Source organism: Heptranchias perlo, unplaced genomic scaffold (genome assembly GCF_035084215.1).
Source record: "Heptranchias perlo isolate sHepPer1 unplaced genomic scaffold, sHepPer1.hap1 HAP1_SCAFFOLD_186, whole genome shotgun sequence".
NCBI classification, from domain to species: Eukaryota; Metazoa; Chordata; class Chondrichthyes; order Hexanchiformes; family Hexanchidae; genus Heptranchias; species Heptranchias perlo.
The window spans coordinates 97814-169346 of record NW_027139136.1 but is presented as its reverse complement, the minus strand read 5'-3'; positions in this window follow the sequence as shown (position 1 = coordinate 169346).

Genomic DNA, 71533 nt, shown 5'->3' with positions numbered 1-71533 from the left:
CCTGTCCCAGTCCCAGTCCCAGTCCCAGTCCCTGTCCCTGTCCCTCTCCCAGTCCCAGTCCCTGTCCCAGTCCCTGTCCCTGTCCCTGTCCCCAGTCCCTGTCCCTGTCCCTGTCCCTTTCCCCAGTCCCAGTCCCTGTCCCTGTCCCCAGTACCTGTCCCTGTCCCCTGTCCCAGTCCCTGTCCCTGTCCCTGTCCCCAGTCCCTGTCCCTGTCCCTGTCCCAGTCCCAGTCCCAGTCCCTGTCCCTGTCCCTCTCCCAGTCCCAGTCCCTGTCCCAGTCCCTGTCCCTGTCCCTGTCCCTGTCCCCAGTCCCTGTCCCTGTCCCTGTCCCTTTCCCCAGTCCCAGTCCCTGTCCCTGTCCCTGTCCCCTGTCCCAGTCCCTGTCCCTGTCCCTGTCCCCAGTCCCTGTCCCTGTCCCTGTCCCCTGTCCCAGTCCCTGTCCCTGTCCCTGTCCCCAGTCCCTGTCCCCTGTCCCTGTCCCTGTCCCTGTCCCCAGACCCTGTCCCTGTCCCTGTCCCTGTCCCCAGTCCCAGTCCCTGTCCCTGTCCCTGTCCCTGTCCCTGTCCCCAGTCCCTGTCCCCTGTCCCTGTCCCTATCCCTGTCCCCAGACCCTGTCCCTGTCCCTGTCCCTGTCCCCAGTCCCAGTCCCTGTCCCTGTCCCTGTCCCTGTCCCTGTCCCTGTCCCTGTCCCAGTCCCTGTCCCCTGTCCCAGTCCCTGTCCCTGTTCCTGTCCCTGACCCTGTCCCTGTCCCTGTCCCCTGTCCCTGTCCCCAGTCCCTGTCCCTGTCCCTGTCCCTGACCCTGTCCCTGTTCCTGTCCCTGTCCCTCTCCATGTCCCTGTCCCTGTTCCTGTCCCTGTCGCTGTCCCTGTCCCTGTTCCTGTCCCTGTCCCAGTCCCTGTCCCTGTCCCTGTTCCCGTACCTGTCCCCTCTCCCTGTCCCCAGTCCCTATCCAATGTCCCTGTCCACAGTTCCTGTTCCTGACCCTGTCCCTGTCCCTGTCCCAGTCCCTGTCCCTGTCCCTGTTCCTGTCCCTGTCCCAGTCCCAGTCCCTGTCCCTGTCCCTCTCCCAGTCCCAGTCCCTGTCCCAGTCCCTGTCCCTGTCCCTGTCCCCAGTCCCTGTCCCTGTCCCTGTCCCTTTCCCCAGTCCCAGTCCCTGTCCCTGTCCCTGTCCCCTCTCCCAGTCCCTGTCCCTGTCCCTGTCCCCAGTCCCTGTCCCTGTCCCTGTCCCCTGTCCCAGTCCCTGTCCCTGTCCCTGTCCCCAGTCCCTGTCCCCTGTCCCTGTCCCTGTCCCTGTCCCTGTCCCTGTCCCTGTCCCTGTACCTGTCCCTTGTCCCTGTCCCCAGTCCCAGTCCCTGGACCTGTCCCTGTCCCTGTCCCTGTCCCTGTCCCTGTCCCTGTCCCAGTCCCTGTCCCCAGTCCCAATCCCTGTCCCTGTCCCTGTTCCTGTCCCTGACCCTGTCCCTGTCCCCTGTCCCTGTCCCCAGTCCCTGTCCCTGTCCCTGTCCCTGTCCCTGTCCCTGTCCCTGTACCTGTCCCTGTCCCTGTCCCTGTCCCTGTCCCTGTCCCCAGTCCCTGTCCCTGTCCCAGTCCCAGTCCCTGTACCTGTCCCTGTCCCTGTCCCTGTCCCTGTCCCCTGTCCCTGTCCCCAGTCCCTGTCCCTGTCCCTGTCCCTGTCCCTGTCCCCTGTCCCTGTCCCCAGTCCCAGTCCCTGTACCTGTCCCTGTCCCTGTCCCTGTCCCCTGTCCCTGTCCCCAGTCCCAGTCCCTGGACCTGTCCCTGTCCCTGTCCCTGTCCCTGTCCCTGTCCCCTGTCCCTGTCCCCAGTCCAAGTCCCTGTCTCTGTCCCTGTCCCTGTCCCCTGTCCCTGTACCTGTCCCTGTCCCTGTTCCTGTCCCTGACCCTGTCCCTGTCCCTGTCCCCTGTCCCTGTCCCCAGTCACTGTCCCTGTCCCTGTCCCTGTCCCTGTCCCTGTACCTGTCCCTGTACCTGTACCTGTCCCTGTCCCTGTCCCTGTCCCCAGTCCCTGTCCCTGTCCCAGTCCCAGTCCCTGTACCTGTCCCTGTCCCTGTCCCTGTCCCCTGTCCCTGTCCCTGTCCCTGTCCCTGTACCTGTCCCTGTACCTGTACCTGTCCCTGTCCCCTGTCCCTGTCCCCAGTCCCAGTCCCTGGACCTGTCCCTGTCCCTGTCCCTGTCCCTGTCCCCTGTCCCTGTCCCCAGTCCAAGTCCAAGTCCCTGTCTCTGTCCCTGTCCCGGTCCCTGTCCCTGTCCCTGTCCCTGTCCCCTGTCCCAGTCCCTGTCCCTGTCCCAGTCCCTGTCCCTGTCCCCAGTCCCAGTCCCTGTCCCTGTCCCAGTCCCAGTCCCAGTCCCTGTCCCTGTCCCTCTCCCAGTCCCAGTCCCTGTCCCCTGTCCCTGTCCCTGTCCCTGTCCCTGTCCCTGTCCCCAGTCCCTGTCCCTGTCCCTGTCCCAGTCCCAGTCCCTGTACCTGTCCCTTGTCCCTGTCCCCAGTCCCAGTCCCTGGACCTGTCCCTGTCCCTGTCCCTGTCCCTGTCCCTGTCCCAGTCCCTGTCCCCAGTCCCAATCCCTGTCCCTGTCCCTGTTCCTGTCCCTGACCCTGTCCCTGTCCCCTGTCCCTGTCCCCAGTCCCTGTCCCTGTCCCTGTCCCTGTCCCTGTCCCTGTCCCTGTCCCTGTCCCCAGTCCCTGTCCCTGTCCCAGTCCCTGTCCCCAGTCCCAATCCCTGTCCCTGTCCCTGTTCCTGTCCCTGACCCTGTCCCTGTCCCCTGTCCCTGTCCCCAGTCCCTGTCCCTGTCCCTGTCCCTGTCCCTGTCCCTGTCCCTGTCCCCTGTCCCTGTCCCCAGTCCCTGTACCTGTCCCTGTCCCTGTCCCCTGTCCCTGTCCCCAGTCCCAGTCCCTGTACCTGTCCCTGTCCCTGTCCCTGTCCCCTGTCCCTGTCCCCAGTCCCAGTCCCTGGACCTGTCCCTGTCCCTGTCCCCTGTCCCTGTACCTGTCCCTGTCCCTGTTCCTGTCCCTGACCCTGTCCCTGACCCTGTCCCTGTCCCTGTCCCCTGTCCCTGTCCCCAGTCCCTGTCCCTGTCCCTGTCCCTGTCCCTGTACCTGTCCCTGTCCCTGTCCCTGTCCCTGTCCCTGTCCCAGTCCCTGTACCTGTCCCTGTCCCTGTCCCTGTCCCCTGTCCCTGTCCCTGTCCCTGTACCTGTCCCTGTACCTGTACCTGTCCCTGTCCCCTGTCCCTGTCCCCAGTCCCAGTCCCTGGACCTGTCCCTGTCCCTGTCCCTGTCCCTGTCCCCTGTCCCTGTCCCCAGTCCAAGTCCAAGTCCCTGTCTCTGTCCCTGTCCCGGTCCCTGTCCCTGTCCCTGTCCCTGTCCCCTGTCCCAGTCCCTGTCCCTGTCCCTGTCCCTGTCCCTGTCCCTGTCCCCAGTCCCAGTCCCTGTCCCTGTCCCAGTCCCAGTCCCAGTCCCTGTCCCTGTCCCTCTCCCAGTACCAGTCCCTGTCCCAGTCCCTGTCCCTGTCCCTGTCCCCAGTCCCTGTCCCTGTCCCTGTCCCTTTCCCCAGTCCCAGTCCCTGTCCCTGTCCCCAGTATCTGTCCCTGTCCCTGTCCCCTGTCCCAGTCCCTGTCCCTGTCCCTGTCCCCAGTCCCTGTCCCTGTCCCTGTCCCCTGTCCCTGTCCCTGTCCCTGTCCCTGTCCCAGTCCCAGTCGCAGTCCCTGTCCCTGTCCCTGTCCCTGTCCCGGTCCCGGTCCCAGTCCCTGTCCCTGTCCCTGTCCCCTGTCTCTGTCCCTGACCCCTGTCCCTGTCCCCAGTCCCTGTCCCTGTCCCTGTCCCTGTCCCTGTCTCTGTCCCTGTCCCGGTCCCTGTCCCTGTCCCCAGTCCCTGTCCCTGTCCCTGTCCCTGTCTCTGTCCCTGGTCCCTGTCTCCTGTCCCTGTCCCCAGTCCCAGTCCCTGGACCTGTCCCTGTCCCTGTCCCTGTCCCCTGTCCCTGTCCCCAGTCCAAGTCCAAGTCCCTGTCTCTGTCCCTGTCCCGGTCCCTGTCCCTGTCCCTGTCCCTGTCCCCTGTCCCAGTCCCTGTCACTGTCCCAGTCCCTGGCCCTGTCCCTGTCCCTGTCCCCAGTCCCAGTCCCTGTCCCTGTCCCAGTCCCAGTCCCAGTCCCTGTCCCTGTCCCTGTCCCTCTCCCAGTCCCAGTCCCTGTCCCAGTCCCTGTCCCTGTCCCTGTCCCCAGTCCCTGTCCCTGTCCCTGTCCCTCTCCCTGTCCCTCTCCCTGTCCCTGTCCCACTCCCTGTCACTGTCCCCTGTCCCAGTCCCAGTCCCTGTCCCTGTCCCTGTCCCTGTCCCTGTCCCAGTCCCTGTCCCAGTCCCTGTCCCTGTCCCTGTCCCCAGTCCCTGTCCCTGTCCCTGTCCCTGTCTCTGTCCCTGTCCCCTGTCCCTGTCCCTGTCTCCTGTCCCTGTCCCTCTCCCAGTCCCAGTCCCAGTCCCTGTCCCCTGTCCCTGTCCCCAGTCCCTGTCCCTGTCCCCTGTCCCTGTCCCCAGTCACTGTCCCTGTCCCTGTCCCTGTCCACTGTCACTGTCCCCTGTCCCTGTCCCCAGTCCCTGTCCCTGTCCCTGTCCCTCTCCCTGTCCCTCTCCCTGTCCCTGTCCCACTCCCTGTCACTGTCCCCTGTCCCAGTCCCAGTCCCTGTCCCTGTCCCTGTCCCTGTCCCAGTCCCTGTCCCAGTCCCTGTCCCTGTCCCTGTCCCCAGTCCCTGTCCCTGTCCCTGTCCCAGTCCCAGTCCCAGTCCCTGTCCCTGTCCCTCTCCCAGTCCCAGTCCCTGTCCCAGTCCCTGTCCCTGTCCCTGTCCCCACTCCCTGTCCCTGTCCCTGTCCCTGTCCCCAGTCCCAGTCCCTGTCCCTGTCCCCAGTACCTGTCCCTGTCCCTGTCCCCTGTCCCAGTCCCTGTCCCTGTCCCTGTCCCTGTCCCCAGTCCCTGTCCCTGTCCCCTGTCCCAGTCCCTGTCCCTGTCCCTGTCCCTGTCCCTGTCCCCAGTCCCTGTCCCCTGTCCCTGTCCCTGTCCCTGTCCCAGTCCCTGTCCCTGTCCCCAGTCCCTGTCCCTGTCCCTGTCGCTGTCCCAGTCCCTGTCCCTGTCCCCAGTCCCTGTCCCTGTCCCTGTCCCTGTCCCTGTCCCAGTCCCTGTCCCAGTCCCTGTCCCTGTCCCCAGTCCCTGTCCCTGTCCCTGTCCCAGTCCCAGTCCCAGTCCCGGTCCCTGTCCCTCTCCCAGTCCCAGTCCCTGTCCCAGTCCCTGTCCCTGTCCCTGTCCCCAGTCCCTGTCCTTGTCCCTGTCCCTGTCCCCAGTCCCAGTCCCTGTCCCTGTCCCCAGTACCTGTCCCTGTCCCTGTCCCCTGTCCCTGTCCCTGTCCCTGTCCCCAGTCCCTGTCCCTGTCCCTGTCCCTGTCCCCAGTCCCTGTCCCTGTCCCTGTCCCCTGTCCCAGTCCCTGTCCCTGTCCCTGTTCCTGTCCCTGTCCATGTCCCTGTCCCTGTTCCTGTCCCTGTCCATGTTCCTGTCCCTGTCCCCTGTCCCTGTCCCCAGTCCCTGTCCCATGTCCTCTGTCCCATGTCCCTGTCCCCAGTTCCTGTTCCTGTCCCAGTCCCTGTCCCTGTCCCAGTCCCAGTCCCAGTCCCTGTCCCTGTCCCTGTCCCCAGTCCCTGTCCCAGTCCCAGTCCCTGTCCCTGTCCCCAGTCCCTGTCCCTGTCCCTGTCCCAGTCCCAGTCCCAGTCCCTGTCCCTGTCCCTCTCCCAGTCCCAGTCCCTGTCCCAGTCCCTGTCCCTGTCCCTGTCCCCAGTCCCTGTCCCTGTCCCTGTCCCCAGTCCCAGTCCCTGTCCCTGTCCCCAGTACCTGTCCCTGTCCCTGTCCCCTGTCCCAGTCCCTGTCCCTGTCCCTGTCCCTGTCCCCAGTCCCTGTCCCCTGTCCCCAGTCCCTGTCCCTGTCCCTGTCCCCTGTCCCTGTCCCTGTCCCTGTCCCTGTCCCTGTCCCTGTCCCTGTCCCCAGTCCCTGTCCCCAGTCCCTGTCCCCTGTCCCTGTCCCAGTCCCTGTCCCAGTCCCTGTCCCTGTCCCCAGTCCCTGTCCCTGTCCCTGTCCCTGTCCCAGTCCCTGTCCCTGTCCCCAGTCCCTGTCCCTGTCCCTGTCCCTGTCCCAGTCCCTGTCCCTGTCCCCAGTCCCTGTCCCTGTCCCTGTCCCAGTCCCAGTCCCAGTCTCTGTCCCCAGTCCCTTTCCCTGTCCCTGTCCCCAGTCCCAGTCCCTGTCCCTGTCCCCAGTACCTGTCCCTGTCCCTGTCCCCTGTCCCTGTCCCTGTCCCTGTCCCCAGTCCCTGTCCCTGTCCCTGTCCCCTGTCCCAGTCCCTGTCCCTGTCCCTGTTCCTGTCCCTGTCCCTGTTCCTGTCCCTGTCCCTGTCCCTGTCCCTGTTCCTGTCCCTGTCCATGTTCCTGTCCCTGTCCCCTGTCCCTGTCCCCAGTCCCTGTCCCATGTCCTCTGTCTCATGTCCCTGTCCCCAGTTCCTGTTCCTGTCCCAGTCCCTGTCCCTGTCCCAGTCCCAGTCCCAGTCCCTGTCCCTGTCCCAGTCCCTGTCCCTGTCCCTGTCCCCAGTCCCTGTCCCAGTCCCAGTCCCTGTCCCCTGTCCCAGTCCCAGTCCCAGTTCATGTCCCCTGTCCCTGTCCCTGTCCCAGTCCCAGTCCCTGTCCCTGTCCCTGTCCCCAGTCCCTGTCCCTGTCCCTGTCCCTGTCCCCAGTCCCTGTCCCCAGTACCTGTCCCTGTCCCTGTCCCTGTCCCAGTCCCTGTCCCTGTCCCTGTCCCTGTCCCCAGTCCCTGTCCCTGTCCCTGTCCCCTGTCCCAGTCCCTGTCCCTGTCCCTGTTCCTGTCCCTGTCCCTGTCCCTGTCCCTGTTCCTGTCCCTGTCCATGTTCCTGTCCCTGTCCCCTGTCCCTGTCCCCAGTCCCTGTCCCATGTCCTCTGTCCCATGTCCCTGTCCCCAGTTCCTGTTCCTGTCCCAGTCCCTGTCCCTGTCCCAGTCCCAGTCCCAGTCCCTGTCCCTGTCCCTGTCCCCAGTCCCTGTCCCAGTCCCAGTCCCTGTCCCCTGTCCCAGTCCCAGTCCCAGTCCCTGTCCCTGTCCCAGTCCCAGTCCCAGTCCCAGTCGCAGTCCCTGTCCCCTGTCCCTGTCCCCTGTCCCTGACCCTGTCCCAGTCCCAGTCCCAGTCCCAGTCCCAGTTCCTGTCCCCTGTCCCTGTCCCTGTCCCAGTCCCAGTCCCAGTCCAAGTCCCTGTCCCCTGTCCCTGTCCCCAGTCCCTGTCCCTGTCCCTGTCCCTGTCCCCAGTCCCTGTCCCTGTCCCTGTCTCCTGTCCCAGTCCCTGTCCCTGTCCCTGTTCCTGTCCCTGTCCCTGTCCCTGTCCCTGTTCCTGTCCCTGTCCATGTTCCTGTCCCTGTCCCCTGTTCCTGTCCCCAGTCCCTGTCCCATGTCCTCTGTCCCATGTCCCTGTCCCCAGTTCCTGTTCCTGTCCCAGTCCCTGTCCCTGTCCCAGTCCCAGTCCCAGTCCCTGTCCCTGTCCCCAGTCCCTGTCCCAGTCCCAGTCCCTGTCCCCTGTCCCAGTCCCAGTCCCAGTCCCAGTCGCAGTCCCTGTCCCCTGTCCCTGTCCCCTGTCCCTGTCCCAGTCCCAGTCCCAGTCCCAGTCCCATTTCCTGTCCCCTGTCCCTGTCCCTGTCCCAGTCCCAGTCCCTGTCCCTGTCCCTGTCCCCAGTCCCTGTCCCCAGTCCCTGTCCCAGTCCCAGTCCCTGTCCCCTGTCCCCAGTCACTGTCCCCAGTCCCTGTCCCTGTCCCTGTCCCAGTCCCAGTCCCAGTCCAAGTCCCTGTCCCCTGTCCCTGTCCCCAGTCCCTGTCCCTTTCCCTGTCCCTGTCCCTGTCCCGGACCCGGTCCCGGTCCCAGTCCCTGTCCCTGCCCCTGTCCCCTGTCTCTGTCCCTGACCCCTGTCCCTGTCCCCAGTCCCTGTCCCTGTCCCTGTCCCTGTCTCTGTCCCTGTCCCCTGTCCCTGTCCCGGTCCCTGTCCCAGTCCCAGTCCCTGTCCCCTGTCCCTGTCCCTGTCCCTGTCCCAGTCCCAGTCCCAGTCCAAGTCCCTGTCCCTGTCCCTGTCCCCTGTCCCTGTCCCCAGTCCCTGTCCCTGTCCCTGTCCCTGTCCCCAGTCCCTGTCCCTGTCCCTGTCCCTGTCCCCAGTCCCTGTCCCCTGTCCCCAGTCACTGTCCCCAGTCCCTGTCCCTGTCCCTGTCCCAGTCCCAGTCCCAGTCCAAGTCCCTGTCCCTGTCCCTGTCCCTGTCCCTGTCCCAGTCCCAGTCCCAGTCCAAGTCCCTGTCCCTGTCCCTGTCCCTGTCCCCTGTCCCTGTCCCCAGTCCCAGTCCCAGTCCCAGTCCCTGTCCCCAGTCACTGTCCCTGTCCCTGTCCCCAGTCCCTGTCCCTGTCCCTGTCCCTGTCACTGTCACTGTCCCCAGTCCCTGTCCCTGTCCCCAGTCACTCTCTGTCCCTGTCCCTGTCCCTGTCCCCAGTTCCTGTTCCTGTCCCTGTCCCTGTCCCTGTCCCCAGTCCCTGTCCCTGTCCCTGTCCCTGTCCCTGTCCCTGTCCCCAGTACCTGTCCCTGTCCCTGTCCCCAGTCCCTGTCCCTGTCCCTGTCCCTGTCCCTGTCCCAGTCCCTATCCCTGTCCCTGTCCTTGTCCCCAGTCCCTGTCCCAGTCCCTGTCCCCAGTCCCTGTCCCTGTCCCTGTCCCTGTCCGTGTCCCAGTCCCTATCCCTGTCCCTGTCCCTGTCCCCAGTCCCTGTCCCTGTCCCTGTCCCTGTCCCCAGTCCCTGTCCCTGTCCCTGTCCCTGTCCCTGTCCCAGTCCCTATCCCTGTCCCTGTCCCTGTCCCCAGTCCCTGTCCCTGTCCCTGTCACTGTCCCTGACCCAGTCCCTATCCCTGTCCCTGTCCTTGTCCCCAGTCCCTGTCCCTGTCCCCTGTCCCTGTCCCTGTTCCCAGTCCCTGTCCCCTGTCCCTGTCCCTGTCCCCAGTCCCTGTCCCTGACCCCTGTCCCCAGTCCCTGTCCCCAGTCCCTGTCCCCAGTCCCTGTTCCCAGTCCCTGTCCCTGTCCCCAGTCCCTGTTCCCAGTCCCTGTCCCTGTCCCCTGTCCCTGTTCCTGTCCCTGTCCCTGTTCCCAGTCCCTGTCCCTGTCCCCTGTCCCTGTCCCTGTCCCCTGTCCCTGTCCCCAGTCCCTGTCCCTGTCCCTGTCCCCAGTCCCTGTCCCTGTCCCCTGTCCCTGTCCTCTGTCCCCAGTCCCTGTCCCCAGTCCCTGTCCCCAGTCCCTGTTCCCAGTCCCTGTCCCTGTCCCCAGTCCCTGTTCCCAGTCCCTGTCCCTGTCCCCTGTCCCTGTTCCTGTCCCTGTCCCTGTTCCCAGTCCCTGTCCCTGTCCCCTGTCCCTGTCCCTGTCCCTGTCCCCTGTCCCTGTCCCTGTCCCAGTCCCTGTCTCTGTCCCTGTCCCAGTTCCTGTCTCTGTCCCTGTCCCCAGTCCGTGTCCCTGTCCCCTGTCCCCAGTCCCTGTCCCCAGTCACTGTCCCTGTCCCTGTCCCCAGTCCCAGTCCCTGTCCCTGTCCCTGTTCCTGTCCCTGTCCCTGTCCCTGTTCCTGTCCCTGTCCCTGTCCCTGTTCCTGTCCCTGTCCCTGTTCCTGTCCCTGTCCCCTGTCCCTGTCCCCAGTCCCTGTCCCCTGTCCTCTGTCCCATGTCCCTGTCCCCAGTTCCTGTTCCTGTCCCTGTCCCTGTACCTGTCCCTGTCCCCAGTCCCTGTCCCTGTCCCTGTACCTGTCCCTGTCCCCAGTCACTGTCCCTGTCCATGTCCCCAGTCCCAGTCCCTGTCCCTGTCCCTGTTCCTGTCCCTGTCCCTGTCCCTGTTCCTGTCCCTGTCCCTGTCCCTGTCCCTGTTCCTGTCCCTGTCCCTGTTCCTGTCCCTGTCCCTGTCCCCTGTCCCTGTCCCCAGTCCCTGTCCCCTGTCCTCTGTCCCATGTCCCTGTCCCCAGTTCCTGTTCCGGTCCCTGTCCCTGTACCTGTCCCTGTCCCCAGTCCCTGTCCCTGTCCCTGTACCTGTCCCTGTCCCCAGTCACTGTCCCTGTCCCTGTCCCCAGTCCCAGTCCCTGTCCCTGTCCCTTTTCCTGTCCCTGTCCCTGTCCCTGTTCCTGTCCCTGTCCCTGTCCCTGTCCCTGTTCCTGTTCCTGTCCCTGTCCCTGTCCCTGTCCCTGTCCCTGTCCCTGTTCCTGTCCCAGTCCCAGTCCCTGTCCCTGTCCCAGTCCCAGTCCCAGTCCCAGTCCCTGTCCCCTGTCCCAGTCCCAGTCCCAGTCCCTGTCCCAGTTCCAGTCCCAGTCGCAGTCCCTGTCCCCTGTCCCCTGTCCCTGTCCCTGTCCCTGTCCCTGTCCCAGTCCCAGTCCCAGTCCCTGTCCCCTGTCCCTGTCCCTGTCCCAGTCCCAGTCCCAGTCCAAGTCCCTGTCCCTGTCCCCTGTCCCTGTCCCCAGTCCCTGTCCCTGTCCCTGTCCCTGTCCCTGACCCGGTCCCGGTCCCGGTCCCGGTCCCAGTCCCTGTCCCTGTCCCTGTCCCCTGTCTCTGTCCCTGACCCCTGTCCCTGTCCCCAGTCCCTGTCCCTATCCCTGTCCCTGTCTCTGTCCCTGTCCCTGTCCCCTGTCCCTGTCCCGGTCCCTGTCCCTGTCCCCAGTCCCTGTCCCTGTCCCTGTCCCTGTCTCTGTCCCTGTCCCCTGTCCCTGTCCCTGTCTCCTGTCCCTGTCCCTGTCCCAGTCCCATTCTCAGTCCCTGTCCCCTGTCCCTGTCCCCAGTCCCTGTCCCTGTCCCCTGTCCCTGTCCCCAGTCACTGTCCCTGTCCCTGTCCCAGTCCCTGTCACCTGTCCCTGTCCCCAGTCCCTGTCCCTGTCCCCTGTCCCTGTCTCCTGTCCCTGTCCCCTGTACCTGTCCCTGTCCCTGTCCCCAGTCCCTGTCCCTGTCGCCTGTCCCTGTCCTCTGTCCCCAGTCCCTGTCCCCAGTCCCTGTCCCTGTCCCCAGTCCCTGTCCCTGTCCCTATCCCTGTCCCCTGTCCCCTGTCCCTGTCCCTGTCCCAGTCCCAGTCCCAGTCCCTGTCCCTGTCCCTGTCCCCAGTCCCTGTCCCAGTCCCAGTCCCTGTCCCTGTCCCCAGTCCCTGTCCCTGTCCCTGTCCCAGTCCCAGTCCCAGTCCCTGTCCCTGTCCCTCTCCCAGTCCCAGTCCCTGTCCCAGTCCCTGTCCCTGTCCCTGTCCCCAGTCCCTGTCCCTGTCCCTGTCCCCAGTCCCAGTCCCTGTCCCTGTCCCCAGTACCTGTCCCTGTCCCTGTCCCCTGTCCCAGTCCCTGTCCCTGTCCCTGTCCCTGTCCCCAGTCCCTGTCCCTGTCCCTGTCCCCTGTCCCTGTCCCTGTCCCTGTCCCTGTCCCCAGTCCCTGTCCCCAGTCCCTGTCCCCTGTCCCTGTCCCAGTCCCTGTCCCAGTCCCTGTCCCTGTCCCCAGTCCCTGTCCCTGTCCCTGTCCCTGTCCCAGTCCCTGTCCCTGTCCCCAGTCCCTGTCCCTGTCCCTGTCCCTGTCCCTGTCCCTGTCCCAGTCCCTGTCCCTGTCCCCAGTCCCTGTCCCTGTCCCTGTCCCAGTCCCAGTCCCAGTCTCTGTCCCCAGTCCCTTTCCCTGTCCCTGTCCCCAGTCCCAGTCCCTGTCCCTGTCCCCAGTACCTGTCCCTGTCCCTGTCCCCTGTCCCTGTCCCTGTCCCTGTCCCCAGTCCCTGTCCCTGTCCCTGTCCCCTGTCCCAGTCCCTGTCCCTGTCCCTGTTCCTGTCCCTGTCCCTGTTCCTGTCCCTGTCCCTGTCCCTGTCCCTGTTCCTGTCCCTGTCCATGTTCCTGACCCTGTCCCCTGTCCCTGTCCCCAGTCCCTGTCCCATGTCCTCTGTCTCATGTCCCTGTCCCCAGTTCCTGTTCCTGTCCCAGTCCCTGTCCCTGTCCCAGTCCCAGTCCCAGTCCCTGTCCCTGTCCCAGTCCCTGTCCCTGTCCCTGTCCCCAGTCCCTGTCCCAGTCCCAGTCCCTGTCCCCTGTCCCAGTCCCAGTCCCAGTTCATGTCCCCTGTCCCTGTCCCTGTCCCAGTCCCAGTCCCTGTCCCTGTCCCTGTCCCCAGTCCCTGTCCCTGTCCCTGTCCCTGTCCCCAGTCCCTGTCCCCAGTACCTGTCCCTGTCCCTGTCCCCTGTCACAGTCCCTGTCCCTGTCCCCAGTCCCTGTCCCTGTCCCTGTCCCCTGTCCCTGTCCCTGTCTCCTGTCCCAGTCCCTGTCCCTGTCCCTGTTCCTGTCCCTGTCCCTGTCCCTGTCCCTGTTCCTGTCCCTGTCCATGTTCCTGTCCCTGTCCCCTGTTCCTGTCCCCAGTCCCTGTCCCATGTCCTCTGTCCCATGTCCCTGTCCCCAGTTCCTGTTCCTGTCCCAGTCCCTGTCCCTGTCCCAGTCCCAGTCCCAGTCCCTGTCCCTGTCCCCAGTCCCTGTCCCAGTCCCAGTCCCTGTCCCCTGTCCCAGTCCCAGTCCCAGTCCCAGTCGCAGTCCCTGTCCCCTGTCCCTGTCCCCTGTCCCTGTCCCAGTCCCAGTCCCAGTCCCAGTCCCATTTCCTGTCCCCTGTCCCTGTCCCTGTCCCAGTCCCAGTCCCTGTCCCTGTCCCTGTCCCCAGTCCCTGTCCCCAGTCCCTGTCCCAGTCCCAGTCCCTGTCCCCTGTCCCCAGTCACTGTCCCCAGTCCCTGTCCCTGTCCCTGTCCCAGTCCCAGTCCCAGTCCAAGTCCCTGTCCCCTGTCCCTGTCCCCAGTCCCTGTCCCTTTCCCTGTCCCTGTCCCTGTCCCGGACCCGGTCCCGGTCCCAGTCCCTGTCCCTGCCCCTGTCCCCTGTCTCTGTCCCTGACCCCTGTCCCTGTCCCCAGTCCCTGTCCCTGTCCCTGTCCCTGTCTCTGTCCCTGTCCCCTGTCCCTGTCCCGGTCCCTGTCCCAGTCCCAGTCCCTGTCCCCTGTCCCTGTCCCTGTCCCTGTCCCAGTCCCAGTCCCAGTCCAAGTCCCTGTCCCTGTCCCTGTCCCCTGTCCCTGTCCCCAGTCCCTGTCCCTGTCCCTGTCCCTGTCCCCAGTCCCTGTCCCTGTCCCTGTCCCTGTCCCCAGTCCCTGTCCCCTGTCCCCAGTCACTGTCCCCAGTCCCTGTCCCTGTCCCTGTCCCAGTCCCAGTCCCAGTCCAAGTCCCTGTCCCTGTCCCTGTCCCTGTCCCTGTCCCAGTCCCAGTCCCAGTCCAAGTCCCTGTCCCTGTCCCTGTCCCCTGTCCCTGTCCCCAGTCCCAGTCCCAGTCCCAGTCCCTGTCCCCAGTCACTGTCCCTGTCCCTGTCCCCAGTCCCTGTCCCTGTCCCTGTCCCTGTCACTGTCATTGTCCCCAGTCCCTGTCCCTGTCCCCAGTCACTCTCTGTCCCTGTCCCTGTCCCTGTCCCCAGTTCCTGTTCCTGTCCCTGTCCCTGTCCCTGTCCCCAGTCCCTGTCCCTGTCCCTGTCCCTGTCCCTGTCCCTGTCCCCAGTACCTGTCCCTGTCCCTGTCCCCAGTCCCTGTCCCTGTCCCTGTCCCTGTCCCTGTCCCAGTCCCTATCCCTGTCCCTGTCCTTGTCCCCAGTCCCTGTCCCAGTCCCTGTCCCCAGTCCCTGTCCCTGTCCCTGTCCCTGTCCGTGTCCCAGTCCCTATCCCTGTCCCTGTCCCTGTCCCCAGTCCCTGTCCCTGTCCCTGTCCCTGTCCCTGTCCCCAGTCCCTGTCCCTGTCCCTGTCCCTGTCCCTGTCCCAGTCCCTATCCCTGTCCCTGTCCCTGTCCCCAGTCCCTGTCCCTGTCCCTGTCACTGTCCCTGACCCAGTCCCTATCCCTGTCCCTGTCCTTGTCCCCAGTCCCTGTCCCTGTCCCCTGTCCCTGTCCCTGTTCCCAGTCCCTGTCCCCTGTCCCTGTCCCTGTCCCCAGTCCCTGTCCCTGACCCCTGTCCCCAGTCCCTGTCCCCAGTCCCTGTCCCCAGTCCCTGTTCCCAGTCCCTGTCCCTGTCCCCAGTCCCTGTTCCCAGTCCCTGTCCCTGTCCCCTGTCCCTGTTCCTGTCCCTGTCCCTGTTCCCAGTCCCTGTCCCTGTCCCCTGTCCCTGTCCCTGTCCCCTGTCCCTGTCCCCAGTCCCTGTCCCTGTCCCTGTCCCCAGTCCCTGTCCCTGTCCCCTGTCCCTGTCCTCTGTCCCCAGTCCCTGTCCCCAGTCCCTGTCCCCAGTCCCTGTTCCCAGTCCCTGTCCCTGTCCCCAGTCCCTGTTCCCAGTCCCTGTCCCTGTCCCCTGTCCCTGTTCCTGTCCCTGTCCCTGTTCCCAGTCCCTGTCCCTGTCCCCTGTCCCTGTCCCTGTCCCTGTCCCCTGTCCCTGTCCCTGTCCCAGTCCCTGTCTCTGTCCCTGTCCCAGTTCCTGTCTCTGTCCCTGTCCCCAGTCCGTGTCCCTGTCCCCTGTCCCCAGTCCCTGTCCCCAGTCACTGTCCCTGTCCCTGTCCCCAGTCCCAGTCCCTGTCCCTGTCCCTGTTCCTGTCCCTGTCCCAGTCCCTGTTCCTGTCCCTGTCCCTGTCCCTGTTCCTGTCCCTGTCCCTGTTCCTGTCCCTGTCCCCTGTCCCTGTCCCCAGTCCCTGTCCCCTGTCCTCTGTCCCATGTCCCTGTCCCCAGTTCCTGTTCCTGTCCCTGTCCCTGTACCTGTCCCTGTCCCCAGTCCCTGTCCCTGTCCCTGTACCTGTCCCTGTCCCCAGTCACTGTCCCTGTCCATGTCCCCAGTCCCAGTCCCTGTCCCTGTCCCTGTTCCTGTCCCTGTCCCTGTCCCTGTTCCTGTCCCTGTCCCTGTCCCTGTCCCTGTTCCTGTCCCTGTCCCTGTTCCTGTCCCTGTCCCTGTCCCCTGTCCCTGTCCCCAGTCCCTGTCCCCTGTCCTCTGTCCCATGTCCCTGTCCCCAGTTCCTGTTCCGGTCCCTGTCCCTGTACCTGTCCCTGTCCCCAGTCCCTGTCCCTGTCCCTGTACCTGTCCCTGTCCCCAGTCACTGTCCCTGTCCCTGTCCCCAGTCCCAGTCCCTGTCCCTGTCCCTTTTCCTGTCCCTGTCCCTGTCCCTGTTCCTGTCCCTGTCCCTGTCCCTGTTCCTGTTCCTGTCCCTGTCCCTGTCCCTGTCCCTGTCCCTGTCCCTGTTCCTGTCCCAGTCCCAGTCCCTGTCCCTGTCCCAGTCCCAGTCCCAGTCCCTGTCCCCTGTCCCAGTCCCAGTCCCAGTCCCTGTCCCAGTTCCAGTCCCAGTCGCAGTCCCTGTCCCCTGTCCCCTGTCCCTGTCCCTGTCCCTGTCCCTGTCCCAGTCCCAGTCCCAGTCCCTGTCCCCTGTCCCTGTCCCTGTCCCAGTCCCAGTCCCAGTCCAAGTCCCTGTCCCTGTCCCCTGTCCCTGTCCCCAGTCCCTGTCCCTGTCCCTGTCCCTGTCCCTGACCCGGTCCCGGTCCCGGTCCCGGTCCCAGTCCCTGTCCCTGTCCCTGTCCCCTGTCTCTGTCCCTGACCCCTGTCCCTGTCCCCAGTCCCTGTCCCTATCCCTGTCCCTGTCTCTGTCCCTGTCCCTGTCCCCTGTCCCTGTCCCGGTCCCTGTCCCTGTCCCCAGTCCCTGTCCCTGTCCCTGTCCCTGTCTCTGTCCCTGTCCCCTGTCCCTGTCCCTGTCTCCTGTCCCTGTCCCTGTCCCAGTCCCATTCTCAGTCCCTGTCCCCTGTCCCTGTCCCCAGTCCCTGTCCCTGTCCCCTGTCCCTGTCCCCAGTCACTGTCCCTGTCCCTGTCCCAGTCCCTGTCACCTGTCCCTGTCCCCAGTCCCTGTCCCTGTCCCCTGTCCCTGTCTCCTGTCCCTGTCCCCTGTCCCTGTCCCTGTCCCTGTCCCCAGTCCCTGTCCCTGTCGCCTGTCCCTGTCCTCTGTCCCCAGTCCCTGTCCCCAGTCCCTGTCCCTGTCCCCAGTCCCTGTCCCTGTCCCTATCCCTGTCCCCTGTCCCCTGTCCCTGTCCCTGTCCCAGTCCCAGTCCCAGTCCCTGTCCCTGTCCCTGTCCCCAGTCCCTGTCCCAGTCCCAGTCCCTGTCCCTGTCCCCAGTCCCTGTCCCTGTCCCTGTCCCAGTCCTAGTCCCAGTCCCTGTCCCTGTCCCTCTCCCAGTCCCAGTCCCTGTCCCAGTCCCTGTCCCTGTCCCTGTCCCCAGTCCCTGTCCCTGTCCCTGTCCCCAGTCCCAGTCCCTGTCCCTGTCCCCAGTACCTGTCCCTGTCCCTGTCCCCTGTCCCAGTCCCTGTCCCTGTCCCTGTCCCTGTCCCCAGTCCCTGTCCCTGTCCCTGTCCCCTGTCCCTGTCCCTGTCCCTGTCCCTGTCCCCAGTCCCTGTCCCCAGTCCCTGTCCCCTGTCCCTGTCCCAGTCCCTGTCCCAGTCCCTGTCCCTGTCCCCAGTCCCTGTCCCTGTCCCTGTCCCTGTCCCAGTCCCTGTCCCTGTCCCCAGTCCCTGTCCCTGTCCCTGTCCCTGTCCCTGTCCCTGTCCCAGTCCCTGTCCCTGTCCCCAGTCCCTGTCCCTGTCCCTGTCCCAGTCCCAGTCCCAGTCTCTGTCCCCAGTCCCTTTCCCTGTCCCTGTCCCCAGTCCCAGTCCCTGTCCCTGTCCCCAGTACCTGTCCCTGTCCCTGTCCCCTGTCCCTGTCCCTGTCCCTGTCCCCAGTCCCTGTCCCTGTCCCTGTCCCCTGTCCCAGTCCCTGTCCCTGTCCCTGTTCCTGTCCCTGTCCCTGTTCCTGTCCCTGTCCCTGTCCCTGTCCCTGTTCCTGTCCCTGTCCATGTTCCTGACCCTGTCCCCTGTCCCTGTCCCCAGTCCCTGTCCCATGTCCTCTGTCTCATGTCCCTGTCCCCAGTTCCTGTTCCTGTCCCAGTCCCTGTCCCTGTCCCAGTCCCAGTCCCAGTCCCTGTCCCTGTCCCAGTCCCTGTCCCTGTCCCTGTCCCCAGTCCCTGTCCCAGTCCCAGTCCCTGTCCCCTGTCCCAGTCCCAGTCCCAGTTCATGTCCCCTGTCCCTGTCCCTGTCCCAGTCCCAGTCCCTGTCCCTGTCCCTGTCCCCAGTCCCTGTCCCTGTCCCTGTCCCTGTCCCCAGTCCCTGTCCCCAGTACCTGTCCCTGTCCCTGTCCCCTGTCACAGTCCCTGTCCCTGTCCCAGTCCCTGTCCCCAGTCCCTGTCCCTGTCCCTGTCCCCTGTCCCAGTCCCTGTCCCTGTCCCTGTTCCTGTCCCTGTCCCTGTCCCTGTCCCTGTTCCTGTCCCTGTCCATGTTCCTGTCCCTGTCCCCTGTCCCTGTCCCCAGTCCCTGTCCCATGTCCTCTGTCCCATGTCCCTGTCCCCAGTTCCTGTTCCTGTCCCAGTCCCTGTCCCTGTCCCAGTCCCAGTCCCAGTCCCTGTCCCTGTCCCCAGTCCCTGTCCCAGTCCCAGTCCCTGTCCCCTGTCCCAGTCCCAGTCCCAGTCCCTGTCCCTGTCCCAGTCCCAGTCCCAGTCCCAGTCGCAGTCCCTGTCCCTGTCCCTGTCCCTGTCCCGGACCCTGTCCCTGTCCCAGTCCCAGTCCCAGTCCCTGTCCCTGTCCCTGTCCCCAGTCCCTGTCCCAGTCCCAGTCCCTGTCCCTGTCCCTGTCCCAGTCCCAGTCCCAGTCCAAGTCCCTGTCCCCTGTCCCTGTCCCCAGTCCCTGTCCCTTTCCCTGTCCCTGTCCCTGTCCCGGACCCGGTCCCGGTCCCAGTCCCTGTCCCTGCCCCTGTCCCCTGTCTCTGTCCCTGACCCCTGTCCCTGTCCCTGTCCCGGACCCGGTCCCGGTCCCAGTCCCTGTCCCTGCCCCTGTCCCCTGTCTCTGTCCCTGACCCCTGTCCCTGTCCCCAGTCCCTGTCCCTGTCCCTGTCCCTGTCCCTGTCCCCTGTCCCTGTCCCGGTCCCTGTCCCAGTCCCAGTCCCTGTCCCCTGTCCCTGTCCCTGTCCCAGTCCCAGTCCCAGTCCAAGTCCCTGTCCCTGTCCCTGTCCCCTGTCCCTGTCCCCAGTCCCTGTCCCTGACCCTGTCCCTGTCCCCAGTCCCTGTCCCTGTCCCTGTCCCTGTCCCCAGTCCCTGTCCCCTGTCCCCAGTCACTGTCCCCAGTCCCTGTCCCTGTCCCTGTCCCAGTCCCAGTCCCAGTCCAAGTCCCTGTCCCTGTCCCTGTCCCTGTCCCTGTCCCAGTCCCAGTCCCAGTCCAAGTCCCTGTCCCTGTCCCTGTCCCCTGTCCCTGTCCCCAGTCCCAGTCCCAGTCCCAGTCCCTGTCCCCAGTCACTGTCCCTGTCCCTGTCCCCAGTCCCTGTCCCTGTCCCTGTCCCTGTCACTGTCACTGTCCCCAGTCCCTGTCCCTGTCCCCAGTCACTCTCTGTCCCTGTCCCTGTCCCTGTCCCCAGTTCCTGTTCCTGTCCCTGTCCCTGTCCCTGTCCCCAGTCCCTGTCCCTGTCCCTGTCCCTGTCCCTGTCCCTGTCCCCAGTACCTGTCCCTGTCCCTGTCCCCAGTCCCTGTCCCTGTCCCTGTCCCTGTCCCTGTCCCAGTCCCTATCCCTGTCCCTGTCCTTGTCCCCAGTCCCTGTCCCAGTCCCTGTCCCCAGTCCCTGTCCCTGTCCCTGTCCCTGTCCCTGTCCCAGTCCCTATCCCTGTCCCTGTCCCTGTCCCCAGTCCCTGTCCCTGTCCCTGTCCCTGTCCCTGTCCCCAGTCCCTGTCCCTGTCCCTGTCCCTGTCCCTGTCCCAGTCCCTATCCCTGTCCCTGTCCCTGTCCCCAGTCCCTGTCCCTGTCCCTGTCACTGTCCCTGACCCAGTCCCTATCCCTGTCCCTGTCCTTGTCCCCAGTCCCTGTCCCTGTCCCCTGTCCCTGTCCCTGTTCCCAGTCCCTGTCCCCTGTCCCTGTCCCTGTCCCCAGTCCCTGTCCCTGACCCCTGTCCCCAGTCCCTGTCCCCAGTCCCTGTCCCCAGTCCCTGTTCCCAGTCCCTGTCCCTGTCCCCAGTCCCTGTTCCCAGTCCCTGTCCCTGTCCCCTGTCCCTGTTCCTGTCCCTGTCCCTGTCCCCTGTCCCTGTCCCTGTCCCCTGTCCCTGTCCCCAGTCCCTGTCCCTGTCCCTGTCCACAGTCCCTGTCCCTGTCCCCTGTCCCTGTCCTCTGTCCCCAGTCCCTGTCCCCAGTCACTGTCCCTGTCCCTGTCCCAGTCCCTGTCACCTGTCCCTGTCCCCAGTCCCTGTCCCTGTCCCCTGTCCCTGTCTCCTGTCCCTGTCCCCTGTCCCTGTCCCTGTCCCTGTCCCCAGTCCCTGTCCCTGTCGCCTGTCCCTGTCCTCTGTCCCCAGTCCCTGTCCCCAGTCCCTGTCCCTGTCCCCAGTCCCTGTCCCTGTCCCTATCCCTGTCCCCTGTCCCCTGTCCCTGTCCCTGTCCCAGTCCCAGTCCCAGTCCCTGTCCCTGTCCCTGTCCCCAGTCCCTGTCCCAGTCCCAGTCCCTGTCCCTGTCCCCAGTCCCTGTCCCTGTCCCTGTCCCAGTCCCAGTCCCAGTCCCTGTCCCTGTCCCTCTCCCAGTCCCAGTCCCTGTCCCAGTCCCTGTCCCTGTCCCTGTCCCCAGTCCCTGTCCCTGTCCCTGTCCCCAGTCCCAGTCCCTGTCCCTGTCCCCAGTACCTGTCCCTGTCCCTGTCCCCTGTCCCAGTCCCTGTCCCTGTCCCTGTCCCTGTCCCCAGTCCCTGTCCCTGTCCCTGTCCCCTGTCCCTGTCCCTGTCCCTGTCCCTGTCCCCAGTCCCTGTCCCCAGTCCCTGTCCCCTGTCCCTGTCCCAGTCCCTGTCCCAGTCCCTGTCCCTGTCCCCAGTCCCTGTCCCTGTCCCTGTCCCTGTCCCAGTCCCTGTCCCTGTCCCCAGTCCCTGTCCCTGTCCCTGTCCCTGTCCCTGTCCCTGTCCCAGTCCCTGTCCCTGTCCCCAGTCCCTGTCCCTGTCCCTGTCCCAGTCCCAGTCCCAGTCTCTGTCCCCAGTCCCTTTCCCTGTCCCTGTCCCCAGTCCCAGTCCCTGTCCCTGTCCCCAGTACCTGTCCCTGTCCCTGTCCCCTGTCCCTGTCCCTGTCCCTGTCCCCAGTCCCTGTCCCTGTCCCTGTCCCCTGTCCCAGTCCCTGTCCCTGTCCCTGTTCCTGTCCCTGTCCCTGTTCCTGTCCCTGTCCCTGTCCCTGTCCCTGTTCCTGTCCCTGTCCATGTTCCTGACCCTGTCCCCTGTCCCTGTCCCCAGTCCCTGTCCCATGTCCTCTGTCTCATGTCCCTGTCCCCAGTTCCTGTTCCTGTCCCAGTCCCTGTCCCTGTCCCAGTCCCAGTCCCAGTCCCTGTCCCTGTCCCAGTCCCTGTCCCTGTCCCTGTCCCCAGTCCCTGTCCCAGTCCCAGTCCCTGTCCCCTGTCCCAGTCCCAGTCCCAGTTCATGTCCCCTGTCCCTGTCCCTGTCCCAGTCCCAGTCCCTGTCCCTGTCCCTGTCCCCAGTCCCTGTCCCTGTCCCTGTCCCTGTCCCCAGTCCCTGTCCCCAGTACCTGTCCCTGTCCCTGTCCCCTGTCACAGTCCCTGTCCCTGTCCCAGTCCCTGTCCCCAGTCCCTGTCCCTGTCCCTGTCCCCTGTCCCAGTCCCTGTCCCTGTCCCTGTTCCTGTCCCTGTCCCTGTCCCTGTCCCTGTTCCTGTCCCTGTCCATGTTCCTGTCCCTGTCCCCTGTCCCTGTCCCCAGTCCCTGTCCCATGTCCTCTGTCCCATGTCCCTGTCCCCAGTTCCTGTTCCTGTCCCAGTCCCTGTCCCTGTCCCAGTCCCAGTCCCAGTCCCTGTCCCTGTCCCCAGTCCCTGTCCCAGTCCCAGTCCCTGTCCCCTGTCCCAGTCCCAGTCCCAGTCCCTGTCCCTGTCCCAGTCCCAGTCCCAGTCCCAGTCGCAGTCCCTGTCCCTGTCCCTGTCCCTGTCCCGGACCCTGTCCCTGTCCCAGTCCCAGTCCCAGTCCCTGTCCCTGTCCCTGTCCCCAGTCCCTGTCCCAGTCCCAGTCCCTGTCCCTGTCCCTGTCCCAGTCCCAGTCCCAGTCCAAGTCCCTGTCCCCTGTCCCTGTCCCCAGTCCCTGTCCCTTTCCCTGTCCCTGTCCCTGTCCCGGACCCGGTCCCGGTCCCAGTCCCTGTCCCTGCCCCTGTCCCCTGTCTCTGTCCCTGACCCCTGTCCCTGTCCCTGTCCCGGACCCGGTCCCGGTCCCAGTCCCTGTCCCTGCCCCTGTCCCCTGTCTCTGTCCCTGACCCCTGTCCCTGTCCCCAGTCCCTGTCCCTGTCCCTGTCCCTGTCCCTGTCCCCTGTCCCTGTCCCGGTCCCTGTCCCAGTCCCAGTCCCTGTCCCCTGTCCCTGTCCCTGTCCCAGTCCCAGTCCCAGTCCAAGTCCCTGTCCCTGTCCCTGTCCCCTGTCCCTGTCCCCAGTCCCTGTCCCTGACCCTGTCCCTGTCCCCAGTCCCTGTCCCTGTCCCTGTCCCTGTCCCCAGTCCCTGTCCCCTGTCCCCAGTCACTGTCCCCAGTCCCTGTCCCTGTCCCTGTCCCAGTCCCAGTCCCAGTCCAAGTCCCTGTCCCTGTCCCTGTCCCTGTCCCAGTCCCAGTCCCAGTCCAAGTCCCTGTCCCTGTCCCTGTCCCCTGTCCCTGTCCCCAGTCCCAGTCCCAGTCCCAGTCCCTGTCCCCAGTCACTGTCCCTGTCCCTGTCCCCAGTCCCTGTCCCTGTCCCTGTCCCTGTCACTGTCACTGTCCCCAGTCCCTGTCCCTGTCCCCAGTCACTCTCTGTCCCTGTCCCTGTCCCTGTCCCCAGTTCCTGTTCCTGTCCCTGTCCCTGTCCCTGTCCCCAGTCCCTGTCCCTGTCCCTGTCCCTGTCCCTGTCCCTGTCCCCAGTACCTGTCCCTGTCCCTGTCCCCAGTCCCTGTCCCTGTCCCTGTCCCTGTCCCTGTCCCAGTCCCTATCCCTGTCCCTGTCCTTGTCCCCAGTCCCTGTCCCAGTCCCTGTCCCCAGTCCCTGTCCCTGTCCCTGTCCCTGTCCCTGTCCCAGTCCCTATCCCTGTCCCTGTCCCTGTCCCCAGTCCCTGTCCCTGTCCCTGTCCCTGTCCCTGTCCCCAGTCCCTGTCCCTGTCCCTGTCCCTGTCCCTGTCCCAGTCCCTATCCCTGTCCCTGTCCCTGTCCCCAGTCCCTGTCCCTGTCCCTGTCACTGTCCCTGACCCAGTCCCTATCCCTGTCCCTGTCCTTGTCCCCAGTCCCTGTCCCTGTCCCCTGTCCCTGTCCCTGTTCCCAGTCCCTGTCCCCTGTCCCTGTCCCTGTCCCCAGTCCCTGTCCCTGACCCCTGTCCCCAGTCCCTGTCCCCAGTCCCTGTCCCCAGTCCCTGTTCCCAGTCCCTGTCCCTGTCCCCAGTCCCTGTTCCCAGTCCCTGTCCCTGTCCCCTGTCCCTGTTCCTGTCCCTGTCCCTGTCCCCTGTCCCTGTCCCTGTCCCCTGTCCCTGTCCCCAGTCCCTGTCCCTGTCCCTGTCCACAGTCCCTGTCCCTGTCCCCTGTCCCTGTCCTCTGTCCCCAGTCCCTGTCCCCAGTCCCTGTCCCCAGTCCCTGTTCCCAGTCCCTGTCCCTGTCCCCAGTCCCTGTTCCCAGTCCCTGTCCCTGTCCCCTGTCCCTGTTCCTGTCCCTGTCCCTGTTCCCAGTCCCTGTCCCTGTCCCCTGTCCCTGTCCCTGTCCCTGTCCCCTGTCCCTGTCCCTGTCCCAGTCCCTGTCTCTGTCCCTGTCCCAGTTCCTGTCTCTGTCCCTGTCCCCAGTCCGTGTCCCTGTCCCCTGTCCCCAGTCCCTGTCCCCAGTCACTGTCCCTGTCCCTGTCCCCAGTCCCAGTCCCTGTCCCTGTCCCTGTTCCTGTCCCTGTCCCTGTCCCTGTTCCTGTCCCTGTCCCTGTCCCTGTTCCTGTCCCTGTCCCTGTTCCTGTCCCTGTCCCCTGTCCCTGTCCCCAGTCCCTGTCCCCTGTCCTCTGTCCCATGTCCCTGTCCCCAGTTCCTGTTCCTGTCCCTGTCCCTGTACCTGTCCCTGTCCCCAGTCCCTGTCCCTGTCCCTGTACCTGTCCCTGTCCCCAGTCACTGTCCCTGTCCATGTCCCCAGTCCCAGTCCCTGTCCCTGTCCCTGTTCCTGTCCCTGTCCCTGTCCCTGTTCCTGTCCCTGTCCCTGTCCCTGTCCCTGTTCCTGTCCCTGTCCCTGTTCCTGTCCCTGTCCCTGTCCCCTGTCCCTGTCCCCAGTCCCTGTCCCCTGTCCTCTGTCCCATGTCCCTGTCCCCAGTTCCTGTTCCTGTCCCTGTCCCTGTACCTGTCCCTGTCCCCAGTCCCTGTCCCTGTCCCTGTACCTGTCCCTGTCCCCAGTCACTGTCCCTGTCCCTGTCCCCAGTCCCAGTCCCTGTCCCTGTCCCTTTTCCTGTCCCTGTCCCTGTCCCTGTTCCTGTCCCTGTCCCTGTCCCTGTCCCTGTTCCTGTTCCTGTCCCTGTCCCTGTCCCTGTCCCTGTCCCTGTCCCTGTCCCTGTTCCTGTCCCAGTCCCAGTCCCTGTCCCTGTCCCAGTCCCAGTCCCAGTCCCAGTCCCTGTCCCCTGTCCCAGTCCCAGTCCCAGTCCCTGTCCCAGTTCCAGTCCCAGTCGCAGTCCCTGTCCCCTGTCCCCTGTCCCTGTCCCTGTCCCTGTCCCAGTCCCAGTCCCAGTCCCTGTCCCCTGTCCCTGTCCCTGTCCCAGTCCCAGTCCCAGTCCAAGTCCCTGTCCCTGTCCCCTGTCCCTGTCCCCAGTCCCTGTCCCTGTCCCTGTCCCTGTCCCTGACCCGGTCCCGGTCCCGGTCCCGGTCCCAGTCCCTGTCCCTGTCCCTGTCCCTGTCCCCTGTCTCTGTCCCTGACCCCTGTCCCTGTCCCCAGTCCCTGTCCCTATCCCTGTCCCTGTCTCTGTCCCTGTCCCTGTCCCCTGTCCCTGTCCCGGTCCCTGTCCCTGTCCCCAGTCCCTGTCCCTGTCCCTGTCCCTGTCTCTGTCCCTGTCCCCTGTCCCTGTCCCTGTCTCCTGTCCCTGTCCCTGTCCCAGTCCCATTCTCAGTCCCTGTCCCCTGTCCCTGTCCCCAGTCCCTGTCCCTGTCCCCTGTCCCTGTCCCCAGTCACTGTCCCTGTCCCTGTCCCAGTCCCTGTCACCTGTCCCTGTCCCCAGTCCCTGTCCCTGTCCCCTGTCCCTGTCTCCTGTCCCTGTCCCCTGTCCCTGTCCCTGTCCCTGTCCCCAGTCCCTGTCCCTGTCGCCTGTCCCTGTCCTCTGTCCCCAGTCCCTGTCCCCAGTCCCTGTCCCTGTCCCCAGTCCCTGTCCCTGTCCCTATCCCTGTCCCCTGTCCCCTGTCCCTGTCCCAGTCCCAGTCCCTGTCCCTGTCCCTGTCCCCAGTTCCTGTCCCAGTCCCTGTCCCCTGACCCTGTCCCCAGTTCCTGTCCCTGTCCCTGTCCCTGTCCCTGTCCCAGTCCCAGTCCCAGTCCCTGTCCCTGTCCCTCTCCCAGTCCCAGTCCCTGTCCCAGTCCCTGTCCCTGTCCCTGTCCCCAGTCCCTGTCCCTGTCCCTGTCCCCAGTCCCAGTCCCTGTCCCTGTCCCCTGTCCCCTGTCCCTGTCCCTGTCCCAGTCCCAGTCCCAGTCCCTGTCCCTGTCCCCAGTCCCTGTCCCTGTCCCTGTCCCCAGTTCCTGTCCCTGTCCCTGTCCCCTGTCCCCTGTCCCTGTCCCTGTCCCAGTCCCAGTCCCAGTCCCTGTCCCTGTCCCCAGTCCCTGTCCCTGTCCCTGTCAGGGATAGGGACAGGGACAGGGGACAGGGACTGGGACTGGGACTGGGACAGGGACAGGGACAGGGGACAGGGGACAGGGACAGGGACAGGAACTGGGGACAGGGACAGGGACAGGGACTGGGGACAGGGACAGCGACAGGGGACAGGGACAGGTACAGGAACTGGGGACAGGGACAGGGGACAGGGACTGGGACAGGAACTGGGGACAGGGACAGGGGACAGGGACAGGGACAGGAACTGGGGACAGGGACAGGGACAGGAACTGGGGACAGGGACAGGGGACAGGGACAGGGACAGGAACTGGTGACAGGGACAGTGACAGGGACTGGGACTGGGGACAGGGACAGGGACAGGGGACAGGGACAGGGACAGGAACTGGGGACAGGGTCAGGGGACAGGGACTGGGACAGGAACTGGGGACAGGGACAGGGACAGGGACTGGGGACAGGGACAGGGACAGGGGACAGGGATAGGGACAGGGACAGGGACTGGGGACAGGGACAGGGACAGGGGACAGGGACAGGGACTGGGGACAGGGACTGGGGACAGAGGACAGGGACAGGGGACAGGGACAGGGACTGGGGACAGGGACAGGGACAGGGACTGGGAACAGGGACAGGGACAGGGGACAGGGACAGGGACTGGGGACAAGGACAGGGACAGGGATAGGGACTGGGTCAGGGACAGGGACAGGGACAGGGGACAGGGGACAGGGACAGGGACAGGGACTGGGGACAAGGACAGGGACAGGGATAGGGACTGGGACAGGGACAGGGACAGGGACAGGGACTGGGGACAGGGACAGGGAAAGGTACTGGGGACAGGGACAGGGACAGGGACAGGGACTGGGGACAGGGACAGGGACAGGGACAGGGACTGGGGATAGGGACAGGGACAGGGACAGGGACTGGGGACAGGGACAGGGAAAGGTACTGGGGACAGGGACAGGGACAGGGGATAGGGACAAGGACAGGGACTGGGACTGGGACTGGGACTGGGACAGGGGACAGGGACTGGGACTGGGACAGGGGACAGGGACAGGGACAGGGACTGGGGACAGGGACAGGGACAGGGACAGGAACAGGAACTGGGGACAGGGACAGGGACAGGGACAGAGACAGTGACTGGGGACAGGGACAGGGACAGGAACAGGAACTGGGGACAGGGACATGGACAGGGACAGAGACAGTGACTGGGGACAGGGACAGGGACTGGGGACAGTGACAGGGACAGGGACAGGGACAGGGACTGGGGACAGGGACAGGGACAGGGACTGGGGACAGGGACAGGGACAGGGACAGGAACAGGAACTGGGGACAGGGACATGGACAGGGACAGGGACAGAGACAGTGACTGGGGACAGGGACAGGGACTGGGGACAGTGACAGGGACAGGGACAGGGACAGGGACTGGGGACAGGGACAGGGACAGTGACTGGGGACAGGGACAGGGACTGGGGACAGTGACAGGGACAGGGACTGGGGACAGTGACAGGGACAGGGACAGGGACAGGGACTGGGGACAGGGACAGGGACAGGGACTTGGACTGGGACTGGGACAGGGACAGGGACAGGGGACAGGGACTGGGACTGGGACTGGGACTGGGGACAGGGACAGGGGACAGGGACAGGGACAGGGACTTGGACTGGGACTGGGACTGGGACAGTGACAGGGACAGGGACTGGGGACAGGGACAGGGGACAGGGACAGGGACAGGGACTTGGACTTGGACTGGGACTGGGACTGGGACAGGGACAGGGACAGGGACTGGGGACAGTGACTGGGGACAGGGGACAGGGACTGCGGACAGGGACAGGGACAGGGACAGGGACTGGGGACAGGGACAGGGACAGGGACAGGGACTGGGGACAGGGACAGGGACTTGGACTGGGACTGGGACTGGGACAGGGACAGGGACAGGGGACAGGGACTGGGACTGGGACTGGGACAGGGACAGGGACAGGGGACAGGGACAGGAGACAGGGACAGGGGACAGGGACAGGGACTGGGGACAGGGACAGGTGACAGGGACTGGGACAGGGACAGTGAATGGGGACAGGGACAGGGGACAGGGACAGGAGACAGGGACAGGGGACAGGGACAGGGACTGTGGACAGGGACAGGTGACAGGGACTGGGACAGGGACAGGGACAGTGACTGGGGACAGGGACAGGGGACAGGGACAGGGACTGGGGACAGGGACAGGGGACAGGGACTGGGACTGGGACTGGGATAGGGAGAGGGACAGGAGACAGGGACAGGGACAGGGGACAGGGACAGAGACTGCGACAGGGACAGGGACAGGGACTGGGGACAGGGACAGGGACCGGGACAGGGACAGGGGACAGGGACAGAGACAGGGACAGGGACAGGGACAGGGACAGGGACTGGGGACAGGGACAGGGGTCAGGGACAGAGACAGGGGACAGGGACTGGGACTGGGACTGGGACAGGGACAGGGACAGAGACAGGGACAGGGACAGGGACAGGGACTGGGGACAGGGACAGGGGTCAGGGACAGAGACAGGGGACAGGGACTGGGATTGGGATTGGGACTGGGACTGGGACAGGGACAGGGACAGGGGACAGGGACAGGAGACAGGGACAGGGGACAGGGACAGGGACTGGGGACATGGACAGGTGACAGGGACTGGGACAGGGACAGGGACAGGGGACAGGGACAGGAGACAGTGACAGGGGACAGGGACAGGGGACAGGGACAGGAGACAGTGACAGGGGACAGGGACAGGGACTGGGACAGGGACAGGGACAGTGACTGGGGACAGGGACAGGGGACAGGGACAGGGACTGGGGACAGGGACAGGGGACAGGGACTGGGACTGGGACTGGGACAGGGACAGGGGCAGGAGACAGGGACAGGGACAGGGGACAGGGACAGAGACAGGGACAGGGACAGGGACAGGGACTGGGGACAGGGACAGGGACCGGGACAGGGACAGGGACAGAGACAGGGACAGGGACAGGGACAGGGACTGGGGACAGGGACAGGGGTCAGGGACAGAGACAGGGGACAGGGACAGGGACAGGGACAGGGACAGGGGACAGGGACTGCGACTGGGACTGGAACTGGGACAGGCACAGGGACTGGGACTGGGACTGGGACAGGGACTGGGGACAGGGACAGGGACAGGGACTGGGACTGGGACAGGGACAGGGATTGGGACTGGGACTGGAACAGGGACAGGGACTGGGACAGGAACAGGAACAGGGACAGGGACTGGGGACAGGGACAGGGACAGGGACAGGGACAGGAACAGGAACTGGGGACAGGGACATGGGACAGAGGACAGGGGACAGGGACTGGGGACAGGGACAGGGACAGGAACAGGAACAGGGACAGGGACAGGGACAGGGACAGGGACAGGAAGAGGGACAGGGACAGGGACAGGAACAGGGACAGGGACAGGAACAGGAACTGGGGACAGGGACATGGGACAGAGGACAGGGGACAGGGACTGGGGACAGGGACAGGGACAGGAACAGGGACAGGGACAGGGACAGGAACAGGGACAGGGACAGGGACAGGAACAGGGACAGGGACAGGGACTGGGACTGGGGACAGGGACAGGGACAGTGACTGGGGACAGGGACTGGGGACAGGGGACAGGGACAGGGACTGGGGACAGGGACAGTGACAGGGACTGGGACAGGGACAGAGACAGGGACTGGGACAGGGACAGGGACAGGGACAGGGACTGGGACAGGGACAGGGACAGGGACTGGGACTGGGGACAGGGACAGGGACTGGGGACAGGGACTGGGGACAGGGACAGGGACAGGGACTGGGGACAGGGACAGGAACAGGGACAGGGACAGGGGACAGGGACAGTAACTGGGGACAGGGACATGGGATAGGGACTGGGGACAGGGACAGGGACAGGGACAGGGACAGGGACAGGAACTGGGGACAGGGACAGGAACAGGTTCAGGGACTGGTGACAGGGACTGGTACAGGGACAGAGACAGGGACTGGGACAGGGACAGGGACAGGGACAGGGACAGGGACTGGGACAGGGACAGGGACAGTTACTGGGACTGGGGACAGGGACAGGGACAGGGACAGGGACTGGGACAGGGACAGGGACAGGGACAGGGACTGGGACTGGGGACAGGGACAGGGACAGGGACAGGGACTGGGACAGGGACAGGGACAGGGACTGGGACTGGGGACAGGGACAGGGACAGGGACTGGGGACAGGGACTGGGGACAGGGACAGGGACAGGGACAGGGACTGGGGACAGGGACAGGGACAGGGACTGGGACTGGGACTGGGACAGGGACAGGGACAGGGGACAGGGGACAGGGACTGCGACTGGGACTGGGACTGGGACAGGGACAGGGACTGGGACAGGGGACAGGGGACAGGGACTGGGACAGGGACAGGGACTGGGACTGGGACAGGAACAGAGACAGGGACAGGGACAGGGACTGGGACTGGGACAGGGACAGGGACAGGAACAGGAACTGTGGACAGGGACAGGAACAGGGACAGGGGACAGGGACAGGGACAGGGACAGGAACAGGGACAGGGACAGGGACAGGGACAGGGGACAGGGACTGGGGACAGGGACAGGGACAGGGACTGGGACTGGGACTGGGACAGGGACTGGGACTGGGACAGGAACAGGGACAGGGACTGGGGACAGGGACAGGGACAGGGACAGGGACAGGGACAGGAACAGGAACTGGGGACAGGGACATGGGACAGAGGACAGGGGACAGGGACTGGGGACAGGGACAGTGGACAGGGACAGGAACAGGGACAGGGACTGGAACAGGGACAGGGACAGGGACAGGGACAGGAACAGGGACAGGGACAGGGACAGGGACAGGAACAGGGACAGGGACAGGGACTGGGACTGGGGACAGGGACAGGGACAGGGACTGGGGACTGGGGACAGGGGACAGGGAAAGGGACTGGGGACAGGGACAGAGACAGGGACTGGGACAGGGACAGGGGACAGGGACAGGGACTTGGACTGGGACTGGGACTGGGACAGGGACAGGGACTGGGACTGGGACTGGGACAGGGACAGGGACTGGGACTGGGACAGGAACAGGGACAGGGACTGGGGACAGGGACAGGGACAGGGACAGGAACAGGAACTGGGGACAGGGACATGGGACAGAGGATAGGGGACAGGGACTGGGGACAGGGACAGTGGACAGGGACAGGAACAGGGACAGGGACTGGAACAGGAACAGGGACAGGGACAGGGACAGGGACAGGAACAGGGACAGGGACTGGGACTGGGGACAGGGACAGGGACAGTGACTGGGGACAGGGGACAGGGAAAGGGACAGGGACTTGGACTGGGACTGGGACTGGGACAGGGACAGGGACAGGGGACAGGGACTGGGACTGGGACTGGGACTGGGACAGGGGACAGGGACAGGGGACAGGGACTGCGACTGCGACTGCGACTGGGACTGGAACTGGGACAGGGACAGGGACTGGGACTGGGACTGGGACAGGGGACAGGGACTGGGACTGGGACAGGGACTGGGGACAGGGACAGGGACAGGGACTGGGACTGGGACTGGGACATGGACTGGGACTGAGACAGGAACAGGGACAGGGACTGGGGACAGGGACAGGGACAGGGACAGGAACAGGAACTGGGGACAGGGACTGGGGACAGGGACAGTGGACAGGGACAGGAACAGGGACAGGGACAGGAACAGGAACATGGACAGGGACAGGAACTGGGACTGGGGACAGGGACACGGACAGGGACTGGGACTGGGACTGGGACAGGGGACAGGGACTGGGACTGGGACAGGGACTGGGGACAGGGACAGGGACAGGGACTGGGACTGGGACTGGGACATGGACAGGGACAGGGACAGGGACAGGAACAGGGAAAGGGACAGGGACAGGAACAGGGACAGGGACAGGAACTGGGACTGGGGACAGGGACAGGGACAGTGACTGGGGACAGGGACTGGGGACAGGGGACAGAGACAGGGACTGGGACAGGGACAGAGACAGGGACTGTGACAGGGACAGGGACAGGGACAGGGACTGGGACAGGGACAGGGACAGGGACAGGGACAGGGACTGGGACTGGGGACAGGGACAGGGACAGGAACAGGAACTGGGGACAGGGACATGGGACAGAGGACAGGGGACAGGGACTGGGGACAGGGACAGTGGACAGGGACAGGAACAGGGACAGGGACAGGAACAGGAACATGGACAGGGACAGGGACAGGGACAGGGACAGGAACAGGGAAAGGGACAGGGACAGGAACAGGGACAGGGACAGGAACTGGGACTGGGGACAGGGACAGGGACAGTGACTGGGGACTGGGACTGGGGACAGGGGACAGAGACAGGGACTGGGACAGGGACAGAGACAGGGACTGTGACAGGGACAGGGACAGGGACAGGGACTGGGACAGGGACAGGGACAGGGACAGGGACTGGGACTGGGGACAGGGACAGGGACTGGGGACAGGGACAGGGGAGAGGGACAGGGAGAGGGACTGGGGACAGGGACAGGGACAGGGACAGGGACAGGGGACAGGGACAGTAACTGGGGACAGGGACTGGGACTGGGACTGGGGACAGGGACAGGGACTGGGGACAGGGACATGGGACAGGAACTGGGGACAGGGACAGGAACAGGGACAGGGACTGGGGACAGGGACAGGGACAGGGACAGGGACAGGGACAGGAACAGGAACTGGGGACAGGGACAGGGGACAGGGACTTGGACTGGGACTGGGATAGGGACAGGGACAGGGGACAGGGACTGGGACTGGGACTGGGACTGGGACAGGGACAGGGACTGGGACTGGGACAGGGACAGGGACAGGGGACAGGGACTGGGACAGGGACTGGGACTGGGACAGGGACAGGGACAGGGGACAGGGACAGGGGACAGGGACTGCGACTGGGACTGGAACTGGGACAGGGACAGGGACTGGGACTGGGACTGGGACAGGGGTCAGGGACTGGGACTGGGACAGGGACTGGGGACAGGGACAGGGACAGGGACTGGGACTGGGACTGGGACTGGGACAGGGACTGGGGACAGGGACAGGGACTGGGACTGGGACTGGGACTGGGACAGGGACAGGGACTGGGACTGGGACTGGGACAGGGACAGGGACTGGGGACAGGGACAGGGACAGGGACAGGAACAGGAACTGGGGACAGGGACATGGGACAGAGGACAGGGGACAGGGACTGGGGACAGGGACAGTGGACAGGGACAGGGACAGGGACAGGAACAGGGACAGGGACAGGGACAGGGACAGGAACAGGGACAGGGACAGGGACAGGAACAGGGACAGGGACAGGGACTGGGACTGGGGACAGGGACAGGGACAGTGACTGGGGACAGGGACTGGGGACAGGGGACAGGGACAGGGACAGAGACAGGGACTGGGACAGGGACAGGGACAGGGACAGGGACTGGGACAGGGACAGGGACAGGGACTGGGACTGGGGACAGGGACAGGGACTGGGACAGGGACAGGGACAGGGACAGGGACAGGGACAGAGACAGGGACTGGGACAGGGACAGGGACAGGGACAGGGACTGGGACAGGGACAGGGACAGGGACAGGGACTGGGACTGGGGACAGGGACAGGGACTGGGGACAGGGACTGGGGACAGGGACAGGGACAGGGACTGGGGACAGGGACAGGAACAGGGACAGGGACAGGGGACAGGGACAGTAACTGGGGACAGGGACATGGGATAGGGACTGGGGACAGGGACAGGGACAGAGACAGGGACAGGGACAGGGACAGTGACTGGGGACAGGGACAGGGACAGGGACAGGGACAGGGACAGGAACAGGGACAGGGACTGGGGACAGGGACTGGTGACAGGGACAGGGACAGGGACAGGGACAGGGACAGGAACAGGAACTGGGGACAGGGACATGGGATAGGGACTGGGGACAGGGACAGGGGACAGGGACAGGAACAGGGACTGGGACAGGTACAGGGTCAGGGACAGGAACAGGGACAGGGACAGGAACAGGGACAGGGACAGGGACAGGGACAGGGACAGGGACAGGAACAGGGACAGGGACTGGGACTGGGGACAGGGACAGGGACAGTGACTGGGGACAGGGACAGGGACTGGGGACAGGGACAGAGAAAGGGACTGGTACAGGGACAGAGACAGGGACTGGGACAGGGACAGGGACAGGGACTGGGACAGGGACAGGGACAGGGACTGGGACTGGGGACAGGGACAGGGACAGGGACAGGGACTGGGACAGGGACAGGGACAGGGACAGGGACTGGGACTGGGGACAGGGACAGGGACAGGGACTGGGACTGGGACAGGGACAGGGACTGGGACTGGGACAGGAACAGGGACAGGGACTGGGGACAGGGACAGGGACAGGGACAGGGACAGGAACAGGAACTGGGGACAGGGACATGGGACAGAGGACAGGGGACAGGGACTGGGGACAGGGACAGTGGACAGGAACAGGGACAGGGACAGGAACAGGAACAGGGACAGGGACAGTGACAGGGACAGGGACAGGAACAGGGACAGGGACAGGGACAGGGACAGGAACAGGGACAGGGACAGGGACTGGGACTGGGGACAGGTACAGGGACAGTGACTGGGGACAGGGACTGGGGACAGCGAACAGGGACAGGGACTGGGGACAGGGACAGAGACAGGGACTGGGACAGGGACAGAGACAGGGACTGGGACAGGGACAGGGACAGGGACAGGGACTGGGACTGGGGACAGGGACAGGGACTGGGGACAGGGACTGGGGACAGGGACAGGGACAGGGACTGGGGACAGGGACAGGGACAGGGACAGGGACAGGGGAAAGGGACAGTAACTGGGGAAAGGGACATGGGATAGGGACTGGGGACAGGGACAGGGACTGGGGACAGGGACATGGGACATGAACTGGGGACAGGGACAGGAACAGGGACAGGGACTGGGGACAGGGACAGGGACAGGGACAGGGACTTGGACTGGGACAGGGACTGGGACTGGGGACAGGGACAAGGGATAGGGACTGGGGATAGGGACAGGGGACAGAGGACAGGGGACAGGGACTGGGGACAGGGACTGGGGACAGGGACAGGAACAGGGACTGGGACAGGGACAGGGACAGGGACAGGAACAGGGATAGGGACAGGAACAGGGACAGGGACAGGGACAGGGACAGGAACAGGGACAGGGACTGTGACTGGGGACAGGGACAGGGACAGTGACTGGGGACAGGGACTGGGGACAGGGGACAGGGACAGGGACTGGGGAGAGGGACAGAGAAAGGGACTGGTACAGGGACAGAGACAGGGACTGGGACAGGGACAGGGACAGGGACAGGGACAGGGACTGGGACAGGGACAGGGACAGGGACAGGGACTGGGACTGGGGACAGGGACTGAGACAGGGACAGGGTCTGGGGACAGGGAGTGGGACAGGGACAGGGACAGGGACAGGTACAGGGGCAGGCACCCGGGACAGTGACTGGGACAGGGGACAGGGACAGGGACTGGGAGAGGGACAGGGACAGGGACAGGGACAGCGACAGAGACAGGGACAGGGGCAGGGGACAGGGACAGGGACAGAGAGAGGCACAGGGACAGGGACAGGGACAGATACAGTGACGGGGACAAGGGACAGGGACAGTGACATGGACAGGGACAGGGACAGGGACAGGGACTGGGGACAGGGACAGAGACAGTGGACAGGGACAGGGACAGGGACAGGGACTGGGGACAGGGACAGAGACAGGGACAGGGGACAGGGACAGAGACAGGGGACAGGGATAGGGACTGGGGACAGGGACAGAGACAGGGACAGGGACAGGGACAGTGACAGGGACAGTGACAGGGACAGGGACTGGGGACAGGGACAGAGACAAGGGACAGTGACAGGGACAGTGACAGGGACAGGGACAGGGACAGGGACTGGGACTGGGGACAGGGACAGAGACAGGGACTGGGGACAGGGACAGAGACAGGGACAGGGACATGGACAGGGACAGGGACTGGGGACAGGGACAGAGACAGGGACAGGGGACAGGGACAGGGACAGGGACATGGACAGGGACAGAGACAGGGACAGGGGACAGGGACAGAGACAGGGACAGGGACATGGACAGGGACAGGGACAGGGACAGGGACTGGGGACAGGGACAGAGACAGGGGACAGGGACAGGGACTGGGGACAGGGACAGAGACAGGGACAGGGACAGGGACAGGGACAGGAACAGAGACAGGGACAGGGACAGAGAAATGGGACAGGGACAGGGACAGGGGGCAGGGACAGAGAGAGGGACAGGGACCGGGACAGGGACAGGGACAGAGACAGGGGCAGGGGACAGGGACAGGGACAGGGACAGAGACAGGGGCAGGGACAGGGATAGAGACAGGGGCAGGGGACAGGGACAGCGGACAGGGACAGAGACAGGGACAGGGACAGGGACTGGGGACAGGGACTGGGACTGGGGACAGGGACAGGGACTGGGGACAGGGACAGGGAATGGGGACAGGGACAGGGAACAGGGACTGGGACAGGGAGAGACAGAGGGACAGGGACAGGGACAGGGACAGGGACAGGGACAGGGGACAGGGACAGGGACAGAGACAGGGGCAGGGACAGGGGCAGAGACAGTGACAGGGACAGAGACAGGGGCAGGGGCAGAGACAGTGACAGGGACTGGGGACAAGGGACAGGGACTGGGGCCATGGACAGGGACAGGGTCTGGGGACAAGGGACAGGGACAGGGACTGGGGACAGGGACTGAGACAGGGACAGGGTCTGGGGACAGGGAGTGGGACAGGGACAGGGACAGGGACAGGTACAGGGGCAGGGACCCGGGACAGTGACTGGGACAGGGGACAGGGACAGGGACTGGGAGAGGGACAGGGACAGGGACAGGGACAGGGACAGAGACAGGGACAGGGGCAGGGGACAGGGACAGGGACAGAGAGAGGCACAGGGACAGGGACAGGGACAGATACAGTGACGGGGACAAGGGACAGGGACAGTGACAGGGACTGGGGACAGGGACAGGGACCGAGACAGGGACAGAGACAGGGGCAGGGGACAGGGACTGGGGAAAGAGACAGGGGACAGGGACAGAGACAGGGGACAGGGACTGGGGACAGAGACAGGGGACGGGGACAGAGACAGGGGACAGGGACAGAGACAGGGGACAGGGACAGGGACAGGGACAGAGACAGGGGCAGGGGATAGGCACAGGGACAGAAACAGGGGACATGGGACAGGGACAGAGATAGGGATAGGGAGAGGGACAGGGACAGGGACAGGGACTGGGGACAGGGACAGACACAGTGACATGGACAGGGACAGGGACAGGGACATGGACAGGGACAGGGACAGGGACAGGGACAGGGATAGAGACAGGGGACAGGGACAGGGACTGGGGACAGGGACAGAGACAGTGACATGGACAGGGACAGGGACAGGGACATGGACAGGGACAGGGACAGGGACAGGGACAGGGACAGGGATAGAGACAGGGGACAGGGACAGAGACAGGGGACAGGGACAGGGACAGGGACAGAGACAGGGGCAGGGGACAGGGACAGGGACAGAAAAAGGGGACAGGGGACAGGGACAGAGATAGGGATAGCGAGAGGGACAGGGACAGGGACATGGACAGGGACAGGGACAGGGACAGGGATAGATACAGGGGACAGGGACAGGGACTGGGGACAGGGACAGAGACAGGGACAGGGACAGGGACAGGGACAGGGACTGGGACAGGGGACAGGGACAGGGACAGGGACAGGGACAGAGACTGGGACAGGGGACAGGGACAGGGACAGGGACAGGGACAGGGACTGGGACAGGGACAGGGACCGGGACAGGGACAGGGACTGGGACAGGGACAGGGACAGGGACTGGGACAGGGACAGAGACAGGGACAGGGACTGGGACAGAGACAGGGACCGGGACAGGGACAGGGACTGGGACAGAGACAGGGACAGGGACAGGGACAGTGACTGGGGAGAGGGACAGGGACAGAGGACAGGGACAGAGACAGGGGCAGGGGACAGGGACAGGGACAGGGACTGGGACAGGGGACAGGGACTGGTACAGGGACTGGGGACAGGGACAGGGACAGGGACAGGGGCAGGGGCAGGGGCAGGGACAGTGACAGGGACAGGGATAGGGGACAGGGACAGGGACAGGGGCAGGGACAGTGACAGGGACAGGGACAGGTACAGGGGTAGGGGCAGGGACAGTGACAGGGACAGGGACAGGGGCAGGGGCAGGGACAGTGACAGGGACAGGGACAGGTACAGGGACAGGGCCAGAGACAAGGGACAGGGACAGGGACTGGGGACAGGGACAGAGACAGGGACATGGACAGGGACAGGGACAGGGACAGGGACAGGGACAGGGACAGGGACTGGGGACAGGGACAGAGACAGTGGACAGGGACAGGGACAGGGACAAGGACTGGGGACAGGGACAGAGACAGGGACAGGGGACAGGGACAGAGACAGGGGACAGGGACAGGGACTGGGGACAGGGACAGAGACAGGGACAGGGACAGGGACAGTGACAGGGACAGTGACAGGGACAGGGACAGGGACAGGGACTGGGGACAGGGACAGGGACAGAGACAAGGGACAGTGACAGGGACAGTGACAGGGACAGGGACAGGGACAGGGACTGGGACTGGGGACAGGGACAGAGACAGGGACTGGGGACAGGGACAGAGACAGGGACAGGGGACAGGAACAGAGACAGGGACAGGGACATGGACAGGGACAGGGACTGGGGACAGGGACAGAGACAGGGACAGGGGACAGGGACAGAGACAGGGACAGGGACATGGACAGGGACAGAGACAGGGACAGGGGACAGGGACAGAGACAGGGACAGGGACATGGACAGGGACAGGGACAGGGACAGGGACTGGGGACAGGGACAGAGACAGGGGACAGGGACAGGGACTGGGGACAGGGACAGAGACAGGGACAGGGACAGGGACAGGAACAGAGACAGGGACAGGGACAGAGAAATGGGACAGGGACAGGGACAGGGGGCAGGGACAGAGAGAGGGACAGGGACCGGGACAGGGACAGGGACAGAGACAGGGGCAGGGGACAGGGACAGGGACAGGGACAGGGACAGAGACAGGGGCAGGGACAGGGATAGAGACAGGGGCAGGGGACAGGGACAGCGGACAGGGACAGAGACAGGGACAGGGACAGGGACTGGGGACAGGGACTGGGACTGGGGACAGGGACAGGGACTGGGGACAGGGACAGGGAATGGGGACAGGGACAGGGAACAGGGACTGGGACAGGGAGAGACAGAGGGACAGGGACAGGGACAGGGACAGGGACTGGGGACAGGGACAGGGGACAGGGACAGGGACAGAGACAGGGGCAGGGACAGGGGCAGAGACAGTGACAGGGACAGGGACAGAGACAGGGGCAGGGGCAGGGGCAGAGACAGTGACAGGGACTGGGGACAAGGGACAGGGACTGGGGCCATGGACAGGGACAGGGTCTGGGGACAAGGGACAGGGACAGGGACTGGGGACAGGGACTGAGACAGGGACAGGGTCTGGGGACAGGGAGTGGGACAGGGACAGGGACAGGGACAGGTACAGGGGCAGGGACCCGGGACAGTGACTGGGTACAGGTAGAGGGACAGGGACTGGAACAGGGTCAGGGACTGGGACAGGGACAGAGACAGGGACAGGGACAGGCACTGGGGAAAGGGATAGGGACAGAGACAGGGGACAGGGCAGGGACGGGGACAGGGACAGGGGACAGGGACAGGGACAGAGACAGGGGCAGGGGCAGGCACTGGGGACAGGGACAGGGACAGTGACTGGGGACAGGTAGAGGGACAGGGACTGGGACAGGGACAGGGACTGGGACAGGGACAGAGACAGGGACAGGGACAGGGGCTGGGACTGTGGACAGGGACAGGGACAGTGACTGGGGACAGGTAGAGGGACTGGGACAGGGACAGAGACAGGGACAGGGACAGGGACTGGGGAAAGGGATAGGGACAGAGACAGGGGACAGGGCAGGTACGGGGACAGGGACAGGGGACAGGGACAGAGACAGGGGCAGGGGACAGGGACAGGGACGGGGACAGGGACAGGGGCAGGGGGCAGGGGCAGAGACAGTGACAGGGACTGGGGACAGGGACAGAGACAGGGACAGGATCTGGGGACAGGGACAGGGACAGGGACTGGGGACAGGGACTGCGACAGGGACAGAGACAGTGGCAGGGACAGGGACAGGGACAGAGACAGGGACAGGGACTGGGACAGGGACTGGGGACAGGGACGGGGACAGGGTCAGGGGACAGGGACAGGCGACTGGGACAGGGACAGGAACAGGGGACAGGGACAGGGACTGAGGACAGGGACAGGACAGGGATAGGGGATAGGGACAGGGGCAGGGACAGTGACAGGGACAGGGACAGGGACAGGGACAGGGGCAGGGGCAGGGACAGTGACAGGGACAGGGACAGGGGCAGGGGCAGGGACAGGGGACAGGGACAGGGACAGGGACAGGGACTGGGGACAGGGACAGAGACAAGGGACAGTGACAGGGACAGGGACAGGGACAGGGACAGGGACAGGGACTGGGGACAGGGACAGAGACAGGGACTGGGGACAGGGACAGAGACAGGGACAGGGGACAGGAACAGAGACAGGGACAGGGACATGGACAGGGACAGGGACAGGGACAGGGACTGGGGACAGGGACAGAGACAGGGACGGGGGACAGGGACTGGGACAGGGACTGGGGACAGGGACGGGGACAGGGACAGGGGACAGGGACAGGGGACAGGGACAGGGACAGGAACAGGGGACAGGGACAGGGACTGAGGACAGGGACAGGGACAGGGACAGGGACTGGGGACAGGGACACAGACAGGGACAGGGGACAGGGACAGAGACAGGGACAGGGACAGGGACTGGGACAGGGACAGGGACTGGGGACAGGGACAGAGACAGGGACAGGGGACAGGGACAGAGACAGGGACAGGGATAGGGGATAGGGACAGGGGCAGGGACAGTGACAGGGACAGGGACAGGGACAGGGACAGGGGCAGGGGCAGGGACAGTGACAAGGACAGGGACAGGGGCAGGGGCAGGGACAGGGACAGGGACAGGGACAGGGACAGGGCCAGAGACAAGGGACAGGGACAGGGACAGGGACTGGGACAGGGACTGGGGACAGGGCAGGGGACAGGGACAGAGACAGGGGACAGGGACAGGGACTGGGGACAGGGACAGAGACAGGGACAGGGACATGGACAGGGACAGGGACAGGGACAGGGACAGTGACAGTGACAGGGACAGGGACAGGGACTGGGGACAGGGACAGGGACTGGGGACAGGGACAGGGACAGGGACAGGGACTGGGGACAGGGACAGGGACAGGGACAGGGACTGGGGACAGGGACAGAGACAAGGGACCGTGACAGGGACAGTGACAGGGACAGGGACAGGGACAGGGACAGGGACAGGGACAGGGACTGGGGAGAGGGACAGAGACAGGGACTGGGGACAGGGACAGAGACAGGGACAGGGGACAGGAACCGAGACAGGGACAGGGACATGGACAGGGACAGGGACAGGGACAGGGACTGGGGACAGGGACAGAGACAGGGACAGGGGACAGGGACAGAGACAGGGACAGGGACATGGACAGGGACAGGGACAGGGACTGGGACAGGGACAGGGACTGGGGAGAGGGACAGAGACAGGGACAGGGACAGGGACAGGGACAGAGACAGGGACAGGGACAGGGACAGAGAAAGGGGACAGGGACAGGGACAGGGGACAGTGACAGAGAGAGGGACAGGGACCGAGACAGGGACAAGGACAGGGACAGAGACAGGGGCAGGGGACAGGGACAGGGACAGGGACAGAGACAGGGGCAGGGGCAGGGACAGGGATAGAGACAGGGGCAGGGGACAGGGACAGCGGACAGGGACAGAGACAGGGACAGGGACAGGGACTGGGGACAGGGACTGTGACTGGGGACAGGGACAGGGACTGGGGACAGGGACAGGGATAGAGACAGGGACAGGGACAGGGATAGAGACAGGGACAGGGAGAGGGACAGGGACAGGGACTGGGGACAGGGACAGGGGACAGGGACAGGGACAGAGACAGGGGCAGGGACAGGGACAGAGACAGGGACAGGGACAGGGACAGGGACAGGGACTGGGGACAGGGACAGGGGACAGGGACAGGGACAGAGACAGGGGCAGGGACAGGGGCAGAGACAGTGACAGGGACAGGGACAGAGACAGGGGCAGGGGCAGAGACAGTGACAGGGACAGGGACAGGGACAGAGACAGGGGCAGGGGCAGAGACAGTGACAGGGACTGGGGACAAGGGACAGGGACTGGGGCCATGGACAGGGACAGGGTCTGGGGACAAGGGACAGGGACTGGGGCCATGGACAGGGACAGGGACAAGGGACAGGGACAGGGACTGGGGACAGGGACTGAGACAGGGACAGGGTCTGGGGACAGGGAGTGGGACAGGGACAGGGACAGGGACAGGGGCGGGGACCCGGGACAGTGACTGGGGACAGGTAGAGGGACAGGGACTGGGACAGGGACAGGGACAGGGACTGGGACAGGGACAGAGACAGGGACAGGGACAGGGACTGGGGAAAGGGATAGGGACAGAGACAGGGGACAGGGCAGGGACGGGGACAGGGGCAGGGGCAGGGACTGGGGACAGGGACAGGGACAGTGACTGGGGACAGGTAGAGGGACAGGGACTGGGACAGGGACAGGGACTGGGACAGGGACAGAGACAGGGACAGGGACAGGGGCAGGGACTGCGGACAGGGACAGGGACAGTAACTGGGGACAGGTAGAGGGACTGGGACAGGGACAGAGACAGGGACAGGGACAGGGACTGGGGACAGGGACAGGGACAGTAACTGGGGACAGGTAGAGGGACTGGGACAGGGACAGAGACAGGGACAGGGACAGGGACTGGGGAAGGGATATGGACAGAGACAGGGGACAGGGCAGGGACGGGGACAGGGACAGGGGACAGGGACAGAGACAGGGGCAGGGGACAGGGACAGGGACGGGGACAGGGACAGGGGCAGGGGACAGGGACAGAGACAGGGGCAGGGTCTGGGGACAGGGACAGGGACAGGGACAGGGACTGGGACAGGGAGAGAGACAGGCACAGGGACAGGGACTGGGGACAGGGACAGGGGACAGGGACAGGGACAGAGAAAGGGGCAGGGACAGGGGCAGAGACAGTGACAGGGACAGAGACAGGGGCCATGGAGAGGGACAGGGTCTGGGGACAATGGACAGGGACAGGGACTGGGGACAGGGACTGAGACAGGGACAGGGTCTGGGGACAGGGAGTGGGACAGGGACAGGGACAGGGACAGGGACAGGGGCAGGGACCCGGGACAGTGACTGGGGACAGGTAGAGGGACAGGGACTGGGACAGGGACAGGGACAGGGACTGGGACAGGGACAGAGACAGGGACAGGGACTGGGGAAAGGGATAGGGACAGAGACAGGGGACAGGGCAGGGACGGGGACAGGGACAGGGGACAGGGACAGGGACAGAGACAGGGGCAGGGGCAGGGACTGGGGACAGGGACAGTGACTGGGGACAGGTAGAGGGACAGGGACTGGGACAGGGACAGGGACTGGGACAGGGACAGAGACAGGGACAGGGACAGGGGCAGGGACAGGGGACAGGGACAGGGACAGTGACTGGGGACAGGTAGAGGGACTGGGACAGGGACAGAGACAGGGACAGGGACAGGGACTGGGGAAAGGGATAGGGACAGAGACAGGGGACAGGGCAGGGACGGGGACAGGGACAGGGGACAGGGACAGAGACAGGGGCAGGGGACAGGGACAGGGACAGGGACGGGGACAGGGACAGGGGCAGGGGACAGGGTCAGAGACAGGGGCAGGGTCTGGGGACAGGGACAGGGACAGGGACAGGGACAGGGACTGGGACAGGGACAGGGACTGGGGACAGGGACTGGGACAGGGACAGAGACAGTGGCAGGGACAGGGACAGGGACAGAGACAGGGACAGGGACAGGGAGTGGGGACAGGGACAGGGACAGGGACAGGGGCAGGGACTGGGGACAGTGACAGGGACAGTGACTGGGGACAGGTCGAGGGACTGGGACAGGGACAGAGACAGGGACAGGGACTGGGGAAAGGGATAGGGACAGAGACAGGGGACAGGGCAGGGACGGGGACAGGGACAGGGGACAGGGACAGAGACAGGGGCAGGGGACAGGGACAGGGACGGGGACAGGGACAGGGGCAGGGGACAGGGACAGAGACAGGGGCAGGGTCTGGGGACAGGGACAGGGACAGGGACAGGGACTGGGACAGGGACATGGACTGGGGACAGGGACTGGGACAGGGACAGAGACAGTGGCAGGGACAGGGACAGAGACAGGGACAGGGACAGGGAGTGGGGACAGGGACAGGGACAGAGACAGGGGACAGGGACTGGGACAGGGACTGGGGACAGGGACAGGGACAGGGACAGGGGACAGGGACATGGGACAGGGACAGGGACAGGAACAGGGGACAGGGACAGGGACTGAGGACAGGGACAGGGACAGGGACTGGGGACAGGGGCAGGGACAGGGGACAGGGACAGGGACTGGGGACAGGGACAGGGACTGGGGACAGGGAACAGGGACTGGGAACAGGGACAGGGACAGGGACGGGGGACAGGGGCAGGGACAGGGGACAGTGGCAGGGACAGGGACAGGGACTGGGGACAGGGACAGGGACTGGGGACAGGGGACAGGGACTGGAGACAGGGATAGAGACAGGGACTGGGGACATGGACTGGGACTGGGGACAGGGACAGAGACTGGGGACAAGGACAGGGAGTGGGGACAGGGGCAGGGACAGGGACAGGGACAGGGACAGGGACTGGGACTGGGAACAGGGACAGAGACTGGGGACAAGGACAGGGAGTGGGGAAAGGGGCAGGGACAGGGACAGGGGCAGGGACAGGGACAGGGAGAGGGACAGAGACTGGGGACAAGGACAGGGAGTGGGGACATGGACAGGGACAGGGGACAGGGACAGGGACAGGGACAGGGACAGGGACAGGGACTGGGGACAGGGACTGGGACTGGGGACAGGGACAGAGACTGGGGACAAGGACAGGGAGTGGGGACAGGGACAGGGACAGGGGACAGGGACAGGGACAGGGACAGGGACAGGGACTGGGGACAGGGACAGGGACAGAGACAGGGACAGGGACAGGGATTGGGGACAGGGACAGGGACAGAGACAGGGGCAGGGACAGGGGCAGAGACAGTGACAGGGACAGGGACAGAGACAGGGGCAGGGGCAGAGACAGTGACAGGGACTGGGGACAAGGGACAGGGACTGGGGCCATGGACAGGGACAGGGTCTGGGGACAAGGGACAGGGACAGGGACTGGGGACAGGGAGTGGGACAGGGACAGGGACAGGGACAGGGACAGGGGCGGGGACAGGGACAGGGACAGGGACAAGGGACAGGGACAGGGACTGGGGACAGGGACTGAGACAGGGACAGGGTCTGGGGACAGGGAGTGGGACAGGGACAGGGACAGGGACAGGGACAGGGGCGGGGACCCGGGACAGTGACTGGGGACAGGTAGAGGGACAGGGACTGGGACAGGGACAGGGACTGGGACAGGGACAGAGACAGGGACAGGGACAGGGACTGGGGAAAGGGATAGGGACAGAGACAGGGGACAGGGCAGGGACGGGGACAGGGGCAGGGGCAGGGACTGGGGACAGGGACAGGGACAGTGACTGGGGACAGGTAGAGGGACAGGGACTGGGACAGGGACAGGGACTGGGACAGGGACAGAGACAGGGACAGGGACAGGGGCAGGGACTGCGGACAGGGACAGGGACAGTAACTGGGGACAGGTAGAGGGACTGGGACAGGGACAGAGACAGGGACAGGGACAGGGACTGGGGAAGGGATAGGGACAGAGACAGGGGACAGGGCAGGGACGGGGACAGGGACAGGGGACAGGGACAGAGACAGGGGCAGGGGACAGGGACAGGGACGGGGACAGGGACAGGGGCAGGGGACAGGGACAGAGACAGGGGCAGGGTCTGGGGACAGGGACAGGGACAGGGACAGGGACTGGGACAGGGAGAGAGACAGGGACAGGGACAGGGACTGGGGACAGGGACAGGGGACAGGGACAGGGACAGAGAAAGGGGCAGGGACAGGGGCAGAGACAGTGACAGGGACAGAGACAGGGGCCATGGACAGGGACAGGGTCTGGGGACAAGGGACAGGGACAGGGACTGGGGACAGGGACTGAGACAGGGACAGGGTCTGGGGACATGGAGTGGGACAGGGACAGGGACAGGGACAGGGGCAGGGACCCGGGACAGTGACTGGGGACAGGTAGAGGGACAGGGACTGGGACAGGGACAGGGACTGGGACAGGGACAGAGACAGGGACAGGGACAGGGACTGGGGAAAGGGATAGGGACAGAGACAGGGGACAGGGCAGGGACGGGGACAGGGACAGGGGACAGGGACAGGGACAGAGACAGGGGCAGGGGCAGGGACTGGGGACAGGGACAGGGACAGTGACTGGGGACAGGTAGAGGGACAGGGACTGGGACAGGGACAGGGACTGGGACAGGGACAGAGACAGGGACAGGGACAGGGGCAGGGACTGGGGACAGGGACAGGGACAGTGACTGGGGACAGGTAGAGGGACTGGGACAGGGACAGAGACAGGGACAGGGACAGGGACTGGGGAAAGGGATAGGGACAGAGACAGGGGACAGGGCAGGGACGGGGACAGGGACAGGGGACAGGGACAGGGTCAGAGACAGGGGCAGGGGACAGGGACAGGGACGGGGACAGGGACAGGGGCAGGGGACAGGGACAGAGACAGGGGCAGGGTCTGGGGACAGGGACAGGGACAGGGACAGGGACTGGGACAGGGACAGGGACTGGGGACAGGGACTGGGACAGGGACAGAGACAGTGGCAGGGACAGGGACAGGGACAGAGACAGGGACAGGGACAGGGAGTGGGGACAGGGGCAGGGACAGAGACAGGGGACAGAGACAGGGGACAGGGACTGGGACAGGGACTGGGGACAGGGACAGGGACTGAGGACAGGGACAGGGACAGGGACTGGGGACAGGGGCAGGGACAGGGGACAGGGACAGGGACTGGGGACAGGGACAGGGACTGGGGACAGGGAACAGGGACTGGGAACAGGGACAGGGACAGGGACGGGGGACAGGGGCAGGGACAGGGGACAGTGGCAGGGACAGGGACAGGGACTGGGGACAGGGACAGGGACTGGGGACAGGGGACAGGGACTGGAGACAGGGATAGAGACAGGGACTGGGGACATGGACTGGGACTGGGGACAGGGACAGAGACTGGGGACAAGGACAGGGAGTGGGGACAGGGGCAGGGACAGGGACAGGGACATGGACAGGGACTGGGACTGGGAACAGGGACAGAGACTGGGGACAAGGACAGGGAGTGGGGACAGGGGCAGGGACAGGGACAGGGGCAGGGACAGGGACAGGGAGAGGGACAGAGACTGGGGACAAGGACAGGGAGTGGGGACATGGACAGGGACAGGGGACAGGGACAGGGACAGGGACAGGGACAGGGACTGGGGACAGGGACTGGGACTGGGGACAGGGACAGGGACAGGGACTGGGGACAGGGACTGGGACTGGGGACAGGGACAGAGACTGGGGACAAGGACAGGGAGTGGGGACAGGGACAGGGACAGGGGACAGGGACAGGGACAGGGACAGGGACTGGGGACAGGGACAGGGACAGAGACAGGGGCAGGGACAGGGGCAGAGACAGTGACAGGGACAGGGACAGAGACAGGGGCAGGGGCAGAGACAGTGACAGGGACTGGGGACAAGGGACAGGGACTGGGGCCATGGACAGGGACAGGGTCTGGGGACAAGGGACAGGGACAGGGACTGGGGACAGGGAGTGGGACAGGGACAGGGACAGGGACAGGGACAGGGGCGGGGACAGGGACAGGGACAGGGACAAGGGACAGGGACAGGGACTGGGGACAGGGACTGAGATAGGGACAGGGTCTGGGGACAGGGAGTGGGACAGGGACAGGGACAGGGACAGGGACAGGGGCGGGGACCCGGGACAGTGACTGGGGACAGGTAGAGGGACAGGGACTGGGACTGGGACAGGGACAGGGACTGGGACAGGGACAGAGACAGGGACAGGGACAGGGACTGGGGAAAGGGATAGGGACAGAGACAGGGGACAGGGCAGGGACGGGGACAGGGGCAGGGGCAGGGACTGGGGACAGGGACAGGGACAGTGACTGGGGACAGGTAGAGGGACAGGGACTGGGACAGGGACAGGGACTGGGACAGGGACAGAGACAGGGACAGGGACAGGGGCAGGGACTGCGGACAGGGACAGGGACAGTAACTGGGGACAGGTAGAGGGACTGGGACAGGGACAGAGACAGGGACAGGGACAGGGACTGGGGAAGGGATAGGGACAGAGACAGGGGACAGGGCAGGGACGGGGACAGGGACAGGGGACAGGGACAGAGACAGGGGCAGGGGACAGGGACAGGGACGGGGACAGGGACAGGGGCAGGGGACAGGGACAGAGACAGGGGCAGGGTCTGGGGACAGGGACAGGGACAGGGACAGGGACAGGGACTGGGACAGGGAGAGAGACAGGGACAGGGACAGGGACTGGGGACAGGGACAGGGGACAGGGACAGGGACAGAGAAAGGGGCAGGGACAGGGGCAGAGACAGTGACAGGGACAGAGACAGGGGCCATGGACAGGGACAGGGTCTGGGGACAAGGGACAGGGACAGGGACTGGGGACAGGGACTGAGACAGGGACAGGGTCTGGGGACAGGGAGTGGGACAGGGACAGGGACAGGGACAGGGACAGGGGCAGGGACCCGGGACAGTGACTGGGGACAGGTAGAGGGACAGGGACTGGGAAAGGGACAGGGACTGGGACAGGGACAGAGACAGGGACAGGGACAGGGACTGGGGAAAGGGATAGGGACAGAGACAGGGGACAGGGCAGGGACGGGGACAGGGACAGGGGACAGGGACAGGGACAGAGACAGGGGCAGGGGCAGGGACTGGGGACAGGGACAGGGACAGTGACTGGGGACAGGTAGAGGGACAGGGACTGGGACAGGGACAGGGACTGGGACAGGGACAGAGACAGGGACAGGGACAGGGGCAGGGACTGGGGACAGGGACAGGGACAGTGACTGGGGACAGGTAGAGGGACTGGGACAGGGACAGAGACAGGGACAGGGACAGGGACTGGGGAAAGGGATAGGGACAGAGACAGGGGACAGGGCAGGGACGGGGACAGGGACAGGGGACAGGGACAGGGACAGAGACAGGGGCAGGGGACAGGGACAGGGACGGGGACAGGGACAGGGGCAGGGGACAGGGACAGAGACAGGGGCAGGGTCTGGGGACAGGGACAGGGACAGGGACAGGGACAGGGACTGGGACAGGGACAGGGACTGGGGACAGGGACTGGGACAGGGACAGAGACAGTGGCAGGGACAGGGACAGGGACAGAGACAGGGACAGGGACAGGGAGTGGGGACAGGGGCAGGGACAGAGACAGGGGACAGAGACAGGGGACAGGGACTGGGACAGGGACTGGGGACAGGGACAGAGACAGGGACAGGGGACAGGGACAGGGGACAGGGACAGGGACAGGAACAGGGGACAGGGACAGGGACTGAGGACAGGGACAGGGACTGGGGACAGGGGCAGGGACAGGGGACAGGGACAGGGACTGGGGACAGGGACAGGGACTGGGGACAGGGAACAGGGACTGGGAACAGGGACAGGGACGGGGGACAGGGGCAGGGACAGGGGACAGTGGCAGGGACAGGGACAGGGACTGGGGACAGGGACAGGGACTGGGGACAGGGGCAGGGACAGGGGACAGGGACTGGAGACAGCGATAGAGACATGGACTGGGGACATGGACTGGGATTGGGGACAGGGACAGAGACTGGGGACAAGGACAGGGAGTGGGGACAGGGGCAGGGACAGGGACAGGGGCAGGGACAGGGACAGGGACAGGGACTGGGGACAGGGACAGGGACAGGGACAGGGACTGGGGACAGGGACAGAGACAAGGGACAGTGACAGTGACAGGGACAGGGACAGGGACTGGGGACAGGGACAGGGACAGGGACAGGGACTGGGGACAGGGACAGAGACAAGGGACAGTGACAGGGACAGTGACAGGGACAGGGACAGGGACAGGGACAGGGACAGGGACAGGGACTGGGGACAGGGACAGAGACAGGGACTGGGGACAGGGACAGAGACAGGGACAGGGGACAGGAACCGAGACAGGGACAGGGACATGGACAGGGACAGGGACAGGGACAGGGACTGGGGACAGGGACAGAGACAGGGACAGGGGACAGGGACAGAGACAGGGACAGGGACATGGACAGGGACAGGGACAGGGACTGGGACAGGGACAGGGACTGGGGAGAGGGACAGAGACAGGGACAGGGGACAGGGACAGAGACAGGGACAGGGACATGGACAGGGACAGGGACAGGGACAGGGACTGGGCACAGGGACAGGGACTGGGGACAGGGACAGAGACAGGGACAGGGACAGGGACAGGGACTGGGGACAGGGACAGAGACAGGGGACTGGGACAGGGACTGGGGACAGGGACAGAGACAGGGACAGGGACAGGGACAGGGACAGAGACAGGGACAGGGACAGGGACAGAGAAAGGGGACAGGGACAGGGACAGGGGACAGTGACAGAGAGAGGGACAGGGACCGGGACAGGGACAGGGACAGGGACAGAGACAGGGGCAGGGGACAGGGACAGGGACAGGGACAGAAACAGGGGCAGGGGCAGGGACAGGGATAGAGACAGGGGCAGGGGACAGGGACAGCGGACAGGGACAGGGACAGAGACAGGGACAGGGACAGGGACAGGGACTGGGGACAGGGACTGTGACTGGGGACAGGGACAGGGACAGGGGCAGGGGCAGGGACAGGGATAGAGACAGGGGCAGGGGACAGGGAAAGCAGACAGGGACAGGGACAGAGACAGGGACAGGGACAGGGACTGGGGACAGGGACAGGGGACAGGGACAGGGACAGAGACAGGGGCAGGGACAGGGGCAGAGACAGTGACAGGGACAGGGACAGAGACAGGGGCAGGGGCAGAGACAGTGACAGGGACAGGGACAGGGACAGAGACAGGGGCAGGGGCAGAGACAGTGACAGGGACTGGGGACAAGGGACAGGGACTGGGGCCATGGACAGGGACAGGGTCTGGGGACAAGGGACAGGGACAGGGACTGGGGACAGGGACTGAGACAGGGACAGGGTCTGGGGACAGGGAGTGGGACAGGGACAGGGACAGGGACAGGGACAGGGGCGGGGACCCGGGACAGTGACTGGGGACAGGTAGAGGGACAGGGACTGGGACAGGGACAGGGACTGGGACAGGGACAGAGACAGGGACAGGGACAGGGACTGGGGAAAGGGATAGGGACAGAGACAGGGGACAGGGCAGGGACGGGGACAGGGGCAGGGGCAGGGACTGGGGACAGGGACAGGGACAGTGACTGGGGACAGGTAGAGGGACAGGGACTGGGACAGGGACAGGGACTGGGACAGGGACAGAGACAGGGGCAGGGACTGGGGACAGGGACAGGGACAGTAACTGGGGACAGGTAGAGGGACTGGGACAGGGACAGAGACAGGGACAGGGACAGGGACTGGGGAAGGGATAGGGACAGAGACAGGGGACAGGGCAGGGACAGGGACAGGGACAGGGACAGAGACAGGGGCCATGGACAGGGACAGGGTCTGGGGACAAGGGACAGGGACAGGGACTGGGGACAGGGACTGAGACAGGGACAGGGTCTGGGGACAGGGAGTGGGACAGGGACAGGGACAGGGACAGGGACAGGGGCAGGGACCCGGGACAGTGACTGGGGACAGGTAGAGGGACAGGGACTGGGACAGGGACAGGGACTGGGACAGGGACAGAGACAGGGACAGGGACAGGGACTGGGGAAAGAGATAGGGACAGTGACAGGGACAGTGACAGGGACAGGGACAGGGACAGGGACTGGGGACAGGGACAGAGACAGGGACTGGGGACAGGGACAGAGACAGGGACAGGGGACAGGAACCGAGACAGGGACAGGGACATGGACAGGGACAGGGACAGGGACAGGGACTGGGGACAGGGACAGAGACAGGGACAGGGGACAGGGACAGGGACAGAGACAGGGACAGGGACATGGACAGGGACAGGGACTGGGACAGGGACAGGGACTGGGGAGAGGGACAGAGACAGGGACAGGGGACAGGGACAGAGACAGGGACAGGGACATGGACAGGGACAGGGACAGGGACAGGGACTGGGCACAGGGACAGGGGCTGGGGACAGGGACAGAGACAGGGACAGGGACATGGACAGGGACAGGGACAGGGACAGGGACTGGGGACAGGGACAGAGACAGGGGACTGGGACAGGGACTGGGGACAGGGACAGAGACAGGGGACTGGGACAGGGACTGGGGACAGGGACAGAGACAGGGACAGGGACAGGGACAGGGACAGAGACAGGGACAGGGACAGAGAAAGGGGACAGGGACAGGGACAGGGGACAGTGACAGAGAGAGGGACAGGGACCGGGACAGGGACAGGGACAGGGACAGAGACAGGGGCAGGGGACAGGGACAGGGACAGGGACAGGGACAGGGACAGAGACAGGGGCAGGGGCAGGGACAGGGATAGAGACAGGGGCAGGGGACAGGGACAGCGGACAGGGACAGGGACAGAGACAGGGACAGGGACTGGGGACAGGGACTGTGACTGGGGACAGGGACAGGGACAGGGGCAGGGGCAGGGACAGGGATAGAGACAGGGGCAGGGGACAGGGAAAGCGGACAGGGACAGGGACAGAGACAGGGACAGGGACAGGGACAGGGACAGGGACTGGGGACAGGGACAGGGGACAGGGACAGGGACAGAGACAGGGGCAGGGACAGGGGCAGAAACAGTGACAGGGACAGGGACAGAGACAGGGGCAGGGGCAGAGACAGTGACAGGGACTGGGGACAAGGGACAGGGACTGGGGCCATGGACAGGGACAGGGTCTGGGGACAAGGGACAGGGACAGGGACAGAGAAAGGGGCAGGGTCTGGGGACAGGGACAGGGACAGGGACTGGGGAAAGGGATAGGGACAGAGACAGGGGACAGGGCAGGGACGGGGACAGGGGCAGGGGCAGGGACTGGGGACAGGGACAGGGACAGTGACTGGGGACAGGTAGAGGGACAGGGACTGGGACAGGGACAGGGGACAGGGACAGGGACAGAGAAAGGGGCAGGGTCTGGGGACAGGGACAGGGACTAGGACAGGGATTGGGACAGGGAGAGAGACAGGCACAGGGACAGGGACTGGGGCCAGGGACAGGGGACAGGGACAGGGACAGAGAAAGGGGCAGGGACAGGGGCAGAGACAGTGACAGGGACAGGGACAGAGACAGGGGCCATGGACAGGGACAGGGTCTGGGGACAAGGGACAGGGACAGGGACTGGGGACAGGGACTGAGACAGGGACAGGGTCTGGGGACAGGGAGTGGGACAGGGACAGGGACAGGGACAGGGAGAGAGACAGGGGCAGGGGATAGGGACAGGGACGGGGACAGGGACAGGGGCAGGGGACAGGGACAGAGACAGGGGCAGGGTCTGGGGACAGGGACAGGGACAGGGACAGGGGACAGGGACAGGGACAGAGACAGGGACAGGGACATGGACAGGGACAGGGACTGGGACAGGGACAGGGACTGGGGAGAGGGACAGAGACAGGGACAGGGGACAGGGACAGAGACAGGGACAGGGACATGGACAGGGACAGGGACAGGGACAGGGACTGGGCACAGGGACAGGGGCTGGGGACAGGGACAGAGACAGGGACAGGGACATGGACAGGGACAGGGACAGGGACAGGGACTGGGGACAGGGACAGAGACAGGGGACTGGGACAGGGACTGGGGACAGGGACAGAGACAGGGGACTGGGACAGGGACTGGGGACAGGGACAGAGACAGGGACAGGGACAGGGACAGGGACAGAGACAGGGACAGGGACAGAGAAAGGGGACAGGGACAGGGACAGGGGACAGTGACAGAGAGAGGGACAGGGACCGGGACAGGGACAGGGACAGGGACAGGTACAGAGACAGGGGCAGGGGACAGGGACAGGGACAGGGACAGGGACAGAGACAGGGGCAGGGGCAGGGACAGGGATAGAGACAGGGGCAGGGGACAGGGACAGCGGACAGGGACAGGGACAGAGACAGGGACAGGGACTGGGGACAGGGACTGTGACTGGGGACAGGGACAGGGACAGGGGCAGGGGCAGGGACAGGGATAGAGACAGGGGCAGGGGACAGGGAAAGCGGACAGGGACAGGGACAGAGACAGGGACAGGGACAGGGACAGGGACAGGGACTGGGGACAGGGACAGGGGACAGGGACAGGGACAGAGACAGGGGCAGGGACAGGGGCAGAAACAGTGACAGGGACAGGGACAGAGACAGGGGCAGGGGCAGAGACAGTGACAGGGACTGGGGACAAGGGACAGGGACTGGGGCCATGGACAGGGACAGGGTCTGGGGACAAGGGACAGGGACAGGGACAGAGAAAGGGGCAGGGTCTGGGGACAGGGACAGGGACAGGGACTGGGGAAAGGGATAGGGACAGAGACAGGGGACAGGGCAGGGACGGGGACAGGGGCAGGGGCAGGGACTGGGGACAGGGACAGGGACAGTGACTGGGGACAGGTAGAGGGACAGGGACTGGGACAGGGACAGGGGACAGGGACAGGGACAGAGAAAGGGGCAGGGTCTGGGGACAGGGACAGGGACTAGGACAGGGATTGGGACAGGGAGAGAGACAGGCACAGGGACAGGGACTGGGGCCAGGGACAGGGGACAGGGACAGGGACAGAGAAAGGGGCAGGGACAGGGGCAGAGACAGTGACAGGGACAGGGACAGAGACAGGGGCCATGGACAGGGACAGGGTCTGGGGACAAGGGACAGGGACAGGGACTGGGGACAGGGACTGAGACAGGGACAGGGTCTGGGGACAGGGAGTGGGACAGGGACAGGGACAGGGACAGGGAGAGAGACAGGGGCAGGGGATAGGGACAGGGACGGGGACAGGGACAGGGGCAGGGGACAGGGACAGAGACAGGGGCAGGGTCTGGGGACAGGGACAGGGACAGGGACAGGGACAGAGACAGGGGCCATGGACAGGGACAGGGTCTGGGGACAAGGGACAGGGACAGGGACTGGGGACAGGGACTGAGACAGGGACAGGGTCTGGGGACAGGGAGTGGGACAGGGACAGGGACAGGGACAGGGACAGGGGCAGGGACCCGGGACAGTGACTGGGGACAGGTAGAGGGACAGGGACTGGGACAGGGACAGGGACTGGGACAGGGACAGAGACAGGGACAGGGACAGGGACTGGGGAAAGGGATAGGGACAGAGACAGGGGACAGGGCAGGGACGGGGACAGGGACAGGGGACAGGGACAGGGGACAGGGACAGGGACAGAGACAGGGGCAGGGGACAGGGACAGGGACGGGGACAGGGACAGGGACAGGGGACAGGGACAGAGACAGGGGCAGGGGACAGGGACAGGGACAGAGACAGGGACAGGGACAGGGGCAGGGACTGGGGACAGGGACAGGGACAGTGACTGGGGACAGGTAGAGGGACTGGGACAGGGACAGAGACAGGGACAGGGACAGGGACTGGGGAAAGGGATAGGGACAGAGACAGGGGACAGGGCAGGGACGGGGACAGGGACAGGGGACAGGGACAGAGACAGGGGCAGGGGACAGGGACAGGGACAGGGACGGGGACAGGGACAGGGGCAGGGGACAGGGTCAGAGACAGGGGCAGGGTCTGGGGACAGGGACAGGGACAGGGACAGGGACAGGGACAGGGACTGGGACAGGGACAGGGACTGGGGACAGGGACTGGGACAGGGACAGAGACAGTGGCAGGGACAGGGACAGGGACAGAGACAGGGACAGGGACAGGGACAGGGAGTGGGGACAGGGACAGGGACAGGGACAGGGGCAGGGACTGGGGACAGTGACAGGGACAGTGACTGGGGACAGGTCGAGGGACTGGGACAGGGACAGAGACAGGGACAGGGACTGGGGAAAGGGATAGGGACAGAGACAGGGGACAGGGCAGGGACGGGGACAGGGACAGGGGACAGGGACAGAGACAGGGGCAGGGGACAGGGACAGGGACGGGGACAGGGACAGGGGCAGGGGACAGGGACAGAGACAGGGGCAGGGTCTGGGGACAGGGACAGGGACAGGGACAGGGACTGGGACAGGGACATGGACTGGGGACAGGGACTGGGACAGGGACAGAGACAGTGGCAGGGACAGGGACAGGGACAGAGACAGGGACAGGGACAGGGAGTGGGGACAGGGACAGGGACAGAGACAGGGGACAGGGACTGGGACAGGGACTGGGGACAGGGACAGGGACAGGGACAGGGGACAGGGACAGGGGACAGGGACAGGGACAGGAACAGGGGACAGGGACAGGGACTGAGGACAGGGACAGGGACAGGGACTGGGGACAGGGGCAGGGACAGGGGACAGGGACAGGGACTGGGGACAGGGACAGGGACTGGGGACAGGGAACAGGGACTGGGAACAGGGACAGGGACAGGGACGGGGGACAGGGGCAGGGACAGGGGACAGTGGCAGGGACAGGGACAGGGACTGGGGACAGGGACAGGGACTGGGGACAGGGGACAGGGACTGGAGACAGGGATAGAGACAGGGACTGGGGACATGGACTGGGACTGGGGACAGGGACAGAGACTGGGGACAAGGACAGGGAGTGGGGACAGGGGCAGGGACAGGGACAGGGGCAGGGACAGGGACAGGGAGAGGGACAGAGACTGGGGACAAGGACAGGGAGTGGGGACATGGACAGGGACAGGGGACAGGGACAGGGACAGGGACAGGGACAGGGACAGGGACTGGGGACAGGGACTGGGACTGGGGACAGGGACAGGGACAGGGACTGGGGACAGGGACTGGGACTGGGGACAGGGACAGAGACTGGGGACAAGGACAGGGAGTGGGGACAGGGACAGGGACAGGGGACAGGGACAGGGACAGGGACAGGGACTGGGGACAGGGACAGGGACAGAGACAGGGACCGGGACAGGGATTGGGGACAGGGACAGGGACAGAGACAGGGGCAGGGACAGGGGCAGAGACAGTGACAGGGACAGGGACAGAGACAGGGGCAGGGGCAGAGACAGTGACAGGGACTGGGGACAAGGGACAGGGACTGGGGCCATGGACAGGGACAGGGTCTGGGGACAAGGGACAGGGACAGGGACTGGGGACAGGGAGTGGGACAGGGACAGGGACAGGGACAGGGACAGGGACAGGGGCAGGGACAGGGACAGGGACAGGGACAAGGGACAGGGACAGGGACTGGGGACAGGGACTGAGACAGGGACAGGGTCTGGGGACAGGGAGTGGGACAGGGACAGGGACAGGGACAGGGACAGGGGCGGGGACCCGGGACAGTGACTGGGGACAGGTAGAGGGACAGGGACTGGGACAGGGACAGGGACTGGGACAGGGACAGAGACAGGGACAGGGACAGGGACTGGGGAAAGGGATAGGGACAGAGACAGGGGACAGGGCAGGGACGGGGACAGGGGCAGGGGCAGGGACTGGGGACAGGGACAGGGACAGTGACTGGGGACAGGTAGAGGGACAGGGACTGGGACAGGGACAAGGACTGGGACAGGGACAGAGACAGGGACTGCGGACAGGGACAGGGACAGAGACAGGGACAGGGACAGGGACTGGGGAAGGGATAGGGACAGAGACAGGGGACAGGGCAGGGACGGGGACAGGGACAGGGGACAGGGACAGAGACAGGGGCAGGGGACAGGGACAGGGACGGGGACAGGGACAGGGGCAGGGGACAGGGACAGAGACAGGGGCAGGGTCTGGGGACAGGGACAGGGACAGGGACAGGGACTGGGACAGGGAGAGAGACAGGGACAGGGACAGGGACTGGGGACAGGGACAGGGGACAGGGACAGGGACAGAGAAAGGGGCAGGGACAGGGGCAGAGACAGTGACAGGGACAGAGACAGGGGCCATGGACAGGGACAGGGTCTGGGGACAAGGGACAGGGACAGGGACTGGGGACAGGGACTGAGACAGGGACAGGGTCTGGGGACAGGGAGTGGGACAGGGACAGGGACAGGGACAGGGACAGGGGCAGGGACCCGGGACAGTGACTGGGGACAGGTAGAGGGACAGGGACTGGGACAGGGACAGGGACTGGGACAGGGACAGAGACAGGGACAGGGACAGGGACTGGGGAAAGGGATAGGGACAGAGACAGGGGACAGGGCAGGGACGGGGACAGGGACAAGGGACAGGGACAGGGACAGAGACAGGGGCAGGGGCAGGGACTGGGGACAGGGACAGGGACAGTGACTGGGGACAGGTAGAGGGACAGGGACTGGGACAGGGACAGGGACTGGGACAGGGACAGAGACAGGGACAGGGACAGGGGCAGGGACTGGGGACAGGGACAGGGACAGTGACTGGGGACAGGTAGAGGGACTGGGGCAGGGACAGAGACAGGGACAGGGACAGGGACTGGGGAAAGGGATAGGGACAGAGACAGGGGACAGGGCAGGGACGGGGACAGGGACAGGGGACAGGGACAGGGACAGAGACAGGGGCAGGGGACAGGGACAGGGACGGGGACAGGGACAGGGGCAGGGGACAGGGACAGAGACAGGGGCAGGGTCTGGGGACAGGGACAGGGACAGGGACAGGGACTGGGACAGGGACAGGGACTGGGGACAGGGACTGGGACAGGGACAGAGACAGTGGCAGGGACAGGGACAGAGACAGGGACAGGGACAGGGAGTGGGGACAGGGGCAGGGACAGAGACAGGGGACAGAGACAGGGGACAGGGACTGGGACAGGGACTGGGGACAGGGACAGAGACAGGGACAGGGGACAGGGACAGGGGACAGGGACAGGGACAGGAACAGGGGACAGGGACAGGGACTGAGGACAGGGACAGGGACTGGGGACAGGGGCAGGGACAGGGGACAGGGACAGGGACTGGGGACAGGGACAGGGACTGGGGACAGGGAACAGGGACTGGGAACAGGGACAGGGACGGGGGACAGGGGCAGGGACAGGGGACAGTGGCAGGGACAGGGACAGGGACTGGGGACAGGGACAGGGACTGGGGACTGGGGCAGGGACAGGGGACAGGGACTGGAGACAGCGATAGAGACATGGACTGGGGACATGGACTGGGATTGGGGACAGGGACAGAGACTGGGGACAAGGACAGGGAGTGGGGACAGGGGCAGGGACAGGGACAGGGGCAAGGACAGGGACAGGGACAGGGACAGGGACTGGGGACAGGGACAGGGACAGGGACAGGGACTGGGGACAGGGACAGAGACAAGGGACAGTGACAGTGACAGGGACAGGGACAGGGACTGGGGACAGGGACAGGGACAGGGACAGGGACTGGGGACAGGGACAGAGACAAGGGACAGTGACAGGGACAGTGACAGGGACAGGGACAGGGACAGGGACAGGGACAGGGACTGGGGACAGGGACAGAGACAGGGACTGGGGACAGGGACAGAGACAGGGACAGGGGACAGGAACCGGGACAGAGACAGGGACATGGACAGGGACAGGGACAGGGACAGGGACTGGGGACAGGGACAGAGACAGGGACAGGGGACAGGGACAGAGACAGGGACAGGGACATGGACAGGGACAGGGACAGGGACTGGGACAGGGACAGGGACTGGGGAGAGGGACAGAGACAGGGACAGGTGACAGGGACAGAGACAGGGACAGGGACATGGACAGGGACATGGACAGGGACAGGGACTGGGCACAGGGACAGGGACTGGGGACAGGGACAGAGACAGGGACAGGGACATGGACAGGGACAGGGACTGGGGACAGGGACTGGGGACAGGGACAGAGACAGGGGACTGGGACAGGGACTGGGGACAGGGACAGAGACAGGGACAGGGACAGGGACAGGGACAGAGACAGGGACAGGGACAGAGAAAGGGGACAGGGACAGGGACAGGGGACAGTGACAGAGAGAGGGACAGGGACCGGGACAGGGACAGGGACAGGGACAGAGACAGGGGCAGGGGACAGGGACAGGGACAGAGACAGGGGCAGGGGCAGGGACAGGGATAGAGACAGGGGCAGGGGACAGGGACAGCGGACAGGGACAGGGACAGAGACAGGGACAGGGACAGGGACTGGGGACAGGGACTGTGACTGGGGACAGGGACAGGGACAGGGGCAGGGGCAGGGACAGGGATAGAGACAGGGGCAGGGGACAGGGAAAGCAGACAGGGACAGGGACAGAGACAGGGACAGGGACAGGGACAGGGACAGGGACTGGGGACAGGGACAGGGGACAGGGACAGGGACAGAGACAGGGGCAGGGACAGGGGCAGAGACAGTGACAGGGACAGGGACAGAGACAGGGGCAGGGGCAGAGACAGTGACAGGGACAGGGACAGGGACAGAGACAGGGGCAGGGGCAGAGACAGTGACAGGGACTGGGGACAAGGGACAGGGACTGGGGCCATGGACAGGGACAGGGTCTGGGGACAAGGGACAGGGACAGGGACTGGGGACAGGGACTGAGACAGGGACAGGGTCTGGGGACAGGGAGTGGGACAGGGACAGGGACAGGGACAGGGGCGGGGACCCGGGACAGTGACTGGGGACAGGTAGAGGGACAGGGACTGGGACAGGGACAGGGACTGGGACAGGGACAGAGACAGGGACAGGGACAGGGATTGGGGAAAGGGATAGGGACAGAGACAGGGGACAGGGCAGGGACGGGGACAGGGGCAGGGGCAGGGACTGGGGACAGGGGACAGGGACAGGGACAGTGACTGGGGACAGGTAGAGGGACAGGGACTGGGACAGGGACAGGGACTGGGACAGGGACAGAGACAGGGGCAGGGACTGGGGACAGGGACAGGGACAGTAACTGGGGACAGGTAGAGGGACTGGGACAGGGACAGAGACAGGGACAGGGACAGGGACTGGGGAAGGGATAGGGACAGAGACAGGGGACAGGGCAGGGACAGGGACAGGGACAGGGACAGAGACAGGAGACAGGGGCCATGGACAGGGACAGGGTCTGGGGACAAGGGACAGGGACAGGGACTGGGGACAGGGACTGAGACAGGGACAGGGTCTGGGGACAGGGAGTGGGACAGGGACAGGGACAGGGACAGGGACAGGGGCAGGGACCCGGGACAGTGACTGGGGACAGGTAGAGGGACAGGGACTGGGACAGGGACAGGGACTGGGACAGGGACAGGGACAGGGACTGGGGACAGGGACAGAGACAGGGACTGGGGACAGGGACAGAGACAGGGACAGGGGACAGGAACCGAGACAGGGACAGGGACATGGACAGGGACAGGGACAGGGGCAGGGACCCGGGACAGTGACTGGGGAAAGGGATAGGGACAGTGACAGGGACAGTGACAGGGACAGGGACAGGGACAGGGACAGGGACTGGGGACAGGGACAGAGACAGGGACTGGGGACAGGGACAGAGACAGGGACAGGGGACAGGAACCGAGACAGGGACAGGGACATGGACAGGGACAGGGACAGGGACAGGGACTGGGGACAGGGACAGAGACAGGGACAGGGGACAGGGACAGGGACAGAGACAGGGACAGGGACATGGACAGGGACAGGGACAGGGACTGGGACAGGGACAGGGACTGGGGAGAGGGACAGAGACAGGGACAGGGGACAGGGACAGAGACAGGGACAGGGACATGGACAGGGACAGGGACAGGGACAGGGACTGGGCACAGGGACAGGGACTGGGGACAGGGACAGAGACAGGGACAGGGACATGGACAGGGACAGGGACAGGGACAGGGACTGGGGACAGGGACAGAGACAGGGGACTGGGACAGGGACTGGGGACAGGGACAGAGACAGGGGACTGGGACAGGGACTGGGGACAGGGACAGAGACAGGGACAGGGACAGGGACAGGGACAGAGACAGGGACAGGGACAGAGAAAGGGGACAGGGACAGGGACAGGGGACAGTGACAGAGAGAGGGACAGGGACCGGGACAGGGACAGGGACAGGGACAGAGACAGGGGCAGGGGACAGGGACAGGGACAGGGACAGGGACAGAGACAGGGGCAGGGGCAGGGACAGGGATAGAGACAGGGGCAGGGGACAGGGACAGCGGACAGGGACAGGGACAGAGACAGGGACAGGGACAGGGACTGGGGACAGGGACTGTGACTGGGGACAGGGACAGGGACAGGGGCAGGGGCAGGGACAGGGATAGAGACAGGTGCAGGGGACAGGGAAAGCGGACAGGGACAGGGACAGAGACAGGGACAGGGACAGGGACAGGGACAGGAACAGGGACTGGGGACAGGGACAGGGGACAGGGACAGGGACAGAGACAGGGGCAGGGACAGGGGCAGAAACAGTGACAGGGACAGAGACAGGGGCAGGGGCAGAGAAAGTGACAGGGACAGGGACAGGGACAGAGACAGGGGCAGGGGCAGAGACAGTGACAGGGACAGGGACAGGGACAGAGACAGGGGCAGGGGCAGAGACAGTGACAGGGACTGGGGACAAGGGACAGGGACTGGGGCATGGACAGGGACAGGGTCTGGGGACAAGGGACAGGGACAGGGACTGGGGACAGGGACTGAGACAGGGACAGGGTCTGGGGACAGGGAGTGGGACAGGGACAGGGACAGGGACAGGGACAGGGACGGGGACCCGGGACAGTGACTGGGGACAGGTAGAGGGACAGGGACTGGGACAGGGACAGGGACTGGGACAGGGACAGAGACAGGGACAGGGACAGGGACTGGGGAAAGGGATAGGGACAGAGACAGGGGACAGGGCAGGGACGGGGACAGGGGCAGGGGCAGGGACTGGGGACAGGGACAGGGACAGTGACTGGGGACAGGTAGAGGGACAGGGACTGGGACAGGGACAGGGACTGGGACAGGGACAGAGACAGGGACAGGGACAGGGGCAGGGACTGGGGACAGGGACAGGGACAGTAACTGGGGACAGGTAGAGGGACTGGGACAGGGACAGAGACAGGGACAGGGACAGGGACTGGGGAAGGGATAGGGACAGAGACAGGGGACAGGGCAGGGACAGGGACAGGGACAGGGGACAGGGACAGAGACAGGGGCAGGGGACAGGGACAGGGACGTGGACAGGGACAGGGGCAGGGGACAGGGACAGAGACAGGGGCAGGGTCTGGGGACAGGGACAGGGACAGGGACAGGGACAGGGACAGGGACTGGGACAGGGAGAGAGACAGGGACAGGGACAGGGACTGGGGACAGGGACAGGGGACAGGGACAGGGACAGAGAAAGGGGCAGGGACAGGGGCAGAGACAGTGACAGGGACAGTGACAGAGACAGGGGCCATGGACAGGGACAGGGTCTGGGGACAAGGGACAGGGACAGGGACTGGGGACAGGGACTGAGACAGGGACAGGGTCTGGGGACAGGTAGTGGGACAGGGACAGGGACAGGGACAGGGACAGGGGCAGGGACCCGGGACAGTGACTGGGGACAGGTAGAGGGACAGGGACTGGGACAGGGACAGGGACTGGGACAGGGACAGAGACAGGGACAGGGACAGGGACTGGGGAAAGGGATAGGGACAGAGACAGGGGACAGGGCAGGGACGGGGACAGGGACAGGGGACAGGGACAGGGACAGGGACAGAGACAGGGGCAGGGGCAGGGACTGGGGACAGGGACAGGGACAGTGACTGGGGACAGGTAGAGGGACAGGGACTGGGACAGGGACAAGGACTGGGACAGGGACAGGTAGAGGGACTGGGACAGGGACAGAGACAGGGACAGGGACAGGGACTGGGGAAAGGGATAGGGACAGAGACAGGGGACAGGGCAGGGACGGGGACAGGGACAGGGGACAGGGACAGAGACAGGGGCAGGGGACAGGGACAGGGACGGGGACAGGGACAGGGGCAGGGGACAGGGTCAGAGACAGGGACAGGGACAGGGACAGGGACTGGGACAGGGACAGGGACTGGGGACAGGGACTGGGACAGGGACAGAGACAGTGGCAGGGACAGGGACAGGGACAGGGACAGAGACAGGGACAGGGACAGGGAGTGGGGACAGGGACAGGGACAGAGACAGGGACAGGGACAGGGGCAGGGACTGGGGACAGTGACAGGGACAGTGACTGGGGACAGGTAGAGGGACTGGGACAGGGACAGAGACAGGGACAGGGACTGGGGAAAGGGATAGGGACAGAGACAGGGGACAGGGCAGGGACGGGGACAGGGACAGGGGACAGGGACAGGGACAGAGACAGGGGCAGGGGACAGGGACAGGGACGGGGACAGGGACAGGGGCAGGGGACAGGGACAGAGACAGGGGCAGGGTCTGGGGACAGGGACAGGGACAGGGACAGGGACTGGGACAGGGACATGGACTGGGGACAGGGACTGGGACAGGGACAGAGACAGTGGCAGGGACAGGGACAGGGACAGGGACAGGGAGTGGGGACAGGGACAGGGACAGAGACAGGGGACAGGGACTGGGACAGGGACTGGGGACAGGGACAGGGACAGGGACAGGGACAGGGGACAGGGACAGGGGACCGGGACAGGGACAGGAACAGGGGACAGGGACAGGGACTGAGGACAGGGACAGGGACAGGGACTGGGGACAGGGGCAGGGACAGGGTACAGGGACAGGGACTGGGGACAGGGACAGGGACTGGGGACAGGGAACAGGGACTGGGGACAGGGGCAGGGACAGGGGATAGGGACTGGAGACAGGGATAGAGACAGGGACTGGGGACATGGACTGGGAATGGGGACAGGGACAGAGACTGGGGACAAGGACAGGGAGTGGGGACAGGGGCAGGGACAGGGACAGGGACAGGGACAGGGACAGGGACTGGGGACAGGGGCAGGGACAGGGGATAGGGACTGGAGACAGGGATAGAGACAGGGACTGGGGACATGGACTGGGACTGGGGACAGGGACAGAGACTGGGGACAAGGACAGGGAGTGGGGACAGGGGCAGGGACAGGGACAGGGACAGGGACAGGGACAGGGACTGGGACTGGGAACAGGGACAGAGACTGGGGACAAGGACAGGGAGTGGGGACAGGGGCAGGGACAGGGACAGGGGCAGGGACAGGGACAGGGAGAGGGACAGAGACTGGGGACAAGGACAGGGAGTGGGGACATGGACAGGGACAGGGGACAGGGACAGGGACAGGGACAGGGACAGGTACTGGGGACAGGGACTGGGACTGGGGACAGGGACATGGACAGGGACTGGGGACAGGGACTGGGACTGGGGACAGGGACAGAGACTGGGGACAAGGACAGGGAGTGGGGACAGGGACAGGGACTGGGGACAGGGACAGGGACAGGGACAGGAACAGGGACAGGGACAGGGACTGGGACAGGGACAGAGACAGGGACAGGGACAGGGACTGGGGACAGGGACAGAGACAGGGACAGGGGACAGGGACAGGGACAGAGACAGGGACAGGGACATGGACAGGGACAGGGACAGGGACTGGGACAGGGACAGGGACTGGGGAGAGGGACAGAGACAGGGACAGGGGACAGGGACAGAGACAGGGACAGGGACATGGACAGGGACAGGGACAGGGACAGGGACTGGGCACAGGGACAGGGACTGGGGACAGGGACAGAGACAGGGACAGGGACATGGACAGGGACAGGGACAGGGACAGGGACTGGGGACAGGGACAGAGACAGGGGACTGGGACAGGGACTGGGGACAGGGACAGAGACAGGGGACTGGGACAGGGACTGGGGACAGGGACAGAGACAGGGACAGGGACAGGGACAGGGACAGAGACAGGGACAGGGACAGAGAAAGGGGACAGGGACAGGGACAGGGGACAGTGACAGAGAGAGGGACAGGGACCGGGACAGGGACAGGGACAGGGACAGAGACAGGGGCAGGGGACAGGGACAGGGACAGGGACAGGGACAGAGACAGGGGCAGGGGCAGGGACAGGGATAGAGACAGGGGCAGGGGACAGGGACAGCGGACAGGGACAGGGACAGAGACAGGGACAGGGACAGGGACTGGGGACAGGGACTGTGACTGGGGACAGGGACAGGGACAGGGGCAGGGGCAGGGACAGGGATAGAGACAGGTGCAGGGGACAGGGAAAGCGGACAGGGACAGGGACAGAGACAGGGACAGGGACAGGGACAGGGACAGGAACAGGGACTGGGGACAGGGACAGGGGACAGGGACAGGGACAGAGACAGGGGCAGGGACAGGGGCAGAAACAGTGACAGGGACAGAGACAGGGGCAGGGGCAGAGAAAGTGACAGGGACAGGGACAGGGACAGAGACAGGGGCAGGGGCAGAGACAGTGACAGGGACAGGGACAGGGACAGAGACAGGGGCAGGGGCAGAGACAGTGACAGGGACTGGGGACAAGGGACAGGGACTGGGGCATGGACAGGGACAGGGTCTGGGGACAAGGGACAGGGACAGGGACTGGGGACAGGGACTGAGACAGGGACAGGGTCTGGGGACAGGGAGTGGGACAGGGACAGGGACAGGGACAGGGACAGGGGCGGGGACCCGGGACAGTGACTGGGGACAGGTAGAGGGACAGGGACTGGGACAGGGACAGGGACTGGGACAGGGACAGAGACAGGGACAGGGACAGGGACTGGGGAAAGGGATAGGGACAGAGACAGGGGACAGGGCAGGGACGGGGACAGGGGCAGGGGCAGGGACTGGGGACAGGGACAGGGACAGTGACTGGGGACAGGTAGAGGGACAGGGACTGGGACAGGGACAGGGACTGGGACAGGGACAGAGACAGGGACAGGGACAGGGGCAGGGACTGGGGACAGGGACAGGGACAGTAACTGGGGACAGGTAGAGGGACTGGGACAGGGACAGAGACAGGGACAGGGACAGGGACTGGGGAAGGGATAGGGACAGAGACAGGGGACAGGGCAGGGACAGGGACAGGGACAGGGGACAGGGACAGAGACAGGGGCAGGGGACAGGGACAGGGACGTGGACAGGGACAGGGGCAGGGGACAGGGACAGAGACAGGGGCAGGGTCTGGGGACAGGGACAGGGACAGGGACAGGGACAGGGACAGGGACTGGGACAGGGAGAGAGACAGGGACAGGGACAGGGACTGGGGACAGGGACAGGGGACAGGGACAGGGACAGAGAAAGGGGCAGGGACAGGGGCAGAGACAGTGACAGGGACAGTGACAGAGACAGGGGCCATGGACAGGGACAGGGTCTGGGGACAAGGGACAGGGACAGGGACTGGGGACAGGGACTGAGACAGGGACAGGGTCTGGGGACAGGGAGTGGGACAGGGACAGGGACAGGGACAGGGACAGGGGCAGGGACCCGGGACAGTGACTGGGGACAGGTAGAGGGACAGGGACTGGGACAGGGACAGGGACTGGGACAGGGACAGAGACAGGGACAGGGACAGGGACTGGGGAAAGGGATAGGGACAGAGACAGGGGACAGGGCAGGGACGGGGACAGGGACAGGGGACAGGGACAGGGACAGGGACAGAGACAGGGGCAGGGGCAGGGACTGGGGACAGGGACAGGGACAGTGACTGGGGACAGGTAGAGGGACAGGGACTGGGACAGGGACAAGGACTGGGACAGGGACAGGTAGAGGGACTGGGACAGGGACAGAGACAGGGACAGGGACAGGGACTGGGGAAAGGGATAGGGACAGAGACAGGGGACAGGGCAGGGACGGGGACAGGGACAGGGGACAGGGACAGAGACAGGGGCAGGGGACAGGGACAGGGACGGGGACAGGGACAGGGGCAGGGGACAGGGTCAGAGACAGGGGCAGGGTCTGGGGACAGGGACAGGGACAGGGACAGGGACTGGGACAGGGACAGGGACTGGGGACAGGGACTGGGACAGGGACAGAGACAGTGGCAGGGACAGGGACAGGGACAGGGACAGAGACAGGGACAGGGACAGGGAGTGGGGACAGGGACAGGGACAGAGACAGGGACAGGGACAGGGGCAGGGACTGGGGACAGTGACAGGGACAGTGACTGGGGACAGGTAGAGGGACTGGGACAGGGACAGAGACAGGGACAGGGACTGGGGAAAGGGATAGGGACAGAGACAGGGGACAGGGCAGGGACGGGGACAGGGACAGGGGACAGGGACAGGGACAGAGACAGGGGCAGGGGACAGGGACAGGGACGGGGACAGGGACAGGGGCAGGGGACAGGGACAGAGACAGGGGCAGGGTCTGGGGACAGGGACAGGGACAGGGACAGGGACTGGGACAGGGACATGGACTGGGGACAGGGACTGGGACAGGGACAGAGACAGTGGCAGGGACAGGGACAGGGACAGGGACAGGGAGTGGGGACAGGGACAGGGACAGAGACAGGGGACAGGGACTGGGACAGGGACTGGGGACAGGGACAGGGACAGGGACAGGGACAGGGGACAGGGACAGGGGACCGGGACAGGGACAGGAACAGGGGACAGGGACAGGGACTGAGGACAGGGACAGGGACAGGGACTGGGGACAGGGGCAGGGACAGGGTACAGGGACAGGGACTGGGGACAGGGACAGGGACTGGGGACAGGGAACAGGGACTGGGGACAGGGGCAGGGACAGGGGATAGGGACTGGAGACAGGGATAGAGACAGGGACTGGGGACATGGACTGGGAATGGGGACAGGGACAGAGACTGGGGACAAGGACAGGGAGTGGGGACAGGGGCAGGGACAGGGACAGGGACAGGGACAGGGACAGGGACTGGGGACAGGGGCAGGGACAGGGGATAGGGACTGGAGACAGGGATAGAGACAGGGACTGGGGACATGGACTGGGACTGGGGACAGGGACAGAGACTGGGGACAAGGACAGGGAGTGGGGACAGGGGCAGGGACAGGGACAGGGACAGGGACAGGGACAGGGACTGGGACTGGGAACAGGGACAGAGACTGGGGACAAGGACAGGGAGTGGGGACAGGGGCAGGGACAGGGACAGGGGCAGGGACAGGGACAGGGAGAGGGACAGAGACTGGGGACAAGGACAGGGAGTGGGGACATGGACAGGGACAGGGGACAGGGACAGGGACAGGGACAGGGACAGGGACAGGTACTGGGGACAGGGACTGGGACTGGGGACAGGGACATGGACAGGGACTGGGGACAGGGACTGGGACTGGGGACAGGGACAGAGACTGGGGACAAGGACAGGGAGTGGGGACAGGGACAGGGACTGGGGACAGGGACAGGGACAGGGACAGGAACAGGGACAGGGACAGGGACTGGGACAGGGACAGAGACAGGGACATGGACAGGGGCAGGGACTGGGGACAGGGACAGGGACAGTGACTGGGGACAGGTAGAGGGACTGGGACAGGGACAGAGACAGGGACAGGGACAGGGACTGGGGAAAGGGATAGGGACAGAGACAGGGGACAGGGCAGGGACGGGGACAGGGACAGGGGACAGGGACAGAGACAGGGGCAGTGGACAGGGACAGGGACGGGGACAGGGACAGGGGCAGGGGACAGGGTCAGAGACAGGGGCAGGGTCTGGGGACAGGGACAGGGACAGGGACAGGGACTGGGACAGGGACAGGGACTGGGGACAGGGACTGGGACAGGGACAGAGACAGTGGCAGGGACAGGGACAGGGACAGGGACAGAGACAGGGACAGGGACAGGGAGTGGGGACAGGGACAGGGACAGAGACAGGGACAGGGACAGGGGCAGGGACTGGGGACAGTGACAGGGACAGTGACTGGGGACAGGTAGAGGGACTGGGACAGGGACAGAGACAGGGACAGGGACTGGGGAAAGGGTTAGGGACAGAGACAGGGGACAGGGCAGGGACGGTGACAGGGACAGGGGACAGGGACAGGGACAGAGACAGGGGCAGGGGACCGGGACAGGGACGGGGACAGGGACAGGGGCAGGGGACAGGGACAGAGACAGGGGCAGGGTCTGGGGACAGGGACAGGGACAGGGACAGGGACAGGGACTGGGACAGGGACATGGACTGGGGACAGGGACTGGGACAGGGACAGAGACAGTGGCAGGGACAGGGACAGGGACAGGGACAGGGAGTGGGGACAGGGACAGGGACAGAGACAGGGGACAGGGACTGGGACAGGGACTGGGGACAGGGACAGGGACAGGGGACAGGGACAGGGGACAGGGACAGGGACAGGAACAGGGGACAGGGACAGGGACTGAGGACAGGGACAGGGACTGGGGACAGGGGCAGGGACAGGGGACAGGGACAGGGACTGGGGACAGGGACAGGGACTGGGGACAGGGAACAGGGACTGGGAACAGGGACAGGGACAGGGACGGGGGACATGGGCAGGGACAGGGGACAGTGGCAGGGACAGTGACAGGGACTGGGGACAGGGACAGGGACTGGGGACAGGGGCAGGGACAGGGGATAGGGACTGGAGACAGGGATAGAGACAGGGACTGGGGACATGGACTGGGACTGGGGACAGGGACAGAGACTGGGGACAAGGACAGGGAGTGGGGACAGGGGCAGGGACAGGGACAGGGACAGGGACAGGGACAGGGACTGGGGACAGGGGCAGGGACAGGGGATAGGGACTGGAGACAGGGATAGAGACAGGGACTGGGGACATGGACTGGGACTGGGGACAGGGACAGAGACTGGGGACAAGGACAGGGAGTGGGGACAGGGGCAGGGACAGGGACAGGGACAGGGACAGGGACAGGGACTGGGACTGGGAACAGGGACAGAGACTGGGGACAAGGACAGGGAGTGGGGACAGGGGCAGGGACAGGGACAGGGGCAGGGACAGGGACAGGGAGAGGGACAGAGACTGGGGACAAGGACAGGGAGTGGGGACATGGACAGGGACAGGGGACAGGGACAGGGACAGGGACAGGGACAGGGACAGGGACAGGGACAGGTACTGGGGACAGGGACTGGGACTGGGGACAGGGACAGGGACAGGGACTGGGGACAGGGACTGGGACTGGGGACAGGGACAGAGACTGGGGACAAGGACAGGGAGTGGGGACAGGGACAGGGACAGGGGACAGGGACAGGGACTGGGGACAGGGACAGGGACAGAGACAGGGACAGGGACAGGGATTGGGGACAGGGACAGGGGACAGGGACTGGGGTCAGGGACTGGGACTGGGGACAGGGACAGAGACTGGGGACAAGGACAGGGAGTGGGGACAGGGACAGGGACTGGGGACAGGGACAGGGACAGGGACAGGAACAGGGACAGGGACAGAGACAGGGACAGGGACAGGGACTGGGGACAGGGACAGGGACTGGGGACAGGGACAGGGACAGGGACAGGGACAGGGACAGAGAGAGTGACAGGGACAGGGACTGGGGACAGGGACAGTGACTGGGGACAGGGACAGGGACTGGGGACAGGGACAGCGGACAGGGACAGGGACAGGGACAGGCACTGTGGACAGGGACAGAGACGGGGAAAGGGACAGGGTCTGGGGACAGGGACAGTGGACAGGGACAGGCACTGGGGACAGGGACAGAGACAGGGACTGGGGAATGGTACTGGGACTGGGGACAGGGACAGGGACTGGGGAGAGGGACAGTGAGTGGGGACAGGGACAGGGACAGGGACAGGGACTGGGAACAGGGACTGGGGACAGGGACTGGGAACAGGGGACAGGTACTGGGACTGGGGACAGGGACTGGGGACAGGGACAGGGACAGGGACAGTGACTGGGGACAGGGACAGGGACAGTGACTGGGGACAGGGAGAGGGACAGGGACATTGACTGGGGACAGGGACTGGGCACAGGGAGTGGGACAGGCACAGGGACAGGGACACGGACTGGGGACAGGGACAGGGGACAGGGAGTGGGACAGGCACAGGGACAGGGACTGGGGACAGGGACAGGGACAGTGACTGCGGACAGGGAGAGGGACAGGGACAGTGACTGGGACAGGGACTGGGACAGGGACAGGGACAGAGACAGTGGCAGGGACAGGGACAGGGACAAGGACTGGGACAGGGACAGGTTCAGGGACAGGGACAGGGACAGCGACTGGGACAGGGACAGAGACAGTGGCAGGGACATGGACAGGGACAGGGACAGGGACAGGGAAAGGGACATTGACAGGGACAGGGACAGGGACTGGGACGGGGACAGGGACAGGGACTGGGGCCAGGGACTGGGGACAGGGACAGGGACTGGGGACAGGGACAGGGACAGTGACTGGGGACAGGGACTGGGACAGGGACAGAGACAGGGACAGGGACAGGGACTGGGGACAGGAACAGGGACTGGGGACAGGGACAGAGACAGAGACAGGGACAGGGACAGGGACTGGGGACAGGGACAGGGACAGGGACAGGGACAGGGACAG